This window comes from Tenrec ecaudatus, chromosome X (assembly GCF_050624435.1).
Source record: "Tenrec ecaudatus isolate mTenEca1 chromosome X, mTenEca1.hap1, whole genome shotgun sequence".
NCBI classification, from domain to species: domain Eukaryota; kingdom Metazoa; phylum Chordata; class Mammalia; order Afrosoricida; family Tenrecidae; genus Tenrec; species Tenrec ecaudatus.
In genome coordinates, this window is record NC_134548.1 from 114,574,007 (window position 1) to 114,646,095 (window position 72,089).

At 36.9% G+C, this 72,089-nt stretch overlaps 1 pseudogene; it reads left to right on the plus strand.

Annotated features, from left to right (window-relative positions):
* The first annotated feature begins 7,542 nt into the window (after positions 1 to 7,542).
* Positions 7,543 to 17,552, plus strand: LOC142433665 (small ribosomal subunit protein uS17-like; annotated as a pseudogene).
* The last annotated feature ends 54,537 nt before the right edge of the window (positions 17,553 to 72,089 follow it).

Sequence of the window (72,089 nt, forward strand, 5' to 3'; positions counted from 1 at the left end):
CGTTAGTTGTGGAAGCATCCGTTAACCTTCCATAGACCTTTTGGCTGATAGCTTGCTTTCTGACAGTAGAGAAGCTTTTAGTATTGGAATTTTAAAAGATAAAGTCACTGAAATTGTCATTCTGCTATGCCCTGGAAAATGTTACTATGTCACAGTCTGTCACTGTAAGGTAAGCAAAGATAAGAACAAGTGAAATTCTTGATTGAAATTGGTCACCATTAAAACGAGTACAAGAGAAACGAGGATTCCTAAGAATCGTTTTCATGAGGTAATCTATCATTCTATGACAAGCACCATGTGGAATATTTTATGTAATTTTAATGCAATGTGAACATATTCTATTAACTCCTTTTTTACATTAACGATCAAACGAAACACTGGACACTGAGATGCTTCTTTTTTGTACACTACCTTGGTGGTGGTTCCGTCAGATAAGCATTGGGTTGCTGAGTTAGACTGGTAAGAAGGGCAGTTCAAATCCACCAAGCACTAGAGAGAAAGGAGAGGCTGTCTGTTGCTGTAAAGATATACTATGTTTTGGAAACCTTACATAGCATCGCTGTGAGTTGGCAGATTTCAGTGATAGAGCTGGTGGCACAGTAGAGTATGAATGGGGTTATTATCTGCTAAGATGGGCAGTTCGAAACCAGCATCTTCTGGGGAGGGGGAGTAAGATGAGGTTTTTGACTTCCTTAACGATTTATATATACTGAAATACACGGAGGCAGTTCTACTTGGCACTACAGGTTTGCTATGCCTCATCATTAACCTGACGTCCGTGAATTTTGATCAAGACTCAATTTCAGAGTTATTTCACTCCAATGTCTATACTCTGGTCGGCAAGACCAAAGACAATCATGGATCATTGATTCTTGTAAAAAATGACCTGTGCCCCTGTCAGTTGAGTGAGTACAGACTCAGGAGAGGCCATGAAAGAGCGCTTGAAGAATACACAGCTTTCTTGATACAGAAAGAATCAAAGGATATAGATCCTGAAGAGATCAAAGGACTTGTTCAATATTTGTACAAATGCTATTTTTTGTCAGTTCCATGATTAGTTGGCAACCAAGTCTCCAACTCCCTTCCTGGTTCCTTGACTCCTAACTCTTGCCAAGAGCAGAGTGCTGAGCAGAATCAGATCTCAAGTGTGTTAGGCATGAGAATCGAAGTCAATAAGGGTCAGGCACAGTGAAAGCCCACACTCCACTTGCCGAGTCCTCCCCGGGAACCCCCAGAAGCTCCTCGGACCATTGCCCAGGGTTATGAATAGCCGCATTATCAGACAGAGAGCACTGGGTAGTGAGCGATGCTGCTGTAATTAGGTTAAAATTAAACAACCTATCAGTTGTTTTCCTTTGGACTCACATTAAGCTTGTTCAAAATTTTATTATTTTCTGCTTGCTTTTAGATCGGCTTTTTCTTTTACCTTATTATTGTCCTTGGGTTTGTTTGTTTTATTACTATGCTTTTTTTTTTTACCTAGATCCAGGATAGGCAAAAGTATAGAGAAGGTAACTGGATTAATAGTTTTTTTGGGTTATGGCAGAGGTGGATGGGAGGAAAAGGAGCTAAAAATTAGTTTAAAATGAAAATACTTTAAAATGTATTGTGGTGCTGCTTGCACAACTCTTTTTACTATGTTTAAACCATTGTATCTTTTTTAGAAATCATTTTATTGGGGGTTGATACAACTCTAATCACAATCCATACATATATTCATTGTATGTCAAGCACATTTGTACATTTGTTGCCCTGATCATTCTCAAAACATTTGATTTCTACTTAAGCTCCTGGTAGCAGCTCCTCATTTTCCCCTCCCTCCCTGCTCCCCCACCCCTTCCTCATGAACCCTTGATAATTTATAAATTATTGTTATTTTGTCATATCTTACACTGTCTGATGTCTCTCTTCACCCACATCCCTATTGTCCATCCACCAAGGAGAAGGTTATATATCGATCCTTATAATCTGTTCCCCCTTTCTACCCCACCTTCCCTCCACCCTCCAGTATCGCCACTCTCACAACTGGTTGTGAAGAGATCATCTGTCCTGGATTCTCTGTGTTTCTGGTTCCTATCTGTATCAGTGTACATCCTCTTGTCTAGCCGGATTTGTAAGGAAGAATTGGGATCATGATGGTGGGGAGGATGCATTTAAGAACTAAAAGAAAGTTGTATGTTTCATCGTTGGAACACTGCACCCTAACTGGCTCATCTCCTCCCCGCGACCCTTCTGTAAAGGGATGTCCAGTTACCTACAGATGGACTTTGGGTCCTCAATCTGCACTCCCCCTCATTTACAGTGATATGAGTTTTTGTTCTTTGACGCCTGATACCTGATCCCTTGACACCTTGTGATCACACAGGCTGATGTGCTTCTTCCATGTGGGATTTGTTGCTTCTGAGCTAGATGGATGCTTGTTTACCTTCAAGCCTTTAAGACCCCAGATGCTATAATATTTTGATAACTGGGCACCATCAGCTTTCTTCACCACATTTGCTTATGCACCCATTTGTCTTCAGTGATCATATTGGGAAGGTGTGCATGATGGAATGCCAATTTGATAGAACAAAGTGTTCTTGCATTGAGGGAGTACTTGAATAGGGGCCCAACCTTTGAATCTTATGGTGCGTGAATTATATGTCAATAAAATTGTCAAAATTAATTCTCAAAAAAATAATGATTAAAATTCACTAATTAACAAGGAATACTAGTGCCCTAGTGGTTATGTTAACTGTGAGATCAGTAGTTCAGAACTACACACTGCTCCGCAGGAAGAAGATTAGACATTCTATTACCATGAAGAGTTACAGTCTCAGAAACCCACAAGGGCATATCCATCCTGCTCTGTAGGGTCACTATGAGTCAGAATCAACTCAATGGCTGGGAGTTCATTGAGAATTAATGCATAACTTTCAGTACATTTTTCTCTTATCTTTAAGTGTAAGAAAATACCATTGACTATAAAATTAAATGCGTTATCATTCTAACAGGACAGACCATCCAGGACAGAGTATAACTGCTCTTGTGGGCTACCGTGACTATGTTTAAAACAGAGTAGAAAGATTTATCTGAGACTGGCTAGTGGTGCCTAACTGCTGATCCTGGTTATCATCCCATTCTGTAATCCAGTACACCATCAGGACTCCTTAATGCACTGGAGAAACTCAGAATTAAATTTTGATGAATGTGGAATCAAATATTTAGAATAAATCACTCTAAGATTTTTTCTTTCATTTGAGGTAAGATTAAAAGGCATGTAGTCATTGCCTGTTTGAATATTCTCTATATAATGGTAATAGAAATGTTTGTTCTTTGGAACATAGTTTTTAATCAACTAGAAATAAAGCAGCCTTAGCAAATCTTAGTATCCTACAAACAATGATAAAATTGAACATATGGCTAATTTTTATTTGATAAAGTTAAATAAAATATTATGAATATGATACACAAGGGTCATGAATTTTGTTGGTTTCTTGTGCTCACCAGCCCGTTTTGATTTTAATATTCAGAAAAATCGGGATAAACAGGAGAAGTAACATAAGCATGCCCCATCCATTTAAAGTTCTCATCCTGAAGCACTGACCCATTGATTATCTTTGGAACTTTTGGGGCCCTAGATTTCTTTTTAAAAAAATAGTTTTATTGGGGGGGGGGCTCATACAACTCTTATCACAGGCCCTAGATTTCTTAGTTCAATAAAAAAAACACTACTCAAAGAGTCAGTAAATTAGAAATGTGTATTATGTGCATTGAGTTTCAAATCATGATAGAATACTTTTCATTCATGCTTTCACATCTTAGAAGATAGTGAAGAAGAGGAAGACTCTCAAAGACATGAGTTGACCCAGTGGTAGTAACAATGGGCTCAAGCAAAGCAAGCATTGTGAGGGTGGCATGGGGCTGGGCAATGCTCCTTTCTGTTGTACACAGAGCGATTGTAACATCCTTCCTGCTTACAGTGATGTCGAGCTGCATACCAGTTCTGTTTATACTTAGGGATCATTCATAACCTACTTCACGGAATAACACAGTGCCTCATTATAATAAGTATGCTTGTAAAGAAAAATTGAGACATGTGTAGATACATTTATTATGCTCATGTATTTTTCAGGAATGTAGACTGATTACTTCTTGCTAAGAAACTCACTACTGAATAATAAGAAATGGAATAGAGAAATGTCAGTGGTAGCAACCTTTGATGTTAATAAGGGGACATTCAATCATGTGAAACCAGATGCATCACTGGAAATACAGTTTTAAGAAAACACATTGGCTAGCAACATAATATCTCTTCTCTGACTCCATGCAAATAATAGGTAAACCCCTTTTTAAAATGAGCATCTTTATTCACAAGTGTTAGATATAGACTTTGAAAGTTCATAGGGCGAGGAAAGAAAGAGGAATGGAGGTGGGGAACACAGGGAAGATGTGGCCATCCATTGTACAGGTTGCAAAGGAAGAATTGTATCAGAATACATATGAATTGTTGGCTGTAAAACTGAGCTGCTCAGTAAGCTTTAGTCTCATTCACAATCATTTTTTTTACGTATGCCAATGTGTGATCGCCACTGACAGCAACATGAATGACATAAGTGATTTACTTTCACTTTAGTTGCCTACGAAGAACACTTGACAAGTACCTAAATATTAGCACCTGTAAAATCCAACTGCCTTAAAATGCTAATTCTAATTATGACTCATAGAGACCCTATAACTTACTGCCATCAAGTCAATTTTGACAAATGACTATCCTAAAGTACAGGGTAGAACTGACCTGTGATTTTCTGAGATTGTAAATCTTATTAAGTAGAATAACCTCAGGTTTCTGTTCAGAGTGAATACTGTCTTCAAACTCTTGACCTTGTGATTAACAGCCCAATGAATAACCCACTACTCCCCCAGAGTTTCAGAGAGACTCTAGGATAGAGTAAAACTGCATCATAGGGGTCCCCAAACTGATATTTACAGGAGGAAAACTACCACACATTTCTCCTGCCGAACCGCTGGTGGGTTGGACCCAATTTGGTGGTGAACATCCCCAAATACATATCCACTGTACAACTGGGCCTCGGTAATATACCAAAAATGAAAACAAAACAAAATAAAAACATTTGATGAGGAGAGGGAAAAAAGGAAGACAATTATTCACAGCAATAATTTACTGTTCAATAGACCTTCATTGAGGGACTTATATGAATTATACACAGGCTCCCTGTGGATCTGGGGAATAAAATGCCTTGTAGCAGACACCTTACAGCAAGTCGCTAGAAACATTCCATATAGTTAGAGACAGTGAGTGCTCATGGCTGAGGTGAGCAAGCGCATGAGAGAGTTGAACTTCGCTCAGAGGCGCAGAGAAGGCTTTGAAAAGAAGTAGCAGCGTGTTTGCAGCCTTGTTGCAGGCCAGACTGTTGCTGTGGAGGGTGTGCAGGGCAGCCCTCTTTCCCCTGGAGGCTGCTCTTTGGGGTATTCAAAAAAGGGAAGTCTCCACAGTTTTGGTGCTGTTGTGTCTAAAGGAGTCACTTATAAGGAAGTTAAAAACCTGCTGAGTTCCAAAAACATTATGTTAATTGATGTGAGAGAAACACGAGGAAGGCCATCCGTATCTAACCATCTAAAATGTTCTTGCCAGAGTAAAATGCAAGAAGGCTTTGGACCTAGCAGTATCTTTGGGCTTTACCAGTGCTCTATACAATGCTGGAGGATAGACAGAATGGGCCACCTATGTGTTTTCAGAGAACAAACAAGGACGTTGAAATATGAAATATACATCGGCTCTTTCCTTTTGTATATGCAGCCTAAATTGTGGAATGAGCAGCAGAAGAAAAATCTAATCCAGGCACCAAAAGAAGAAGTGAGAGTTGAGTGGAACCTGAAGAACCCGTTATGCCATATTTCCTACAAAACAAATGCATCTCAGTCTCAAGTCTAGCAGATCCAACACACTTTATGCTGCTAGTGTGTGATGGCTACAATGAAAAAGTCAAGGCTATAAACCAAAGTAATAATAATAAATCAATGCCAAGGTTTTTGAAAAACAAAAGAAAATAGAATAAAAAGTTTAAACTACCCTCCAGTCATGTCTATTGTTGAACCATTTTAAGAACACACAGAATGTCTCTCCCTCTCCGAATTGTAATAGTAAATAGACACTTTTCTGAGAGCCATTCATTTTGGGCGATTCACATTTTAGAGCTGCCATCTAGTGACAAGTACCAGAACTACCACAAATGGTCAGTTATGTTGGCCAGCACTACCGCGATTTTCAGAGTATTACATGCTACTTACTATGTAAAGGATGCTATGCGAGTCTGATTTACAGCCTTGAATCTCTTTCTGCACATCAGAAGTAATCCTATGTGATCCCGGGAAAGGCACTAACATAAATAGCAGCCTTGGATAAGTTTCTATTAGAAACAAGCACTCACTTCACATGCTCTCACATCCCAGTTCTAATAGGTTTCTAAAAAGGGAGGGAAACATGACTGTATTCCCCAATAGGCTCTGACTTAAATGCATTATATCAACTTAAAGCTTTTCTTTCTTAGGAAATCGAAGAGAGTTATACGTTGGGTTGCTGACTGCAAGGCCAGTAGTTGGAACCCCACCAGCATCTTTTAGGGAGGAAAATGAGACTTTCTAATCCTGTAAAGAGTTACAGTCTCAGAAACCCACAGGGTGTTTTCTACCCTGTCATTTATTTCAGTGGTAATTCACAAAGACACACACACACACATAAAACCATGGAGTCAATGCCAACTCATAGTGACGCTGTAGGACAGGGTAGAACTACTTCTGTAGGTTTACAAGACTGTAACCCTTTACAGGAGTAGAAAGCACCATCTTCCTCCCTCACCCCCATTCCCACGGAATGACTAGTGGTTTCAAACAGCTGACTTTACAGTTGGCAACTCTATTAGTAAGTGATATGCCACCAGGGCTCCATAGTAGTCATTGGCATCGCGATCACTGGTATAGGGATCACTGGTATAGTGTTATCCCTGGAATAGTGATCACTGACATCGCGATCACTGGTATAATGATCACTGGCATCGTGATCACTGGTATAGTGTGATCACTGGCATAGTGGTCATCATTGGCATAGTGATTACCGGTATTGTGATCATTGGTATAGTGGTAAGGATGGAGAGGATCCCTTGAAAAGGCTTGTTGTCTGCTTTAAGAGTAGGGGTGTTAGCAGTCAGAATCGACCCACTGGCAGTGAGTTTCGGTTTTGGTTTGGTATTTTACAGAGATGAGAAATGCTGTTGGGTAAACATTTTATTTCATGTGTGTGTAAAGGAGGGTGCCATGCAATGTATTCAATGCTGTGCTTATCAGTGAAATGTTTTTGGCAGGTTCTGAAATGCTGTTGGTGATAATAGTTTAGTGTGCTAGGCAAAAGCAGCGCATTTCATAATAGTTATCCTTTCAGAGCAGGGCATTTTATCTGGCCTATAGACAGAAAAGAAAATCCGAGAGATTTGTAGCCTGAACAGGGTTGCTGTCATTGGTGGCTCGGAAGATGGTGAGGGCCCAATGAGAAGGAATGTCATTTGCCTGGAGGAGCAGAGAGCAGTCCCAGGCAAGTCGCGAACAAAGTAATAGAAATGTCAGTCCTACAATCCCAAGGAACTGGATTCTGTCAGCAACCAGAATTAACACAAGAGCTGATTCTTCACCAAAGTCTCTAGAGATGAGCTGGCATTGCTACCTTGACTTTAGCCTTGTGAACCTTTAAACGGGGAACAAAGAAGAAGTTCACCTAGACTTCTGATCTACAGGGTCTCCAAATAAAAATCAACTGCTATCAGATCTTGAGAAGGACATTTCTGAATAGGCTGTAATTGTTATTGAAATATTGGGGCAATTAAAATCTGAAACGTGAGGAAAGGCAAAGATATGCTGGCTTCCAAGGAGAAGGCCATGAACTTTAATAGCCCCTGGGCTTATAATGTTTCCAAGGATGAAGCAGAATGATGAAGCATTTACATCTTTTGCCTGCAGCGTTGCCTCGTAGAAGACTATTAATCAGCAACTACTATGAACAAGATATTCTTATCTTCACTTTAGGGTTTATACGATTATAAAATGAATGCTGGCACCACAAAAAATAAACGATTGAAAGAAATAGAAACAAGAGTTTTAAATCTTTATTATGTTCTCAAACCAGACTCACTGCCATGGAGTGGATGCCAACTCATTTTGACTCTAGAGGGTAGGCTAGAAGTGTTCTTGTGACTTTCTGAGTCAATACTTCTTTGGGGAGTAGAAAGCCTTGTCTTTCTTCCTCCGAGTGGCTTATGGGTTAAAACTGCTCACCTTAGGGATTGCAGCTACATCACCAGGCCTCATCTTTGCTATTTAGCAGCTACCAAATCACCACTGTACTCACAGCAACGCTGAGCAATGGAAAGAAACTCCTTCTGGCCTAGTGATAGCCCCATGAACATGTGCTCATCAACAGTACCATCTTGGCTGATTTGGGGATATAAAAATGAACACTGAGACTTTCCTGGTTTATCATAGTTGCGAAGCTCTATGGAAACTTTTTCAACATTCTGGCCGCACGCAAGCCTCCATTGATAGAAAGAGGGGGTGGTGGCTGAGCATAGGGTGAATTAGTCAGGAATAGAACCAAGGTCTCTATCATAGAAGATGAGAATTCGACCACTGATGTACCAAAGCCTACATTGTCCATCTCTAAGACCGTGAGCTGTGTGGGCCATAATAAACTGTCTTCCTTTGTTCTCTTCGCCCAACTATCTCTTGATTCTTGAAGAACTTGTACATGAATCAAGAGATAGTTTGGTGAAGAGAACAAAGGAAACCTACGTGATTTAAAATCAGGAAAGGTATCTGACAGGGTTGTATCCTCTCACCATACTTTTTCAATCTGTATACTGGGCAAATCATCAGAGAAGCTGGAGTATATGAAGAAGAATGTAGCACCAAGATTGGAAGAAGACTTATTAACAACCTGCGATACGGAAATGACACAATCTTGCTTGCTGCAAGTGAGGAGGAGTCGATGCACTTGCCGGTGAGGATCAAGGAGTGCAGGCTTCAGTATGTATTGCCACTAATGTCCAGAAGGCTAAAATCCTCACAACTGGACAAACAGGTAACCATGATAAATTGAGAAAAGTTGACATTGTCAAGAATTTCATTTTTCATGTACCCACAATTAATGCTCGTGATAGCAGTAGTCTAGAAATCAAATGACACAGTGCACTGGGTAAATTTGCTGCACACAGAACTCTGTACAGTGTCGAAAAGCAAGGATATTCATTTGAGGAATCAGGTGCACCTCACCCCAGTCATGGTATTTTACATTGCATCATATGTATGTGAAAGTTGGACACTGAATAAATATGACTGAAGAAGAATCAATGCATTTGAATTATGGGGCTGGAGAAGAATATTGAAAATACCATGGACCACTGCAAAGGACAAACCACTGCTCCGTGTTGTAAGACGGATGGTCAGAGTGTTCCTGACAGGCATAGATGGCAAAACTTCGTCTTACATACTTTGGACATATTATGAGGAGAGACCAGTCCCTGGAGAAGGACATCTTGCTTGCTAAAGTGTTTGGGCAGCGAAAAAGAGGAAGACCCTCAATGAGATGGCTTGAGACCGCGACTATAAGATGGGCTCAGCCATAGGAGCAATTGCCAGGGTGGCACAGACCTGCAGTGTGCCGTTCTGTTGTTTGTGGAGTTGACATGCATCAGAACCAACTCCATGGCACAAACCAGCAACAAAAAATAAGGTCAAACCCATTAAAATAAAACCAACTTAATTTGATATTGGGTTAAATAATAAAGAGCAAATATCTGTACTCTTATCACTTTCATTCCACTTTTCTTCTGTAACTTCTATTACTGTCTATTTTTGTGGATTTTTGTGAATATGCATAAAAATGGTTTCCAGGATTTCTAATCGGATTTTACACACCCCAAAGGAAAATGTTACTTAATTTAATGGATCAAAGTAGCATATGTAAGTGTATCCTCTAAACAGATACTTACTTAGTGCCCAATAACATTGAGGAATCAACTGAAGAGGTGCTTTTGGGTTGATAGATATAGCACCTATAAGGGTTGTTATGAGGAATTGATCAGATGGCAGTGGTTTGGGTTTATTGATTACATTGATTCTCTTTGCAAGTAGGAAAGAAGAGCCTAGAAGTCGTGTAAAAAATTGGTGCAATTTTACTTTATGCTATTTACTGTTATCCTTGATTTATGGTCTTGCTGAAGGCTGAGAAAAAGATTAATGCCAACATAATCCTGTTCAATACACCTCATTATATATCCTTGAAGAAGTGATTCATATATTAAAAGCGTTCTGCTTAAACAAAACCTTTTCGCTAGTGATATTCATGTATTTCTTATTGTGAATATATGATTCCTGCTGTTAATAAAAAGAGGAAATTTTGCTAAATCAAATTTTAAGATATAATTAAATAAGGATTATAGCATTAAGCTTCACTGAAACTCATTACTGTTATTATTTTGGTGCATTTACATGACATTACATATTTGAAATGTACCAGACAAACAACCTCTGATGCACACCCCTAGTGAGTTTGGGAAATCAGGGTGTGCACATAACTCTATAGTTCAATTAGGCAAATGAAAAGTTCACAAAACCTCATAGGAATTATTTGCTTACTGTAGCTAGCATTTACACAGCACTGCAGCATTAACAACAGCATTGGAAAAGATTAAAATACATATTTATAATTCTTTTCTTTCAAAGTTCATAACTTTTCAAAATGTCTCAGTAAATAAAGATCTTAGTGCTAGAAATAATATAATTAAAATGATATATAAAGTCATGTTGATTTATATATTAAAGTAAATTTTGTGAAGGTTAAAGGAAGACAAACAGGACAAGGATGAAGTTTGAGACAGAGAGCTGATCATTTAAGAAAAACCATAATTCAGAATTGGAAAGTCAAAGAACTTTCTATTTCTTCTCTCTTGTCCCTATTCTGTGTATAGCCAAACAAAAAGTGATTCATGCAACATTAAAAGGACTCCTTCAGGAGAATAGAAAACTACCAAACTCTCTGCCATCAAGTTGATTCTGAAACATTATGCCCCTCTAGCGACCTTCATAATACTCAATGGACTAAAAATCTTACTTTACCACAAACTACGTGCAGTCTGGCAAGTGCTTGGATTTGCCCAATATATACAATGTGGATATCTGCCCCACTCAAACATGAAGAGCTGCGACAATACTCCCATGAGCTATTTCCAATTTTACAAAGTTACTTCTTAATTCTGGATAAAATAATTATTGAATTAATTTCATAAAAGAGACAAATTAGTTACAAAAATATCTATACCAAAAAGTTCACTACATCCCAGATACTGATACATTTCTTGGGATTAATAAATAAATATAAAAGAGAGTCCCACCTCAGAAATGGTCCACAATCAGGCATCACAAAGCCATAGCATTACCCGATCGGAATTATTTTTTCCAAAAATTAAAAGCTGTTTAAGGGTGTCCTTAATAATCATAGTGCTCAGAAGATAATGCTGAAACTATTGGAGAAAAAGGAGCCAAGGGTAGGACTGCCGCCTGCCTATAAGATAGTCTGAGTTCAAACTATGTTGATCATCACCACGAAGCAAATGCGAACGGGGCAGGGAAAATAAAGAAATGGGGAAAAATAGGCAGTTATGCAGCAAAATCAAGCCTAGACAAGAAAGGAATTTTCCCCACACTCTTAAGACCTTTGGAGATTTCATGGCCTAGAAATTTAGAATGCTGAATTTCTGCACTTTGACACATTTCTTTTGTGATAAGTCATCCAGTTTTCAGAATTTTGTTTCAGAGGCTTCAGGAAACATGTGCACTGACAGAAAAATAGCTCCTAGAATTTAGTGCTGACATCGGGGCTCCTGTGGAAGGTGTGTTTCAAATACACTGCAAAGCAAACACATGTTTTCTAGCTGAACCAATATTCCAGTAATTCTTGGTTGGAAAAGCATGAGGGATCAATACTGTTATGTAAGGGGACATTCCTTAAGTATTTTCTGGAGGAAATTCCAGGCACACTTTTAATCAAGATCCAGTTGAATACCTAGCATCTATTTGATCTCTGGTAATATTAATTATGTAGAAACTCTAAAATGTTCTTTCCTGTATCAGAAGCCCACTGAGAAGAGACGATCACTAGCGCAGGGGCCATTTAAAAAATACTTTAAAGATTTTTGTAAATGATGAGTTAATACTACAATCTGAAAATGTATCTTACATACGTGTATGTACTGATGTACATGAATAATTGAAATAGATTTTCTTGTTCAGTGTATAATACACAAAAGGTTTTAAAAATTTCACAGGCAAATGGAATAAAAAAATAATGGAATTTTTTTAAAGCTCCCTGGTATATACATTCAGGGTATGTGGAAGACAATTCTTATAAGTAAAAATAAATTTTTTAAGGTAGCATCCCCAATCCAAATAATTCAGATTTTTATCATTGATAAAGATGGCAAAGGAGATACATTGAGATTAATCAAAACTGACAGAAAAAGAAAGCTATGTTCACTGAGAAAATGTAAAAAGTAAAACAGTACATATAAAATTAATCACCTTGTTGTTCATATTTCTCCTCATCTGTGTCTTTCACATAAATTTTATTTTGTTGCCTGTGACCATAAACGTGATTAATTTGGGAGATAGCTTAAAAGAAAGGAAAAGAAATGAAAAATGACTGGGCTAAAGTAATTATTTGAGACAAAATGGTATTCATTTGAGAATCAATATGTCTGTGATTTGTTTGCATGTATTTTCTTAGACATTTCTACAGTAAAACTGTCTAGTGCATATTCAGTTATAAAATAAATGAAAAGAGCTAGGAATACATAGAATCCTTCGATTTTTAACCAAAAAGTTCCAAAATAATTGTTGCTGAGTCAACTCTGACTCATAGCAACCCAGAGGACAGAGTTGAGCTAACCCTTTGGGTTTCTGAGGCTGCAAATTTTTACCTAAGTTTACAGCCCTATTTTTTCCCTTGACTGGCTCGTGGAGCTGAACTGGGGACCTTGTACTTAGCAGCTCAACTCATAATCTATTATGCCACCAGGGTTCCTCTGGTTTTACAAAGCACCCACTAAAGCAAGCAAACCCACTGCTGGCAAGTGGATCCTGACTCATAGCAACCCTAAAGCCTCACTGGCTGACCAAGGTTGTAATCTTTATGGAAGCAGGCTGTCACATTTCTGTCCCACAGAATGACTCTTAACCATAGGACCCCCAGAGGTCCTTTTATAAAGTCCAAATAGAGGGTATTTATTCTGGCCATTCACAATGTTAAAATTAAATGAAAAATTTGTATAGAATATCTCATGCTCACCATTATTAATAAATAGAAGCCAAAATGGAATAAAATTATTCTTCAGTGTTTAAAAGTGAAGGAAAATAAATAATTTTATCTTAGATTCCTTTAGTTTTGCAACATGATCTTGCCAAGGCCAAAGTTATTGGACAATTACAAGAGATGAGACAGAAAGATATAAAAGAAATTACTTGTTAATCTTTTAAACTTTCAGAAAATCATGTAGTGAATTTGATAACTGATTATAAACATGCTATGGGATGGAATAGCATTTTTAAAATATTTTCCTTGATTATACCATTATGTGCCTAGTTTTCAAAGACCAAAAAAAATATGTCTAAGCTTCAGCTGTCAGACATTGCAAATTGCATAAAAGAGCAATACCTTCTCATTATGGTCCTTTTTCTCCTTTTTAGTTTCAATTGTAATGACTTCTCACTCTACCATTTTATTTAATGATACAAAATCATAGAAACCTCTATTATGCTAAACAAAATACATAAAATATGAAGCGACTGCTTCTTGATAAATCCTTAATCTTTGTCTATACACTTGTTTTAAAAAGATAGTTTTATTGGCATATAATTCACATATCATACAATTTGGTTGTTAAACCATATTAAGAATAAATTTTAGAATATTTTCTTCTTTTTGGTACTCATTGTTGACAGCCCCTCTTTTCACCTCGACCTCAGCTGCCATGCCCGTAGGTAATTATTAATCCAGTTACTGTCTCCGTAGATCTACATATCCTGGATTTCATAGACAGAAAACCATACAAGACAAAAAGAAACAAACAGAAATGATATCTATTCATTTAAGTGTTTCATTTGTGTGAAGTAACTCACTGCCATCGAGTCCATGCTGACTCATAGCGACCCCTGTGGGTTTCTGGGCCATAACTATTGACAAGAGTAGAGACTCCGGTCTTTCTCCCACGCAGAGTTGCTGGAAGTTTCAACCTGCCCACCGGGGGGAGGGTGGGGGGGGGTCACAGCATAAGCACTCACAGGCACTGAAAAAGTATTTCCTAGATAAATTTTCTGGGAGCCTATGCTTAAAAAAAAGTTTAGCTATGTATTTTGAGATGATGGAAATTAACTAATAAATAATATTTTATGTGCTAATCCAGTTTTCAAATTTAACTTCAAGGTAACATTGTCGCTAATAGTGTTCTTTGGTCACAACAGTTATTCTTACAATGCCACGAATATTTAGCACTTTAAGAAGCTGTCGTAGCACAGAAAGAAAAGCTTTTCAAAACAATATATGGGACACCTCACACATACAGCAGTTGGTTTAAAAAAGAGAGGCAAACATTTCAAAAGATTGAGCGTCGTATTAACCCTGTAAATAAATTAATCATGAATATTCCCTATGGATATGTTCAAAAGAGCTGGCATTTCTATTAGGTTAACTACAGCCCCCACAAAAAATAAATTATTAAATAGATAGATAAAACCAAACTCACTGCCACTGAGTTGAAGCCAACCCATAGAGACCCTACAGGATAGAGTAGAACTGCCCCTCTGTATTTCTGAGTCTTTTTACTGGCACAGAAAGATCTATCATTCTCCTGTGGAGTAGCTAGTGGTTTCAAACTGCTGCCCTTGTCATTAGCAGCCAAATGAGTAACCACTGCACCAGTCAAACTTCCTAGGTTAACTATAGATCTCACTAATGATTTTATAATAAACAGTAATTACCAGAAATTTTACTATTAAATGAGTGGATAAAAAGAAATATTTCAAAATATTCTAATTTCTTTTTTTCCTGAAGAAGGAGAAACATTTTTGAAAGGTATTGAAGCAGGTGGAAGAGCCTAAGCAGCCAAACGTGTATGGTGCTAGTTTACATGTCTTCACAGTATTTTCTAGGGAGGTCGGGGAGAAAAAGAAAATCAGCATGGGCTGAGTAACAGGCACTGTGGCTGGAATTTCCACGTGCTAATATATTTGATTCTTATGCCCAATCGGTTGACATGGAAAAGGGTAGGCTGCCTGGGGGAGGCCCACAAATAGTTATGTACAAGTCATGGACATCTTTAGTGTCCCAAGGGGGAAGGAAGGGAAGGCTCTCTTTTTGGGGTTTTACCAAGATGTGTTGACCAAAATAATTCCTCACCAGGAAACAGACTTTTCAAAAGGGTGATAGACACAGCAGCTGCCTTCGTTGGAGAGTATGCTGAACGTTGCAATGCTGCTATTTCTATTATCTGAATTACAAAAAAACCCATATGAAGTGTGTTTCCAGAGCTGTCAAATTGATCTCTTATAAATACCGATGTTTCAAAGAGTGAGATGTTATCTCACAAATGCCATAACTGCCAAATTAATTTTGTCTAAAAATAATCTTGCCTCACAACTGAAACCTATTCAATCATATTGCAGTTCCAATGTAACTGATGAGTTAAGACAAGCTCTGTATTAAAACTATAATAAATATTACTTCATAGCATAACCTCTGTTTGGGGATGTGTTTTATAATGAATACTTTTATTTATACATAGAACAAATCGTGTGTTCACTTCCATTTGAGAGAAATGATGCTGTCTTTCCAGTCACATAAATGGTAATTTGGAACACCAGAGGCATGCGACTTTTCCCTTTATTGCGATGGCCCTCATCAGCAAAACTGCACTAACAAGTTCTTTGAGAGTGATTATTAAAAAAATTAAACAACATCCTTACCTATTTCCTACTCTCAAGAAAACGTACTCCCCTTTTTACAGATTGAATCATGTCAACTATATATATGAACTTGGCTGGGTCATGATCTCAGTAGTTGACAGTTATATAATGAGGTAATCACTCCCACAATATGATCTTGTGTAATCAATCCATTGGAAGGGGAATTGGGTAGGGCATTAACATCTTTACTCAAGTCACAGCCCTGATCTGATATAAAGGGAGATTCCCTAGGGTGCTGCCTACACCACCGTTCATCCCATGAGAAATTACAGGAGGGATAAATGAGCAGAAAAAGTGAGACCTGACTAGCAGTAAGAAAGAAGAACTAGGGACTAAGCAATTCCTTTGGACCAGGGGTCACTGGGCTGAAAACCTCCTAGACCCAAGAGAAGGCTAATGCCCACACACATGAACATCTCCCAAGAACAAGGAGCCCAGATATTGAAAGGAGTCAAGGCCCTTCCTCCAGAGCCAACAGAGAATGCCTTTCCCTTTAGCTAGCACCTTGAATTTAGACTCTTACCCTCTTAATCTGTGAACGAATACACTTACGTTTGTTAAAGCCATGCTCTGGTGGCATTTCTGCTATAGTAACACTACATAGCCAACATGCCACTAGTTAAAGAAACTGAGTGCATGATATTCTCAAAACTAAATTAATGTAAATCTACTTCAAATAGTACCAGAATGACACTTTAATGGCCTAAAAGAGATTTTTCTATCAGGACTCTTCTTGGACTCTTCCAGACCTTAGAGAATATACACGGATAATAATTGATCACTGGGTAATATGACAGTTGTCCCCCCCAAATCGCATTCTTAAATTTTTAAATCTCTTTCTCTCCCCCCCCCCACTATCTTTCTTTCACTCTGAAGCATTTGTTCTGAAAGTTACTAAAAGTGCGTTATTTAGATTTATTTAGAAAGTGTTGAATTTTCCCTACTAAGTTGATTCTTATTTTTAAAATTCTCGCTTTCCAGTGCTTGTGCTTCCAATAAGGAAACTTGGGAGCCTCCACTGCCCTCCTTCCAGGCGGCCAGGAAGAGGGAGCGTGCCTACCAAAAGTACCCGACCATCTTCCAAAACAAGAAAGAGGGTCCTCGGGGGAAACCGGCAAGGAGAAGCTCCCCCGTTACTCCAAGAACATTGGCCGGGGCTTCAAGACACCCAAGGAGGCCATTGAGGGCACCTGCACTGACAAGAAACGCCCCCTCCCCGGCAATGTCTCTATCCGAGGGCGGATTCTGTCTGGCGTGGTGACCCAGAAGAAGCTGCAAAGGACCACTGTCATCCGCCAAGACTTCTGCACTACATCCGCCAGTACAACCGCTTTGAGAAGCGTCACAAGAACATGTCCGTGTTCAGGCATGTCCAGATCAGAGACATCGCCACCATGGGCGAGTGCCGGCCCCTGAGCAAGACCGTGCGCTTCAACGTGCTCAAGGTCACCAAGGCTGCAGGCACCAAGAAGTAGTTCCAGACGTTCTGAGCCACCAGCCTCCCAGGGAAATAAAGGTATTTTTGTCCCCCCCCCCCCTTTAAAAAATTCTCAAGACCCAGTGTTTGCATTTGGTTTAGAATACCTGAAGCATTCTAATACAAAGTAAACCTAGCCCAAAACATCAATGGATCACGAGGGTTGGTGTCACCCAATGTTCATGTCTCCTACCACCATCTCCTTCATGAACCAGGTCATACAGAACCCTTTGTAGCATCCATTAGGAAGTCTAACCATAGAACAGTAGGTGTTAACTGTAGCTTACAAATTGCGCAAATTTAATATTTGAGGCCTATAAATACAAACAACGAATTGGTAAAATCTTTCTACAATGAATTAGCAGTACATTATGTATAACCTTAGTCACTGTATGGACGTCCTTAAAGTTTTTCCCTTTCTTTCCTTTAAATATGACTTAATTCTCAAAAAGGTAGAAATATGACTTTTCAAATATTAATTTCCATAATGTGGAAGCTAAAAACATTTCGCAAAATGAGTGTCTATAAAATCATCTTCAGCAAAGAAATCAACAGCAGGTAGGTACTTTTAGAACATGCAGGAGGAACCACATGATTCAAAGAGTCATTTTAATTGGGTAATAAAAACAGCTCATTATAAATAAGAAAATCATGTGAATTAGTATGCAGAATAACACCATTAAGAGGAGTGGTGTGGCATTCGTGGTCGAAAAGGACATTGCAAAATTAATCGTGAAATAAACTGTTCTCTGTGATAGGATTATATCTACCCACCTTCAAAGCAATCCAATCAATACATCTATTATTCAAATGAAGAAGTAAGACCAGAGTGCTCCTTAGAGGCAAAGATTGCAAGACTTCATCACATGTACTTCAGACATGTTGCCAGGAAAGACCAGTCTCTAGACAAGGGCATCATGTTTGATAAAGTGGAAAGCCAGTGAAAAATAGGAAGACCTTTGACAGGATGGATTGACACCCCCGGCTGCAACAAGGGCTGAGGCATAGGAACAGTTGTGAGGCTGGCCCAGGATCTGGCCTTGGTTGGCATTGTTCTGCATAAGGTCACTAGGGGTCAGAACCCCCTCGAAAGCACCTGAAACAACAACGATTGCTCTGGCTGCCTTATTATTATATTGATACATTTAAGCTGGGCTTGTAAAAATATGTTTGGTGTCATCCTCTCTGTCAGTCACCTATAGGTTTGCTCTGATTGTAAGTCTGTGAAAGTCTTGTCTCCAGTATCTTATTTTGCTGTTGTGAATTAATACTGTGACAGAAGACAAACATATACCATGTGTTTTCTATGCTCATTCATTTGAGGGAAAAATCCATTGATTTAGAAGAAAAATTGATGTAAATATCTTGAATCTTCAACTAAGCTGCAATTGTATTAGAGATTCTCTCAACGTTATTTCAACAAGAAGCACCAATGGGCCTATTGACTATTGAGAGGAACCCAAGCACAAATTCAAATTACCCCCTGAGGTCATCCTCACACTAAACAACTGCTTGGCTAATTTAGGAATGTTTGCCACGAGCAGTGTACTCATGAGCACTGTACCATGAGCACTGTACTCATAAATAACTATCTGTGTAAAGCAAGGAGGAGAAACAGAGGGGGATTGAGGTTAAATCCTTCGTTATGAAACAAAACGGAGATAGAGATAAGGAGAATGTCATTGCAAAGGTGAAGCATGTAGCCAATATTATTGAACTGTACATGTAGAACTTGATGAACGGATCAATGTTCTGCTGTGTATGTTTTCATCAATTTTTAAAAAATTCTCTAAAGAGGGGAAAAACCAGGCAAGTTGAGCAATCATGATTAGTGGGGACAGCATTATGCTCCTCAAGATGGCTCTACTTTAAACCTTATATGGTCATTATCCAGCATTGTACAACAAAACTGAGTTAATTGAGATGAATATTTATTTACTGTTTTTATGAGTACTTCCTAATGATATCAGATTAAGTGATTCTCTCTTCAGGGCCATGTCTAGTTGGGGGAAACAAAATAAATTAAGTAATTGCACATCAGTGGCATAAATAATATGATGGACGTGCCAGTATTAGAGAAAAGAAGAAACACATCTCTCTGAGAGTTGAGATTAAAAGGAAGTTTCCACTAGTAAATGAGTTTTGAACGATGAAAAGAAAATGTCAGTTGAAAATGAGACTTAGGATGGGTACATAGCTTCTTTTATTCCTCTGTCCTTTCAATACAGTATGTATGTTTCTGTGTGACATGTAGTAGATCTGCAGATAAAAGTCTCACCCACAACTCTATGCTCAGCAAATAAAAGTCTGCTAAAATGAGAAACCGCCTAATCTACTCTATATTAAACCTATTTCAGAGAAGCTGCTATCATTAAGAAATAAATGATAAAATCATTTTCTAACCCCAGGTAACAAAATAAGTACGTGCACACATTGGTTAAATTAAGTATACTACTTATTAAACTGAACTTTTAAATTAGAAGACATCTTCCTTATTAATTATAGTTTTGTATGTTCATTATTAATGGACAAAAATAATTCATTAAATTCTGTGAACAATGTGAGCCAATTACTTCTTCATTGATATAATACTTTACCCAGATGCTAATGTGACTATCAATTACAAGAAAATTTCAAAGAAAATGTACTCTGCTATATGAAACAAATGGGAAACAATTTAACATTTAAGACCACTTTAACATTTATAACAATCCTACAGATAAATTTCATGTAGAACAGGAGCACAGCACATAGGAAGATCTTGAGGTGTTGAAATTTACCAAAGAATAGAGTTAATGTATATAAAAAGGACAAGGAATAAAATTATGTGTTTGGAAAGCATAAGTTTAAGAATCTCAAATGTAAAGAGATATTACCAGGAGGTGAAAGATGGGCAAATGTAACACTGCGGTAGGGGAAAATTTGTCTGTGTGTATTTGTATAAATAAATATATATATACTTTGTTCACAAGAAGCAGATGGACTTTGGACTTCTACTTAAATCTTGCCTCAGCACAAGAACGGTTTGTGCTACTTACCTTCCTGACAGATCGCTGAAGACAAAATGGGTGCATAAGCAAATGTGGTGAAGAAAGCTGATGGTGCCTGGCTATCAAAAAATATAGTGTCTTGGGTCTTAAAGGATTCTAGTTAAACAAAGCAGCCATCTAGCAGGGAAGCAACAAAGCCCACATGGAAGAAGCACACCAGCCTGTGTGATCATGAGGTGTTCGCATTTTTTGCATTTGTGATACTTAATTGGCCTCGTGATTTGGATTCTGCATTCATCAATGAAGTATGAATCAACCATTGGCCCTGACATAATTTTTATCATTACTTTATGTATTTACATGTGCTGAAACAGACTTCAGGAGGTGAGTTATTCATTTAAGGCAAATAAACCTTCAATTAGAAGGCTTGACATCAGGTGATACATGCCTGGTGTCATACAGGTTATCGAAGTTTAAAACTTGCTTTAGTATTTTATGTATCTTTTGTAGTTAAAACTTTTCTTAGGTAAAATAAAATTTGATTGTAAGAACATGACAGATACATCTTTTTGAAAATCATAACCATAGTGGAATTCATAGTATTGACTTTATTACACAGAAGTTCAATATTTACTTAAGATTACTCCTGTCATTTATATCAGCTGCATTTTCTTCCAGTGAGGGTTTAACATTTGCTTTAGAAAATATTAAGCAGAACAGTTACTTTGTATGTACTAGAAAATATAAAATGGAAAATACAGATTAAAAACAATAGTTTAGCAAACATTGTTAAGAAAAGAAGATCTACTGCTGGTTCAAATGCATTCTCATATTTTCACCATACTTCTTGTGCATAATTTAATATTGTATCCATGTTTTTATATTCTTTATGTTCTTTCCGTGCTCAAATAACTTACATATTTGTTTATATTATATAAAGGTGTCTTAGACCCTAGTATTTAGTAGTGTATTGCTTACAATAAGTGCTACTTTAGTTGTATTAACAATCTTTGTAATATTATCAGAAATAGATAAGCACATGAAATCTGGTTTTGCTTCAGTATTAATTTTATATTACTAACCAGACTTTCAAAGCATCTGTGTCAGGTGATTCCCTTAGGCAATGCACTAGGCAATGCTTTAGACTAGGCTTTAGACCAAAACTCCTTGGGCTACCAAACCCAATCGAAAGCCTTTAAGTGGATCTTGGAATCTGACATCAAGCTAAGCTAGATCTGCTCTGAAACATTTAACATCCTAATTTCAGGGTAATTTAATTATAAAGAGCAGTAATTGTTTTGTAGTCAGTTAAATTATGAGTGCAAATTAAATATGAGATTTTTTTTTCAATCATCAATGCTATCAGCTCTCTTTCCCTTACCCTCTCCCTACTTCCTGTACCATCAGGGAACCAGTACTCCTGTCACTGTCTCTGGGAATTCATCCACCTTGACTTCCATGTACTGAGCAAGGTGAACATATGCAAATGTAACATGATTTTAATTAGGTAAAACACATAAAGTCCTTAACAGTGAGGAACACTTAAAGAGCTTATGATAGTTATGTGGGTCATCAGTGCTATACCACACCCTGGATTTATCATCTGTTCCATGTGGCCCTTCTGAGAAGGACTGTCCAATTATCTTGCAGGCGGATTTTGGTTCTCAATTGTATCCACACCCCTTCACATCAATTTGGGTGCATGTTTTTGAACTTCAGATACCTCTTTCTGCGAACACCTCATGATCGCACAGGCTGGTGTGCTTCTTCCATGTGGGCTTTGTTGCTTCACTGCTAGATGGCTGCTTTGTTTAATTAGAATCCTTTAAGACCCCAGATGCTATATTTTTGATAGCTAGACACCATTAGAATTGCCCCATATGGTTGGCAAATAAGTATATGCAAATCTTTATATGGAAGCATATTGACATATTTTTCTCTCAAGGTCAAACTGAGCACTAAATCACTGTGCCACCAGGCCCCCTTCATTCATATATAGTGGCTCCATATTATGCATGATTCGTGGATAAAGCTTTAGGCTATATTCAGTGAATGGTCATTGAAAGAATTAAAAGACCAAAGTACCACTGAAAGTTTGAAAGGAGAATATTCTTTTTAACATTTTGCTTAAAAGTTGTGTAGTGAAGATAATTAAATATCGCTCTTGTGGGATGAGAAGCTTTAATTTAGCCAGGACATTTAGGAACTATCAATACAATATTAATCAATATTAAAACCATTGTGAACTCCATCATGATATTTATTTAATCAAGTGATTAATTTAAAAATATGATTTAAGCCTTTAAAAAATACCAGCCAAATTTGAAGGCCAGTGAAATACCATGACCACAGTACACAATCTTATTATCACTTGTCTAGTTTTTTTTTCAGTGCATCAAGGAACATGGAAATATTAAGTTTCCGTCTATGATATCTATTTATTGAAGTGTTTCATCTGTTTAAACTATGTCACTGTCATCAAGTCAATGGTAACTCAAAGCGACTTTATGTGGGTTTCCAAGACTACAATTGCTTAAGGGAGTAGAAAGCCCAGTCTCTCCCGCGGAGGTTCTGGTGGTTTTAAACTTATGCAGATCGCAATCCAACATATGACCACTAACCCACCAGGGCACCATAGTTTATCTGTCTAGATAGAGATAAAAATGCTTAAGTGGGTTCTTTACTAAAAAATATATTTTAAATTAGTCATTAAACAAAATTTTAACTGATAGCATGCTTAATTTTGATATGATACCTTGTTTTAATCTTTTTCCAATAAAGATGTATTTTAAAGTGCCATAGTGAAAAGAAATTCAATCCTCCCACTTCCGTTCCCATTTTCATAAATTTGGTATTTTTGAAAAAAGAAAGAAAAGAAAAGCTGCTATACTTTATATGCCAAAAAGCATTTGAACTTATTCTTAGTGTGTTTTTAAATAGTTTCTCACGGAAGTGGAAATTATGTTTTCTCATTAGAAAAGTAATTCTCTCTCCCATGACGGAAGTGAGGGGAAAAAAAGGAACTACGGAGTCAAAGTGACTTTATAAATTATAAGCCTGTGAAGCAAGAGAGACCTTTACTGTGATTCTATATCTGGCTTCTAAAAGAAAAAAAAATGAAAGTACATTAGAAATCATACCTTGTTTTATTGTAGAAAACAAAATAAAAACAAGAGCAAAAAGGGAAATTTCATTTCAATATATTTAATGTCTCTTGTCAAATGATTATGCGCATTCCTGTCCGACCACTTTAACTCTCAGCCAGAAATCTTGAGAGCAGTATCAATGAATAATGTCTGCCTCACTGGGTTCTTTGGTGTTTGTTACTGTTCACTGGTTAGGCGCCATAGTCAGTTCCAACTTAAAAGACCCTCTGTATAGCAGAAACACTGTGGGCTCCTGCACCATCCTCAAAATGGTGATGGTGGACAAGTCATTTTACAAAATGACCCATGACCAATATGCCATCAAAGCTCCTTGACATAAAAATAACAGGATATGTCAGTGAAATTCTAAGATAAAGTCAATTCCCAAAAAAACCCCACTAAATCTATAGATATCTAATAACAACCAACTAGCTTAAATTTTTTTTCATAATCTATCTCAAAGAGTGTTCAATATAACGTTTCTTGCTTATGTCATACACATTCGTTCATTTTTAACCGGATATATATTTAATGCTGCCAAAGGTTCTTTTTTTTTTCAGAGAAAAGAATGTGCCTTAGCAATTTGATTAATTTGTACAGAGAACATGGTTACTTCAAACGATAATTCCCACAAGTCAATAATTTTGAACACAGCTTGATTCTTGTACTGAGGTGCCGTCAGGTTGGTTGCTTCTGATTCATAGTGACCCTCTGAACAATAGAATGAAACTCTGGCCGATTCCATACCACCTTTACAACAAATTCCACGTTTGAGCCCATCTTTGCAGCCACTGTGTCAACCCTCTTGTGGAGGGCCTTTCTCTTTTTCAGTGACCCTCTACTTACCAAGTGTGATGTCCTTTCCCAGGGACAGGTCCCTCCTGAATCCATGGCCAAAGTACATGAGACAAAGTCTGATATCCTCCCTTCTAAAGAATATTTTGGCTGTACCTCTTCCAAGACAGAATTGTTAGTTAATATCCTTTGCCAATACCATAATTTAAAGGCCCCCATTCTTTTTTCAGTTTTTCTTAGTCATTACCCAACTATTACATGCATTTATAAATAATGACTTTCAGAGAGAACATTGATCTTTTGTATATTTCACAATCACAGATGGTTGACAATATCATTGCTTGAGTCTAGCACACTTGGGTTTTCAAACTGTCACCTTCTCTTTTGAACATTGTACAGAAGTCTTTTGCAGAAAATCTGCCCAATGCAGCAAGTCATTTGATTTATTGACAGCTGCTTCTGGAAGCATCGATTATGGATCCAAGTAAGATGAAGTCAATATTTGTCACCATTTATCATGATGTTGCTTACTGGTCAGTTGTGAGGCTTTCTGCTTTCCTTATGATGAGGCATGATCCACATTGAATGTGGTTTTCTTTGATCTTCATCAGTAAGTGCTACAAATCCTGTTTGCTATCACCAAGCCGGGCTTTGACATCTGCATATTGAAGGGAGTTAATTAACCTTCCTAAAATCCTGGTGCCACATTCTTCTTCACATAATCCAGTTCTCTGATTATTTACTCAATATATAGATTAAGTAAGTTTGGGCAAAGTATGACATACACCTTTCCTGATTTTAAACAATACAATATCCCATTGTAGTGCTGAAACAGCTGCCTCTTCACTGATGTACAGGCTCTACATGAGCACACGTGTGTTCTGGAATCCCACAATCTGTCCCGATCCACATAGTCAAATGCCTTTGCACGTACATTATTTTTCTAAATTCTTAAATGCCATGGACATTCTTATTTTTTTCCAATGCCAGGGGAAAAAAGGATATAGAAGAAAAAGAAAAATGTAAATATAATAATCAGGAATATCTATATAAAAAATAATTTGTTTTATATACCTAAATGATAAACTAGCCTAGTTTAATGTTAACATAAAAAGAATTTATCACGTTCTATCCTCAATCTATTATATCCATCATTTATATGATAACATGTGTTACAAGGAATTTCAGAGAAAAAGCATTTATCTTTGTGTATGTCAGAATAAAAGATGGATTGGAAAAAATTTTTAACTATGTTTCAAAAGCTGAAGTGTTTCAACGGTTTGAGAAGAGTGGAAACTCCATCATACTGGATCTGTTCATATTATGATCACAATAACAGCATATTACTATTGCATGAATAAGAGATGGAAGCAACTCTGCTCGACTGATGTTATAATGAGTGCAAACTCAAAATACTCAATGCTATAGAGTCAATTTTGACTCACAGGCTAACCTATGGGACAAAGTAGAATTGCCCTTGTGGGTTTCCAAAACAGCTTCACCTTTTTGTCCCAAGCAGCTGGTGGTTTAGAACTGCAGTGGTTGGCATCCCAAGTTGTAATCCTTTACACCACCAGGGCACAGAGTTTTCAATTTGGCAGATAGAAGAGTAGCTAGTGTCATGCGCTAATTTTTAAATAAAAGACAAATCTTTAAAATATGTGGATAAAGACATGTTGCTTTTTCATATATTACCTGCATTAATCAAAATGTTCCATTTCTTGAAAATAAGTTTTAGAGGACGTTATTGTGCACAGTTATTGTATGGGTTTCAGATCCCTGAGGAAAATATAAGGGGCTTCAAAAAGTCATGGGAAACATGGAGTTAACAGATAATGGAATTTTCTCACACACTTTCAAAAGGTCCCCTCTTGTATTCTAAAGGAGGGGAGAGGGGCAAAGAGAGAAAAATAAATATATATATATATATATATATATATATATATATATAGAGAGAGAGAGAGAGAGAGAGAGAGAGAGAGAGAGAGAGAGAGAGAAACAAGAGACAATACACCCTTAATTGAATTTTAGGTTTCTATTTTGTTTTCTGGGTAAGACAAAGCCCCAAAGTTTACTTCCATGAAGACAAAATTGTTATGAATCCCTACTATAAAACTTCATAAGCAGAAGGGAGCTACCAGAATATGCCTTAAAGAAAAAGAACCATAAATATCACATCGAAACAGTTTTATTTCTGTGAATTGCGTTCTTTAAAAGAACAGCATATTAAAAATTTTTAAATCCCGCATTTCCATATGGAAATGTCAAGTTAGAAGTTTCAAAATAAATGTGTTGCCATCACTAATTATAGAAACAATGTCGTCCAGTTTAATAAAACACTCAGTTGCCACTTAAAATAGTACTATAAGTTTTAAAGTTCCATCTAAAAATATCATTGAGAGAAAAATTACAAATTTGAACTTATACTAATTAAATCTGAATCACAGCATTCAAAATGTATTCGCTTATCTTCCTTCCAGTAATGCTTTTAACATAACCTTATTTATGATTACCTCCAGGTATTCATTTTCTAAAGTTATATTGTGCTTTAGATGGACTATACCTAGATTCTGCTTTAACAATTATTATACAAATTCTTCCATGCCATGTGCCCACATTCTCATTTTCCCCATTGGGTTTGTTGTGTTTCCATTAATTGAGCTTTGCTCCTCTCCTTACTTGTCATCTTTGCTTTGGGGTTACTGTTGACCATTTGAGTTCTTGTAGTTAATTATAAGGGAGCATATTCCTCCTGTGTGATATTGTTTACTTATGAACCAACCTCTCATCTAACTAATGGGATGGCTATAGAAATAACGTCATACACAAGCGCAAAGATTATCTTAGGGTGACAGTTGAGTATTACAGGACTCTCGGTTGGTCCATTATGTTTTAATACAGAGCAGTACCAGGAAAAGGTTATTATGCTTACTGAAGAACAGAATCATTGAGAAGGAGGAAGGTCCTCAAAGAAACATGGATTGGCATGGCGGCTGCCATGATGGGATCAAATAAAATTACAGCGTTGAGGATGGCATGGGATTGGACAGGGAAGGGTCATTGGGAGTCAGAACCCACTTGATGGCACATAACAACAACAAGAGCAAAACACTTTTTTTGTAATCTAGCTATTATTCATTTATTATCTTATTGACTTAAAATATGTGCCTATTTAATGAATTTCTTAATCTTATATCCTTTCTTAGAAAACAAAAGCAATTATTTACTAGTGACCTGTCTACAGTCTAAATAATTGAATATTTGTAAGTGGAAAAACTTTATCAAAAATAAGTACTGAATTATATTTCCAAACAAGAAAGATGGAAAAAATCCTCCTAAAAATAAATTAAGGTATTCATGTGTTCTTTACGAATTTTTATTGAATGCCTTTTTTCTTTTCTTTTATTAAGGAGTTGCTGACCATACATACAAATGTGTATTTGAAGCCTCGTGTTTACAGATGGGTAGTATGGTTAGTCAAAAGCAGATAGGAAGAGAGGGGAACAAGTCTTGATAGCAGAAGGCTCCAATATATTCCAACAATGACAAAATATTAGGAGTAATCCTTTCAGCATATATTTAAAGCATAATGATCATTAAGTTGGCTACTGTGATTATCTCTTGTGACTAAGATTACTAAAATAACTAAGATTTTACCAAAGAGTGAGGTAAAAGACAAGCCTGGCAATGCATGATCAAAGAGAGCGCATTCTTTTCTTTTGTCAAAGATTTGTACAATCATCACAACAATCCCTTTTAGAACATGTTTTTTATTGTGGTACTCGTTATTATTAGTAACTCCTTCCCCTGCCATAACCCTAAAGAACCATTCTTCTGCTTACCACCCCTATAAATGTACCTATCCTGATTCTCATATAAAGAAAACAAAATGAACAAAGCAAAACAAAAAACACAGAAACACTTCAATCCCAAAAGTAAATTAAAAAATGGAACAAATTTAAGATGCATCAAAAGCGAATACAAATGATAGGGTATTCATTTTAACATAACTCCATCTGCATTAATACATTTAATGAACTCTCTGCAAACCTATTCACATCCTGGTTAATGGTCAGATGGTATTCATTAGAGGCTTAATCCATGTAAGAATTATGCAAATGGTTTGGGGAGTTTTACTGTAGTCCACAGCCTTCTGCACACCTGGTGTTCAGATTTTAAGCTCTAATACAATTCCCTGATCTGGTTTTGGATTTATTTATTTATAATCCTTGGTCAAACAGGCTAGTTTGTTTCTTCCAAGTGGACTTAGCTACTACCTCACTTGGATGGGTGCTTGTTTTAAGACAAGTCTTTAAAACTTCAGATTCTATTATTTCTGGCAGCTGGTCGCCATACGCTTTCTTCATCACACTTTGCTATACAGCCATATGTTCATCGATCTTTTCACGAGGTTAAATATCATGTAGGGACACATCATAAGAACGAAATGTTCTTGGATTGGAGCATATGATTAAGTGCAAGTTCAAAATTCATTCAAATGCTTATTGTTTATATAGGTCTCTGGCCCACTTTAGGGACAGCATTATTACTTTATTGGAGAATATTTTTTTAAATTCCCATAGTGACACAAGGCAGTTCTGTTAATAGCATGAGCCTTGGTGGACTAGTGGCTATGAGTCGGGCTGGTGACGGCAAGGTCAGCAGTCTAAAACCGCAGGCCGCTCCGCAGGAGAAAGAGCTCTCTGCCCCCATAACATTGAAGCTCTCAGAAACTCACAGGGGCAGTTGTGGCCTATCCTGCAGGGTCGCTATGAGTTCGGATCACCTCCATCGTGGATTTGCTTTTGGCTAATAACATTTAAAGTACTGTTGATAGGATGAAATTATTCATTCATAGGACAGCTTTTTAGACACAGATCAAAACTTCAGTGACTAGACACTATTTACACAAACAATGAGAAGTAGAGGTATGACAACACTTTCAATGATGCTCATGCCTCATGAACTAAGCCATGTCATAAAAAAGCAAAATGAAACCCACTGCCATTGAGTCAGTGCTGACTCACAGGGACCCATGGTGGGTTTCTGAGAGAGTAACAGTTTATGGGAGTACAAAGCTCAGAATGTATGAAAACACTAAGTATATGTCAGTCTTAATTTGCCAATTATGCACTCTGTCAAAGTAAGAAACTTGACTAAAAATCCGATGACTTTCAAATCCACAACTTTAGAATAGTAGTCATCTGCTTCTTCTCCTTTTAGGACTTTCAGCCTTAAGTTTAAGGGACTATTTAAATTCCTTTAATCTACTACAGGTATGTTTAAGGTAAAATCACGTTTGCTGAGTGGGGTTTCCAAATCCGATCTGTCTAGTGTGACCTCTGAAGGATATTATGCACCTCTACAGACCAAATCAAGTCTAATATTATGGTTTTCTCTAACACATAAACTGGGTCAGGCTAGATATAAACAGTCTAAAGTGCCTAAAGAAAGGGTGTATATTCCCATTAGGGGGTCGACGTAATAATGATAAACATGTTCCCAATTTGCAGGCTGCCTCTCCTGATTTACCCACCAACAAAGGTAAACCGACCTTGAGAAAACGTTCTCATAGATGCCTGTTGGAGTGAAAGTTTAGAAAACCCAATGGCAAATCAGCACCCGAGTTCCCTCTATCGTTGTGTTTCTCGTACTATTACTTGGTGTTTTCATTTGCTTTGCCACTAGTCTTAACTGATTTAAGATAAGCTGTTCTAAGAATCAATTTCCTCATCCTTAAAAAATAAGCAATAGCTACTTCAACAAGTGTGGGTAACATATGCCCTGTTTAAGTATAATTGCATAGCCCCTAACAACCATCAACAGATGTTAATTACAGTTATTTAGGGTGAAGAAATGTCAGGTGCATGATTTAATAATGACATCTGATTATAAATAGTAAAGTCATCTAGAATAAAATTATCAAATGTCCTCAGCTTCCACTCAGGAGATCAAATTGAGAAGAGTACATCTGTCATAATGTAGTTACATAGGCTATAAAAATTATAATGAAAAGTATTTATTATAGAAATAAATGTCTAGACAGAATATAAGGATGGTGAACAGGTGAAATGAGACTTTCATGTGGCTGCCACCAATGTTTAAAAGTATAAGTGGGTACTCGTCATAAAATGGAATATTTTTTGAAAGGTATGTATTTAATTTTTTTTACAAAAGAACCTTATCACCTTCAAAGTACTCTCCACTACACATAATACATTTGTCATATCTGTGATTCCAATCATGGAAACAATTTTCAAATTCATTTGTTTAGATGGCTGATAGCACCTCCCTGGCTTTTTTCTTCACCTCTTCTACATCACTAAATCACTGCACCTTCAGATCCCTCTGCATTCTCAGAAACAAAAAAGAAGTTGCATAGAGCGAGGTCAGGTGAGGCAGCTGTGTGGGGCAAGAGAGGGATGCTGGTTTATGCCAAAAAACAAAAAATGGGTGCACTGAGATGACTGCATGAGCAGGTGCGTTGTCATGGTGGCTGAACCAGTCCCCCGCCTGCCACAAATCAGGCATTTTTGTCACACACTGTTCTGCAATCTTTTCAGGACCTCTAAATAGAAAGCTTGATGAACAGTCTGGCCTAGTGGAATGAACTCCAAATGCACTAAGAGTCAACATTTATGTCCATTTGGGAAGCTGATGGACTTCCAGAATGAGATTTGTGATCACGCGACATTTCACATTTTTTTAAATGAGAAAACCATGTGTACACTTGAGTTTTTGCCATAGTGCTGTCCTTGAAAGCTATATTCAACATCTTAACAGTTTCTGTGGCATTTTTCCCATTCAGGAAACAAAATTTCACAGCAGTACGCTTTCTTTCTGTCAGCTATCACAAAAAATGAGGTTCAAGTGAAACTTCTTTCGCAAAAAATATTCACTGTGATCAGAGAGAAACTACCCAGGCAACAGCACTGGGTGCACTAACTCAGAGCAAGTTGCTTGATGCTCGCCTAATGGGAAAAAATGCATACTAGGAAAGCACTGCACAGCAGAACTTTTCTCTGGTGTTTTGGTTTTTTGGGGGGAGGTACCCCCTCATATAATGCGCTACTTTCATTTCCATCATTAAATTTAATTGACCAAATTATATGGACACTAAGGGAGAAAGATGAAGCTTTCCTCTCTTATAAAGATTTACAGCCTGAGAAACCCAAAGAGGCAGTTATACTTTGTCCTATAATGCTACTATAAGTTGGAATTGACTCGATGGCAATGAGTTGGGTTTTTTATATGAACACCATGATCTGCACGGAAAGCATCTTATCCGTAGAAGGCAATGTTAGGAGTTTTCTACAGAAAGCATTAATCTTAAAATTACAAAACTTTGGGAGAGTTTGGATACAGAGTGCTATGATATTTTTGTTACCAACAAACCAGTTAAAACCAATTGTCTTTGAGATAACTCAAACTCATAGTACCCCTTGACTGTGAGTCATAGGGTTCATAGGGTTTTCAATGGCTGATTTTTTTGGAAGTAGATCAAGAGGACTTACTTTCTTTCAGGGCCATTCGGGGTAAATTCAAATAGCCTACTGTTTTTTTTTTTTTTGGTTAGCAGCCAAGTATTTTAACCACTCTCACCACCCGGGGACTCAAAGGTTTCTTTAAATGAAGAGCCATTGAACATGTCTTTTTTGTTTGCGTATAATACTTGCTTAATTAACTGCTGTTAATCTCCATAGAATTTAACCTACCAATTAATTTTGTGCTTCATTTTTGCCCCCTGGAGATTATTTTCTTTAGCTTTCATTCTTGGCAAGATAATGTAGAAAGTCCTTGGCTATGAGAAGTGGTTTTCCTCCTGGTAATTAACTACTGCCTATTCAAGAGGATAACAATACCTTTTTGTTAATATGCCACCCAATTCTGCTTATTTTGTCCATGGATGGTTCTAAATTTACCTAAGGAATTTGTAAGTAAACATTGTTCCAGTTGCAAAACTGAGTAATATTGGCAATTGTAGAATTTTCAGTCAAACTCACAGCCATGGAAATGATTGCAACTCATAATGACACTTATATGTTTATAACCAAGAGAACATTACTCTAGAAAGGCAAATGTTACTAATTAAAAGATGCCAGTAAGTCATTGAAGAGATTCACTGTTGCATGGTGGGAAAAGCACTGAGCTTGGAGTTCTGGTGCAACTCTACTTCTGCGTACTTGAGGAAGCCTCTTAATTGTTTTTAGGATTCCCTTAAAATGTCCAGGATTTAATTAGATCATCTTGTGATTTCATCAAATTGTGAAGGATCTATAATCATTTCTCACGGAAACAGCAATCAAGAGATTAAACAATTCATTGCACTGAGTCAATCTGCTGCACAAGGTTTCTTTACAGTGTTGAAAAGCAAGGATGTTAGGCCAATACACAGACCTTGAACAATTCATCGGCCCTTTCATTTTGGTCAATGGCTTTATTTCTGTTTTTGTTGTTATTGTTATTGTTTTGTTTGTCTTGACTTTGTTGTTCTATATGGCTTTGTTGGATTTTGTACTTATTAACGCATCTGGTGTCTATTTCGATAAGATAGGTGGGGTAAATAATTCAGAGATGAAAAAAATGAGATCAATGATCCTGAGGTGCTACAGGAGAAGGGGAGATAGGATAAACAAGTGGGGTTGGGGGAATCCAGCCAGGGACAAAGGAAAAACAAGTGAATTAAAATCAATGGAGAGAAGGACATAGGATACCTCGTGGGGTTTAGTCTAGGGCAATGTAGCAGCGAGAAGCCAAACATGTTGGTGGGACAAGAGGAAAGTAAAAGGAAATAGAGGAAAGAACCAAGAGGCAAAGGAAGTTTATAGAAGTCTAAATACAGGCATGAATATATGTAAATATATATATATGAGAAGAGAATAGAACTATGTACTCATATCTATATATTAAGAATTAAGGTGGCAGATTGACATTGGGCCTCAATGCAAGTACTTCCTCAACACAAGAACACTTTGTTCTAACAATCCAGCATTCTGTAATGCTCACCTTCCCGACATGATCACTGAAGAAAAAATGGGTGCATAAGTAAATGTGGTGAAGAAAGCTGATGGTGACCGTTTATCGAAAGATATAGTGCCCGGGGCCTTAAAGGCTTGAAGATAAACAAGTGGCCATCGAGTGGAGAAGCAACAAAGTCCACGTGGAAGAAGCACACCAGCCTGTGTGACCATAAAGTGTTGATGGGATCGGGTACCAGGCATCTAAGACCCAGAACAAAATCATACCCACAGTGAATGGGGTGGGGGGCATGGAGTGGAGATCCAATGCCCATCTGTAAACTATTGGACATCCCCTAAAAGAGGGGTCACAGGGAAGAGATGAGCCAGTCAGGGTTAAGTACAGCACCGATGAAACACACAAGTTTCCTCTAGCTCTTTGGTGCTTCTTTCCCCCCACTATCTTGACCTCAATTCTACCTTACAAATCAGATTAGACCAGAACATGCACACCACTTCAGATAAGAGCCCACAACACAGGGAATCCAGGATAGATTAATCCTTCAGGGCCAACATTAAGAGTGGAGATACCAGGAGGATTAGGGGAGTGTGGGGGAAGAAAGGGGGAATCGATCACAAGGATCAACCTAGAACCCCCTCGCAGGGGGACGTACAATGGAAAAGAAGTGGGTGAGGGGCAATGGAGGATGATGTAAGATATGAAAATAATAATCTATAACTTATCAAGAGTTCATGAGGGAGGGCAGGCAGGGGAGGGAGGGGGAAGAAATGGGGAGCTGATATCAGGGCCTCAAGTGGGAAATGAATGCTTTGAAAACAATGGTGGCAGCACATGTGCAAATGTGCTTGATACGCTGGATGAATGTATGGATTGTGATAAAATATGCAAGAGCCCCCCAAAAAGTATTTAATAAAATTATCCTAAAACCTTTATTAAACAAAAATATCAAGATAAATAAAGGAATAATAAAGTATTATTTTTTAAAAGAAAAGAAAAGCAAGGATGCTACTTTGAGGACTTAGGTGCAACTGATCCAAGCCATGGCATTTTAAATGTTTCATATGCATGTGAAGGTTGGACATTGAATAAGGAAGACCAAAGAAGAATAGGTGCATATGAATTATGATGCTGGTGAAGAATATTAAAAGTACCATTCACTGCTAAAACAAACAAACAAACAAACAAACAAACAAATCTGTCTGGGAAGAGGCCCAACCAGAATGCTCTTTAGAAGTGAGGATGACAAGATTTAGTCTCACCTACTTTGGACATGTTATCAGAAGAGACTAGTCCCTAGAAAAGGGCATGGTGCTTGTAAGGAGAGGGTCAAAGGAAAAGAGGAAGATGGCTAACAAGTGGCTTCAACCCAGGGTCAAGCAAAACATTTGTGAGAATGGTGCAAGACCAGGCAGTGTACTTAGGGGTTCTGAGTTGAACCTGACTCGGTGACACCTAACAAAAATAAGCAACAGTTATCCATACAGACTGTGCAAGCTATTAGGTTTAGTCACGAAAAAATACAATCATAAGTATGAACTAGCCTTTGATTTTGAGGACATTATATTCTTCTTGGGTATCCTATTCTCTTTGGTTACTTTCACTTCTGACATCCTGATACTAATATTCTGAGCTTTATAGGTATAATCAAGCATGGTAGTGTGGTTAAAAATAGTTAAGCAAGTGTCATTTAACTAGATATCATTGAGACTCTACTCTTTCCACAGAGTGATCTGGTGGCTGCAGACTTCTGGTACCATTTTCTCTTGTCCCCACACTCACTACTAATGATCACCAGCATTTATTCGTCTTGCCTCATTTTTTTTCCCATTCCAGGATGTATCATGGAAATAAGAATACAGGTAGGAATGTCAAACAAAAATTTGAGGGGGATTTATTTGGATTATCTGAAGTTTGTTTTCTATTAATATTGATAAACACATGTGTGTGACCAAATATACAGACTTAAGATAGGTTTTCAAGCACATACTGTTTAATCAATCAGCAATTTTTCATGTTCAGAGAAAGAATCATTTTGATCATACTCCCCCCACCCCCACCCCCACCCTACCAGGACTGATTTAACTTAATTTATTCTAAGATCCAAACAAAACTCAAAGAATAGGAACAAGGGAGAAGAGAGTGGTCAGACCTTCTCATTCAAAAATAAGTTGTATAAAATGGCATTATTTCAAAGCCGTACTGAATGATCATGCCTTTAAAATATTCCAGAAATCAGAGGGTATTTTGATTTAGAACAAAGTTTCTCAAAATCATGGATCATGGCCCCAAATGGGGTCATATACCTGAATGTAGGCATCAGGGGAAAACTGGGAATAATGTAAGGTCTCAGAATGCAGAATAACCAAAAATTAAGTCAAAATCAAACACATAATGAATCTGTGGTGTTTCTGGGCCCACTTCGCACAGTTGTCAAATTCTTGGGCGAAATGGGGTCATAAGTAGATAAAGTTGAAGTGCTGAAAATGCCTATTTTTTAAGTCATGGGCTAGGTCTAGACTTATTTCAATAATTTGGCAAACTATAGTATAGAACACTGATATTAGAAAAAGACATCATTTTCTTATTTTTCCCTCCTAACCTTGATTGTGTAACACAATGCTACTTATTTTGAGAAGGCAGAAAATAACTTCAGACCATTCAGCTTGCTTGAAATTATTGTTCCTTTTTTCTCTAATGTTTACCAGCCCTAAAGATCAGTGTGATTTTACTACTGATTAGGGATTACCTGGTGAATTGTTCAATGTTGAAAATTGCCAGGTCTTAATGTGTTTTAAAATAAAAGGCCTGATTTGATCAAATAAACTGGCTAATGAAAAATAGTATTTTGGATTCTGTCCAGTATGCTGTTTCATTGTGTCATATTTAAGTTGCCAGGAAATGCTTCATGATTCTCTATTGCTGAACATTTTTTGTTTTGGAATTAACTGAGGTTTACTCTTCAAGGAGAAAATACAAGCAATATATCATTGACACTTTATACTCTGATGATGTCCACAGATAATTTAAGGTTAAGCACTGGATCATCAAAATGTCTCTGAATCAAAACTCACTAACCTCAAAACTCCCTACTGACTCAATGCGAGCCTCAAGAGTATGATAGAATGGTTTCTGTGGTGTCTGAGATTGGAACTCTTTATTGGAGGAGAAATCCTCGTCTTTCTCTCATCGGGCAGGTGATAGTTTTGAACTGTTGACCTTGAGGTTAGTAGCCCAATGCTGAAGCCACTATGACACCAGGGCTTTGAATCTGCTACTCATTTAAGCCCTCAGTAACTTGTACCTGGATAACTGCAAGAGTAGCCATGTAGTTTTCTTTGACTCTATACCCTCTCATTTTTCTCATCACCATAGTTTACTTCCTGTATGATATAAGGATATCATAACTGCTAAAGAACATTAACCATAGAATAAAGTCTAAACTCTTTCGCCTTTCACAAAATCCTCACAAACTAGTTCTCATCCCCGTGCTGAACAAACATGCACATAAACACACTTCCATGTAATACTCCTTGAGCAGGTCATGTTCCTCTATGCCTTTACGCCTTCTTTTCCAGCAGAAAGGAAATTAATCACAAATTTCTTGAGATTTGAATTAAATTAAGGAGTTCAAACACTGAAACTGGAGAAGGATTTCAAATGAGCAAATCTCCCTCTTCCTCAACCCCTTGAATTTCACACACACCCACTCAAGCTACCTGCTATGATTTAGCTCAAAAACGGATCATTCCAGAGCAGGCTTTTGATGTTTTCTAAGGAAAGAGAGAAAGAGAAAGGAAGAAAGAAATAGAAAGGAAGAGAAAGAAAGAAAGATCCTTGGTATAGAGCATATTCATTTTTCAAAGCCCATCAGTAGCCAAGCAGACACCCCTTACTGAAGGGTTGTAGGGAGGAGATGAGCCAGTCAGAGTGCAGGGTAGCAACGATGAAACATATAACTTTCCTCTAGTTCTTAAATGCTTCTGCCCCCCACTATCATGATCTCAATTCTACCTTACAAAGCTGGCTAGACTAGAGGAAGTACAGAGAGCAACTGGAAACACAGGGAATCCAGGACACATGACTCCTTCAGGACCAGTGGTGAGAGTGGTGATGCCTGGAGGGTAGAGAGAATGTGGGGTAGAAAGGGGGAACTGATTACAAGACTCTACCTATAACCTCCTCCCTGGGGGAGGGACAGCAGAGAAGAAGGCAGGGTGGGAGACATCGGACAGTATAATATATGACAAAATAATAATTCTTTATGAATGATGAAGGGTTCATGAGGTAGGGGGGAGTCAGGAGGGAGGGGGAAAATGAGCAGCAGATATTAAGGGCTCAAGTAGAAGGCAAATGTTTTGAGAATGATGATGGAAATAAATGTACATATGTTCTTGATACAATGGATATATACATGGATTGTGATAAGAATTGTACAAGCCAATAATAAAATGATTTAAAAAAGTAAAAGCAAGCAATCAAGTAACCAAACCTGGTGTATCTCGGTATTGTTAGTTATTGTGAAGTCAGCTCTGACACATGGGGACCCTATACCAAAGAACACTCAGTGCCACTGAGTCCATGCCAACTCATAGCAAGCCTATAGGAAGGAGTAGAAATGCCCCTGGAATTTTCTGAGAGTGTAAAGCTTTACTGGAGTAGAAAGCCTCCCTTTTCTCCGGCAGTTCAGGTGTTGGTTGGTTTCAAACTTCAGACTTTTCAGATTGGTGGCCAAACCACATAACCACTGCCACTAGGATGATCCCATGTGTTCAGAGAATTCCTCCATAGGATTTTCAAGGCTGTGAACTTTCAGAAAAAAGATTGCCAGGCCTGAGTTTCCATGGGCCTCTTCATGGATTTGAACCATCAACTTCCAACTAGTTCACACCTTCACCAATTTTTTTTCCACTCAGGGACTCCTCAGAGTATCATAGGGCAATAATCACTAATTCAGTCCCTATTTTCAAAGAAGTGATTATACACATCTTACACTAAAGCTCTCATGAGTAATTCTTTCAGCAAATAATAAATCCTTATGTAAAAAATTTGCAATTCAAAAATCACTACTCCTGTAGAGCACATTTTATTTTCTAGTAGAAATGTGTAACTATATTGCGAATGGATTTCTCAACATAACTAAAAGAATCATTTTTCATCACAATTAAAAATATATACTCCTATGAGAAAAGGGATTTTAACTCAGAATGGTAAAGGGGAGCCCATCCTTCTCAGCTTCAAAAAATGGCTACAGGCAACACAAAGTGATCATATAACAAGATTAGGAGAATTTTTAATGTTGGCAAGAGATCTTTGGGGTATAATCATTCTCATGTATAGCTTTTGGTTTTAAATGTGTTAGGCACCCAAGGACAAACCTTATGATTACAAGCAAGTGATTTTTAGGGGTGATCATTAACTATTCAATATTAGATTTAGTTTCCAAAAAGACCTGTGAAAAAAGTAGAACATCTTTAAACATTGCCATAACACTTGGTGCATTTTTTTGAAAATGCTATTACTTTCCCTTGGATTTGTGTTTAATGAAATGGTCGCGATGCCAGTGCTTAAACTACTTCTATGTTTGGCACCTTGGTGAGGTACAGCAACTATTTCAGATCATTACATATTAATGGGTGAGTCATTATTTCAGTATACTACAAGACCCAGGAAAATCAAAGGGAATCATGTAAATGCCAAAGATGCCTAACTTGTAACTGTTAAAGAAACAACATACTATAGCATAATTAACTTTTCCAACAGCACACATTATGGTAAGTACAGCACAATCAAGGGAAAGCAAATACCAGACTCTACCCTTCCTAAGGCCCCTTTCTACTCTTCAGAGCTTATGGATATAGACTGACTACTTTTTTGGGGGCATTCCTTAGGATTCGTTCATTGAAGAAAATAACAAATTAGATCTTTCAACAAAAGACAGAACAGAAGACTCAGACACCAGAAGTATTGACAACTATACCTATGTTGAAATTAAAAAAAATAATATCCAGTGTTCCAAAAATTAGCCATAATGTTCCAATTAGCAAACTTTCAATTGTGTGAGGTTGTTCTAGTATAAATTTTATAACAAGGAATGTTTACACCTCTATTACATGTTTACTTTAGCTGGCTAACCACATATATATTAAATAAGAGAGAACATTTGCTGCTGAATATGCACACTTTTCTCATACATAAGCTACTTGATTATTTATAATACATCTATGATGAAGAAAACTGTAATGTAATATTCACAAAGCTTCTAGTTAGCTTGTTTTGTAGACATCACGTAGAAGTAGAGAGGAACAACTGACACAATGTCTGCCAAATTTATCTCTGGGAGAGCTACCTATAGTTCCATATTCTTTGCAGTTTAGATAAATATGATTTTGTACTCGGGATCCATTGTGAAAAATATGAACGTGTGAAGGGACCCCAATAGTGAATACAGCATCCAGAAGCCTGTCTGGTAGACAGTACAGAGTTCAAACACGAAAACATGGGCTCTAGAACTGACCCCTCTTTTAAGTCACCTGTGTCCTTTGGCAAAACCCCTCTGCATAACTAATAACCCCTATGTGCAGTGGGTGGAATAGCTCTTCTACAACCTTAAAAGCATTTTTGAGAGGCTTAAATGCAAACACCCATGCTATATAAAGTATCACCCCTTATTATTTCCATGCCATTTTCAGACTTTGGAGCACGGAACTGCTTCAGTCACATATATTGGTATTCGAATTTTCAGATTTGTGATTTGGGAAAATATGAGCATGGACAAAATGAGAAAGCTGTCTGAAGTGGAGAAACAGAGAAGTAAAGATGTGCCAGAAGATAATTTCTTTTACTTTAATAAATCATTTTATTTGGGGCTCTTATACCTCTTAGGACAATCCATACCTCAATTGTATCAAGCACATTTATTGCCATTATCATTTCCAAAACATTTTCTACTAGATCCCTTGGTATCAGCTCCTCTCCCCACCCCCTCCACAGGCCTCCTACAGAAGATAAATTTTTAACTTTTTGTACTACTTGCAAGACCAGCTGTTCAAACCCACCAGTCCCTCTGGGGGAGAAAGCTGAGGCCATCTGCTCCGATAAAGACTCGGAGCTGTGAAAATCTGATATAGAGTCGCTATGAATCGCAACGGGCCTGATGCGGTGAATTTTTACTACAGATTTAGAAGGGGCAAAAGTACTGAAAAGCACTCACGCTTAAAATCACTAGTATAAAGTCTGTAGTTTCCATTAAAAAGTCGACCATGAGAAATGGTAGTTCGGGAGTATAACAATCTAGCATATGTGCTGTCACTGTTGCCATAGCAATGCAGTTTTAGACAATGGATCCAGTGAACCAGATGTCACTCATTTATATTCTGATAAGGTTTTTCTTGGTGAAAATAGCCTAGAAACACTTATGAAATAGGTGGGAAGATATAGGTTAAGCTCTTTTCTGAGCTGCAGTTGCAGAGTCTGGCCTCATTTAACCAGCAGATGTATTTGTTCCTGTGTTAAAAGGTATCCCTGTGCTGCCCCGGGCACTCTGTGTTTCAAAAACTCCAACTGCTGAGACTGGAGCTGTTCTCGCTCTTCTCCAGAACAAGCCGGGAGGTTAAGGCCTCTTTGAAAGCAGCCTGGAAGCGTGGCTAAAGGGCTTTTCTTTTTTTAAAATATTATGAATAGGATAAATTATGAATGCATTTTGAGAGGTAAACTTAGCAATGCAAAATTTTAGAAATGGGAGTAGAAATTTTTGAGAATTCTTTTACTCTCTGAGATTATTTCCAAAGTTTAAAATTATCATATTATTTCTACTACTTACAAATATTACCCATTCTCATTGCATCGAAGTTAAAAAGGGAAAAGTTTTTAAAATGTGAAAATTCAAATGTTACTTTGATACTCATTTATAACCACAGTCAGGCATCTGCATATTTTCACATAAAAAAAGAATATGGGCTTTTCCTCATATTTTTCAATTTAATTTTTAAGCATTTTCTATAAAATAAAATTTCACATTCTACAACAGACTGCCATATATTCTGTAATCAGAAGAGTGAGAGTTGAAACTACTGAGTGATAAGTGTTTGATCTCTTTCTTCCATTTTGGATTTACATGCAAGTCTGCTGCAAAAGATCTCTTTAAAGTGGCAAAAAGCAAAGAAGTTAGTTGGAAATCTAAAGTGTGACCTAATTCCAAGCGAGCGGGAGAAAGAAGGGCTTTCGATTCACCTCACGTGTTAGGCGGGAAGTTCTCAGGGGCAGTTCTACCCTGTCCTGTAAGGAGCGCAATGAGTCAGTATCAACACTATGGCAGTGAGTTTGGCTTTTGGTTTTAATTCCATATGCATGTGAACCTAGACAACGAAGAAGGAAGATCTGAAAAGAATTGATGCATTTGATCATGGTGCTGTCAGAAGTACCATGGACAGCCAGAACAATAAGCAAGTCTGTCTTGAAAGAAAAAGAACTCGAATTCTCCCTAAAAGCAAGAATGGCAAGAGGTTATCTCATGCAATTTGGACATGCTCTTGGAGAGAACAGTCCCCGGGAAAGGGCCTCATGCTTGGAGGGATAGTGAAAAAGAAGAAGGGCCTCAAGAAGATGGGATGATTCCGTGGCTGCAAGAATGGGCTCCAGCATTATACAAATTGTGAGAATGGCAAAAGACGGAATAGTGTTTCCGGTGTCGCAGGTTCGCTATGAGTTGGAGCCAATTAGCAGCACCTGATAACAGCGACAATGACCCTTGGGGGTGGAGATGCCAAAAAGAGGCAGTAAATAAGAGGCTTGATGAAAGGTTATAGAAAGAGTGAGAGTGGGCATTTAGATTTCTTAATTTTATCTTCAAATGTTAGGTTTGTTTACCTTAACCTTACTGTCGGCTTATTCTAAAACGTGTCAAAAGAATACGACTACTTCTATTTGTAAAGAAGAAATAGTAATTGCACATGAATATTTTATTTTTACTATTAGATTTTTAATTCTGAAAACTAATGTAATCTCCATATTATTTGCAGAAGGCTATGATCGCAGTGAAAGCCCAATATCCAGTTGCAGAAACCCCGTGTCGATGCAGCCCCCACTGAATGCTGTCTGACCATTAAGTAGGGATGAAAAGAAGCTTGAACTCAGGCAGAGTGCCTTGGAACTTCCACTCTTCTCCAGCCCTAAGGGGCTTGTCCGAATGTGTTCTTGATGGACTGTGTTGCGGGGGTGTGTGTCACATAATCATGGGTCATGCTTATCAGTGTTGTCCTGAGAGCCTTGGTCAGATAGCCATTTAGAGAAATGGAAAAAATAACAACACCATGGTTATGCCTGTAGTCCCACCTGTAACTGTGACATCAATCTGGCACGAGGCCAAAGTTTGCAAGGGTTTCTTTTGTTCCATCCCGTCTGTGAATCCTCAGGCGCCATGTTGGACTTGTGCTAGTGGTTGCACTCGGTTGATAGTGATGCATGTTTGCTTTTGTCCCGCTTAAGACTTATTAAACCAACAAGGACAGGGACAGGGAATAGCAAGGGTTCTAAAATTGATGGTGAGGAGAGCATAGTGTTCCTGGTCATATTGGATCAACTGACAGGTATCCAAGAGGAAATAATGAGAGGTGAATGAATGGTGGGTAAATAAGTTAGTGGGGGCAAGAGGAAAGATAAAAAGAAAAAGAGGAAAGAGGAAGAAAGGAAAATGTATACATAGGAATAAATATAGATATGTATATATGTAAAGATATACATATAGGTGGATTTCTCTCTCTCTCTCTCTCTCTCTCTCTCTCTCTCTCTCTCTCTCTCTCTCTCTCTCTCTGTATGTAAATACAATAAGGAAGCAGATGGACTTTGGGCCTCTCTTAAATCTTACCTCAGTACAAGAACAGCTTGTTGTAATAGTGGGGCACTGTATGGCACTCACCTTCCTGACATGATCACTGAGGACAAATAGGGTACACAGGCAAATGTGGTGGAAACAAAGCTGATGGTGCCTGGCTATTAAAAGATATAGCACCTGGGGTCTTAAAGGCTTGGATTTAAACAAACAGCTCAGTCTGACTAGATGCTCTGCAGATGGGTTTGGGGCTCCCACTGTCTTCCACGGCCTTCAACAAATTGGGTGTTCACAATTTTACTTCAGCTACTTTTCTCTTCACCATATGTGAATTTTGTTATTATCATCTTTGGATCACACAAGCTGGTGTGCTTCTTCTGTGTGGACTTAGTTGACTCCTTGCTTAGATGGCTGCTTGCTTATATACAATCCTTTAAGAACCCAGACACTATTCCGATTGATAGCAGGACACCATCTACTTTCTTCACTACACTTTTCTGTCGCACCTTTTAGATAGACATTCTGTAGTAAATTGCTGATGGTGTCAACTCTGTTTTGCCACTTACAAGCTGTGCAAGTTGGATCCAGTATATTAACCTCTCTGCCACTGTTTCTTCATCTTTTAAAGGGCGGCACTAACAGAACTTCTCATAAAAGATTGTCAATAGAGACCATGACAAATGCAGAGAAGGTTCTTAGAACTATTGTGTGTATATAGAAACTATTCAATAAATGTAGGCAATTATCAGGACAAAACACAATCTATTGCACACAAGAACACTTTCAACTCAGTGCATTAAGAGTGAAATGTATAAGGGACTTCAAAAAGTTTGTTGAGAAAATGGAATTAAAAGATAATGGAATTTTCTAGGAGCTTCAAGAAGCTCTCTAATATGTATTAATGCCATAAATTATATAGCAAATATTTTCTGGTATTATTCAGCAGGAAAAACTGATCAAAATTCTCCCAAAAGAACTGCTTGACATGGTAAGCAGCGCATAGGGAAAATAAGAACTCTTCATGGTGTTGAAGGTGAAGGTGCTTATCTGCTCTGCATACTTTTAATTTGCAATAAAAGTTTAAAAACATTTCATGGAAACTTTTGTAGCCCAGAGATTCAATTGATCCATGGTCTTTAGGTGAGGAAAGTTGGGAAACAACCCAAAACACCTTTTATTTATTGATTTTCTTCTCTTTAAACAGACTTTTAAAGAGAAAAATAAAAAATTCTATTAGTGAGCTATTACAAAAGAAAAATTGAAATCGGTGTTCTTGATGGCAATAGGTCCAATTCGTTCAATGTCCTGGTTCATACTGGCTTGCCTGATGCATGCTCTATTGAATGATTTACCACTCAATTATTGATTTGATAGCAAATCAATGGAATGATTTGCTATTCTTCTGAACATCAAAATTCCAAATAACAGACAGAAAAGGAATGAGGAATGGTTGGGTACTATGACAAAAATCAGCTAGGAATGAGATTTCAGAAGTGTGTCTCTCCAATGAAACAACTTTAATGCACTAAAATGCACATCAATTTAAAGTAATATTCTACAAACTGAGAGAACACTAACATATTATCTGCCAGTTATTTATGTGACTATAGTTCCTAGATTAAGTTTTAATAAATAAACCAGTCTATAATCAATGAAACTGTCATTAGTTTTTATAATGGCATTTTAACTATAGAAACATAATTAAGAAATCTGTTGGTAGACAATGGTGTCAGAAAGGCAAAATAGTTCTACATATATAGAAATCACTGACACTGAGTTGAAATTAACTTATAATGATCCCGTAAGACACACTGCCCCTCTGGGCTTCCAGAATGTAAATTGTTAGGACCATGGAAAGCCTCATCTTTGTCATATATATATATATATATATATATATATACACACACACACACACACACACAAATAGATGTGTTTTACATCACATGTATCTTTAATTTTGACCTGTATTTTTATGCCCTGATATATGCATATGGAGCCCTCGTGGCGCAACAGCACAAACATTGTACTGCTAACCACAAAATAGATGGTTCAAATCTAGTAGCCATTCTTTGAGAGAGAGTTGAGGTCATTGGAAGCCCTATATAGGTTTTATTTGAGTCAGAATCTACTCTATGGCAGTGGGTTTGGGTGATTTTTCTTTTAGGGGGAGTATAGATATGTTTATATAATATTATAGAGAGCATATGTATTTAAATATAGGTTAATAGTTGACTCAAAATATGTAGTACTACCTGGGATGTCTAAGTAAGTTTAAGGGGAAATTGTGGCTACATGATTCCTCTTCCACTTTGTGTTGATGCTCTCAAGCAGATAACTCATGGAAGTACATCTTTATGAAATACGGTAGCCAAAGCAAATCTTTCTCATTATTAATTTTCGTGATGATCTTACTGTTTTGATCATTATGAGCTAGGTGAATTGCAATCACACAGTAAAATGACAGTGCATTTATGGTATTTGTAAGAGGCAAATATGTGGTCTGGAATTCATTTATTAGCACATATAAAAAATTCATTTTTACACCATCGAAGCTGTTTCAGCTTCTGTACCCACCCATCTTTAATTTAAACCCAGCCTTAAATACACATCTTTAAAATAGTGAAGGAATTTTGGTCCTTTAGAGGATTGCTTCCCACGAGGGAAGTATTTCTAAGAGCTAAAGAAAAAGATTTTATGTAAAAATGTGTGGGTGAGGTGTAAATGTAGATTGGAGCACTTGCCATTTTGAATTAGAGTGATTAGTCACTGATTTTAATATTCTTAAAATATGTTCTCAAAGTACCTCCAAACCTATTGTGTAAACCTCTTATTGAAAGGATTTATTTTAAGCTAAAAAGGAGCACAGATCAGGCATGCCTGCAAGGAGGATAAAGCCATTAGTAGTCTCACTTTAGACACCTCCTACAGAGGAAGAGGGCTAGGAAAAAAAAAGAAGTCATAGCACTTGTCATTGGCAGTCTTCTCTACTGAACCACGCCCGTTATTTCCTTTGCTTAGCAATTAAACAGATATTTTTGTATGTCCTTTCTCTTCAAACATATGGGCAGATGCAAGTGATCATTTTCACCATGCTTAGAGGAAAGTGATTTTTACCATGCACAAGAGGGAAATGTGTAAGGGAGTATTTTCATAGTGTACGGATCATCTCTAAAATTGTTTAAGCTGTTATGATCATCTTTCTAGCTCATTCTCAGGACACATACTCACATACTCTAGCCTCTATTGCTGCCTTGGATGTATGCAACCAATGATAATATATTTAAAAGATGTTTGTGTGCAATCTATTTTCACAAAGTGGAGGCAATCTAACTGGGTCCAAGAGTTCCCTGTTTTCCTGCATATCAATATTGTAAATAACACCTTTGCCACTGAATTCCATAGCTCAGCTTTCTCTTCAGGCTTTAATAAATAATGTGTCTTCTCAGATGCCTACAAAGTTAAACAAATTAGCCTTTGCTTCTTCATTAAGTTTAAGCTCCTCAATATATATTACTAAGCATGCACCACCCCTCACTTATCAATCATCTCCTTACATTTTTCATTTATGACTACAGTAAAAAAATCACTATCCAATTTCTTAGCACATTAATGACATACATTGGGTGGTAACCAATTCCAAGTCTTAATGTTGGCTGTGATGCCTAATATCATGTGTCAACATGGCCAGGGCATGATTCTATGTGGCTTGGCAGTTATGTGATGATGTGATTTGGCAGTTCCATAATGATGTAGTCATGCGCTTCTGTGATGTGATATGATGGAGTCACCCTCCACCTTTGCATCATGTAGATTTTCACTTCAAAATGTGGTCGTTGGAACTCAAGCATGCTGCTAAGTAATGAGTGGGTATAGAAGACATTGGATGGAAAAGTAAGCATTAGGTGTTGGATTGGATAAGCGCAAAGATAAAATAAGTTCATCATATTTCAATTGCTAATGTGATTTTAAGTACATTTAATAACTATACAAAAACCAGTCCTAACTAAACTAAACCCCCTTCTCTAAAACTGCTAAAATCTTATGCTCAATGTCTCTGGAATAATAATAACAGAAATCGAGTAACTTCTGGTAATGAGTAGAATTAGATTCAGATGGAAACCATTATGCTCAGTTTTTCGAATGTTATTCTCCATTCTTTTTTTTAGTTCAGTCTGATCCTATTTACAGTTACTTAATTTTTCAGTTTAGCCCCAAATCTATGAGTCATATTCATATTTGTATGTATATTAAGCTCCAGGCAATGTAATATATTTTCCTATATTGGTATATTGGTTAGATCCTACGGTTTGCTTAAAACTCAAGACACCAATTATTAGAATCCCTATTGCAAACCTATAGATCATAGAATGCTATGCTGCATAGCATAAAATAAGTATAATGCAAGTTTGCTACAAGGCAACTCTATTATCTATGTCACTGCTACCGTTGCTAAGTAACCTTTATAAGTAAAAAAGAAAGAAAATACAGGTTACTTAAGGTAAGCATAGAAAATAATTCATTTGCAATACATATTCTGAAATATGAGCTGTGCTTGAAAAATAAAGCTCTATGGAAAATACTTTGACCACTGCATTTTAGTGCCCAATATTGCTCTTTATTAAAGCTAAGGTATTTTTGTTTTCTTTATGAAACTTTATTTTTTGATTATTTTAAAGTTATTAGACAGTGAATCATAAGTAGTTGGAAAAGAAAGATCTAAGATAAATAACCTTGAGGTCATTTCCTTAAAAATCAAGTCAATTAAAAGGGAAAAAAAAGATGTTTAACTACTGGTGTAAATAATCAAACACAAAGCTCCTGTCATGAATCTTCTCTGTATCCTTAAAAATGTAAAACAAGGAACTTTTGCTCAGAATTCAAGTTTTCTACCACTCAGATCTAAAATGTGTGGCATCTTCAGCCACTGTCATCATGTCAACCCTATATGAAGCTTTCTGAGGCTGTAAATCTTTGAGAGCAGATAGCCTCGTCTTTCTCCAGCAGAGAAGTAGGGAGGTTTGAACTGATGATCTTATGGTAGCAACTGAATGTTTACCCAACAGCACGACCAGGGTACCACCATAACCAAAAACAACTCACTGCCATCAAGTTGACGCTGACCCATAGTGACCCGATAGGACAGGCAGAACTGGCCCTGTGTGTTTCCCAGACTGTAGCCCTTTACAAGAGTAGAAAGCCCAGTCTTTCTCCCACAGAGCACCTTGTGGTTTCAAATAGCTGACTTTGCCGTTAGCAGCCCAACTAGTCAGCACGAGGCCAGCAGGGCCTTGTGTGTCACGATAGCAAAACTAATAAGACAAAGGTAGAAAATTATAAAGAGAAATATGGTAATTCGTTGTTTCAAAGAAAGGTTGTTTTATTGGCTTTTTAAAAACAAACTAACCACCAAAAATATGTCCTGGATATTCCAACTGAGTTTCACGAGAATGTATCTAGTTCATTGTTATTGACACTAATGAGCTCTATTATTTTGTGAATTCTTCCTAGAAACTACACCTAATGATTCGTTAGCAGCACTGTCCCCGCTTTATAAACTGTCACACAAAGGAAAGAGAGTGAGCTCAGTTTGGGGCTGAATAATTCATGTCTTCAATGTGGTGCTCGTGTGTCTTCCTTCTGCCAAATTATATTTTCTTGGTAGCGACACCGTTGCTTGCCTTACTGACACAGTGAATGCTTGGGGAGCAGGGGCAAGTTAGTGGACACATTGTTTTAAATCCAGGTTCTAGAGCAAGAAACCTTTTGAGTGTCAAGGAGAGGAATCAAAGAGAAGGAAAGCTAAATGTTAAGGAGAGCATCTGTCAAGGATACGATAAAATCCTGTAGTGTGGATACTAGTACAACAAAAGGAGGTTTGCTTTCACACAGTGGTGAGCAACCAAGAAGAAAGCTGTTAAGAACTAACAAATATTTTTCTGCTAATCTGCAGCTAAAAATGAAATGATTCAGCCTTGAGGAAAACTTCATTTCATGGTACAAAACAAGTACCGGGGAAAGTGGGGCACAGAATTTGTGCTTCCAAATAGCCAAACATTACAAACTGACAGTTGCACCACCAATGAAACCTATAGATTAGATTTTCCAAAGCCAGACCAAGAGTGGCTGGTGGGTTTGAACTGCTGACCTTGCAGCCCAGGGTTTATCTCATGGCAACAACTGGGTACCTGATGTTTGTGGCTAAAGAATGAAAACTTTATTGCTGAAATGAAAAACTTCATTGAGATAAGATGACAGTAAACCAGGTTCCACAGATGTCATGATTTGCCAACTTGCTGGAAATTCCACCTGCTGACATGGACTAGTCTTTGTGGGGGGAAAATAGAAACAAACAAAAAATCCTAAGTGCCTGGAATTTCACTGTGGTTCATTTTCTTCCTAGTCCGACTGACTGATTGCAATTTTTAATATTAGTTACATGTGTGAGAAAGGTAGGGTTCTCTGCTCCTGTAAATATTTGCAGCCTCCGGAGCCCACGGTGGCAGTTTTACCCTGTCTTATAGCGTCACTGTGAATCAGAATCAACTCGACGGCAGTGAGTTTGAGTTTGTTTTCTGTTTTATGGTCTATAAGCAGGGTCACCTAGGATGGGAAGGTTTGCGTGCAGCCTTCCAGACCAAGACAGACTAAGAAGTAAGGTCTGGCAAGCTACCTCTGAAAATCAACAGGACATTGTGTGATAGATATATTGTTGGAACATGAGCCCCTCAGGTCAGAATGCATTATTGATTGACACAATGACCTCAGCAAATGGGCTCAAACATATTGAAGATCATGGATATTGCACAGGACTGGACAATATTTAGTTCTATGATACATAACATCACTACAAGCCAAATTCTATGGCAATGACAAACCGGAGTCACACCTATAGTAGCTTGCTTGCCATCCTCACCTTCCTGGTCTACTCAACTATTGCATCGTCTTAGAGAGGTCTATAGCTCCTGGGTAGTGCAAATTATTACCAAGTTTGATAGGTAACCAAAAGGTTGGGATGTCCACCCAGAAAAATATGGAAACAGGTTAAGTGCACACCAACGGAAGAATGAAAAATAAAAGGGGGCACTTGCACTTGGTGGAATACTATACACCCATAAAGAATAATAGTGGCTTCCCAATGTGTGCATGAGGATATTATGCTGCGTGAACTATGCAAATCACAAAAAGACAAGTATATTCGCATTTTTATGAAATGGCAACAAAATTGTAGAGAATAAAAAAAAGTGACTTACAAAACTTCTCTTATTTAACCAGTTGGGGCAGAGATTCTAATGTTGTCATTTTCTTGTAGGTGAAAACCCCTTTAATCTTGCTGCCATTTGTAATTACAATCTTTTTCAATTTCTCTAAGAAATGTCTAGGTCTAGTGAGCATCTTAATGTGACAATTCAATTCTTTGTTTCCATTTTTTTCATCTTCTCTTCTTGCAAACAATATGCCAGTTAGCTATGCTTTTCTATTCTTAGTCCTCTGTGCTAGAAATGTTGCAAAAGAATTACCTATTTGCTTGTAATTTCTGATTTTGAATGAGCTATAATGAAATCGCATGGAATTTTACCCAACTCAGTACACAGGAGAAAATCAACGCACAACTTTCTAATTACCTAAGGAGAACTAAACCTTGCTACGGGAGCATTTAAAATGAATTGGGAGAATGCCTGCAGAAATCGTCTGTGAAAAGCAGACATCTCTTTAAAAGCTGAAAGAAAAGAAAGTGGCAAATATATGGTAGTCTGAAGTTGCCTCTAGAGAAAGAGTTTTGAGCCAAAGTTCAATGATTTCTAAATCCAGGAGCGTGGGCCAACAGTCCTCCTCTTCTTCTCTTAGTGGGAAATTATAGCTTAAGTACAAAGGAGTACATCAGTTTCTGTAATCTGCAACTGGTGTATTTAAGGTAATGTCCTGTTCATATGTGGTTTTTTTAACCTAGATCCTACTGAGTTGGCCTATGTAGCTTGCTGTCCACCTCAAGAACACAACATCTAAAATCCAGGTGGCTGATAGTATGAGGCCTGGGCCACCGAGAACTGAAAAGAAACTCATTTAAAAATACATGATTCGTCAGATAGTATAACTCACTCTGTAACCACTTTAAAATATTTTAACAGAATGGAAAATAACAGATTCAATAAATGGATTATAGGGTACTAAAATGCAAATTCTTTTCAATAGACCTTTTTTTTTTTTACAGACGCTGTTCATAGTTAGGTCTACAGCAAAGTATTTTTCTATGCTTGCCTTAAATTACCTTTGCTTTCTTTTTTTAACTCTTAAAACTTAAAAGTCAGGCTGAATTATAGTCTGTTTACTCTTTATTTGCAGGCATGAGAACATAACTGCTTTAGACAGAGACACAATAATTGCTCTAGGAAAAGTCATAAGTATTATTTTACCTTATTGTTTGGAAGCTACAGATCAGGACATTTTGTATTATTATGAATATATGCCCTTTGGGGGCCAATATTTTCTGGAATTCTTTTAGTTTTCAAAACCAGTATCAAGCACGATGGATGATTGTAGTGCTCGTGTGTGTACGCATGTGTGTGTGTGCCCTTGTCTGTGTGTGAGTGTGTGTGTGTGAAAACATTGCATAGGAAAAGTGAGGCAGGTCCTACTGCTCAGCAAAGGCGACTCACCAATTTAAGTGTCTTCACTAGTTGCAAATCAGCTAAGATCCACCTTCTCATTCCTTTCTACTGGGTGGATTACACGAATCATTTTCAGGCAATTCTAAGATTCTCTCTCAGAAACTCCTTGTTCAAAAGTTATGTTTAATACAATCTATTTTTGTGTTCTTCTTAAAATGTATTTTGTGTTCTCTTCTTAATGGCACTAGAGATAACTTAGTTTGCCAACCAAAACCCAGCCCCTTGCCATCCCGCTGTCCCTGAGTAGCCCAATAGGACACGGTAGAACTAACTGACCTTGGGAGTTTCAGAGACCCTTAACGCTTTAGGGAAGTAGAAAGCCCCATCTTTTGCCCTCGGAACAGCTGGTGGTTTCACACTTCTGGCTTTGCAGTTAGCCAACCCAACATGTAACTGCTTGCCACCAGGGCTCCTCTAGTTTACCACTAAAAATAATCTTGCAATTATTATTATATTATATTACATTTTGGTATTATTTTCCCTTCCCAGGAAGGTGTGGGCAAACCACTCCCAGTCCCAATGGAAGCTGAAGCTGCAGTGAGTGTCAATGACCGCAGTCTGATCAGCGCATGGTCACTCTGTCATCAGTAACGTGATAAGCCTTTTCTCTTTTACGTTAGGAAAATGGTAGCAATTGTTTTCAATATATCATGTAAGAAATCAAAAGCAAACCCATAGACTTTGAGTCAATTCTAACCTTAGGGACCCTAAGGTTTCTGAGACTGATTATCTTTTTCTCCCACAGAGCCTCTGGGTGGACAGAGATGACATATGTCTCTTTATACCTTTTTATTAGATGTCTAATATATATATATATATATATACATATATATATAGATATATATGAAGAATTTTCATTTTTCAGCAGGGGTGAAATGCTATATCATTGTACTTTTGATTTGCTTATCTCTAATGGCTAATGATCACAGGCATTTTTCCATGAGTTCATTGGTTACCTGAATGCCCTGTTTGAGGAAGAGTATGTTAATATCCTTTGCCCATTTAAAATTGGATTGCTCATTACTTTGTGGTTGAGATTCTGACTATTTTAGAGATTAGATCATATCAGCTTTGTCATTCCTGAAGATTTGTTCCCTTGCTGTAGGTTATCTTTTTGCTGTTTTGATAAAGATATTTGATGAAAATCAGTATTTAGTTTTTGGAGGTTCCAGTTACTTATTTTGTCATGTGGTGTGTGTGTGTGTGTGTGTGTGTGTGTGTCTGTGCACTTAGAGTTGTGGTTGATAGTCTATTTTGAAGAATTAAGCACCACATTTTTACCCCTATATTTCACAAATTTGTTTTCTGAACTAACTCTGGTCAACAAACAAAATTATTTTCAGTACCAATTAAGAAGAGCACAGCGAATCTGGATTAAAAAAACTTGAAATATAGCCATGTGTTACTTGAAGCAATTTATACACAGGAATTTATGAAGCAGTTAATGAGTGGTGATTATTTCCATTACAGAAGCTTTCTTCTTTGTATTAAATGATTCTTTCCAGTATTGCTTTGATTAGAGAAAAAGCTACATTGCGGTGAGACTCCCCTGGATCCTCATTATTTTCACCCCAAGGCAACTGAACCTAGTGGGAGATGAGGAGAATCATTGAATTTCTAATTTTTATTTTGGCAAAGCCTATGTGAGCAAAGCCAGCACTGGGAGATTACGTGGCAAAAAGACCTCATTTGGAAATACACTAGAATGGTTTTAGTCGCATTTACCAATCTACCTAGAGGCATGCTAATCCAGTAAGAATATCACATGATTAACTTGTTTAGCCTATTAAAAATTCCTTCTTATACCAAACTTATAAAAGATGTTTTACAGTTGGAAGGTCACTTATCAGGTTTATTGAAAGGTTGATCATTTATAGGGCTTGAGTTTGCAAAATGAAAGAAGAAATCCAAAGCTCCTTTGAGTCGATTCCAAGACACAGCCACCCTATAGTGGACTTCAACTGCTCCCTCAAGTTTCCTAGAAGTTGTAAAGATTTATGGGAGGGGACCACCTCATCTTTCTGGTGCTTTTAAAGTGCTGACCTTGCAGGTCGCAGCTCCATGTCTAACCCGAATGCATTACTAGGGCTCCTTTGGAAGAAGAAAAGGCTATAAAACAGATGCTCTACATCTTACTTTCCCAAACTTATTCGGCATACCACCTCCTTTTCAGAAAAATAAAGTTATATGTAGCTTTTGGACTATAGTCCGCCATCCAGGATAGAGTTTAGGTATCTGCAATGTGTAGCTCCTGGATCTCTATCGTGACCCCCGGGGCAGCATTGCCCACTTTGGCAACCTCTGGGCTAGACAAAAAGAGCTAACTGATAAAGTATGTAGACTTGATAGCCCCTTTTCAGAGGCTTACATAGTGTCTTTCTATTGCAGGGACCTCAAGTCTCTCAACTTTGTAGTTTAGTAAGTGGATGTCTTCTTTTTCTGAAATCCAATTAAATTATGTCTTTTTCTGGACGTTCTAGGTATGCCACTTCATTGTCTTTCTGAAATTAAAACTAATTCCTGCATTAAAATTTTATCTACGTAATTCAGTTAATTGGTAAGAGCTCGGAAATATTTGGAAGCTTTTATATTGTAAAGTTCTAATGAATGTCACAATTTCAGCATGAGAACAAGACTTGCTACACCTTTAAGGCAGATGCAAACTACATTGATATTTTAGTTATTACCCCTTTTTTGACAAATATAATGTTTCCTTCTCTTCCACTTGCCCTTCCATAACCATCGGTCATTTACATCACCACTTCAGGGATATACAAACATGTCTTTGGGTATTTATTTGTAGAGGTGAGTTTGTATGTATTTTGTTAAGGGGCCCTAGTGGTGCTGCCCAGTAAGTGTTAGATTGCTAGTTGCAAGGTTGGCAGTTCATATCCACCGATCACTTGATGGGAGAATGATGGGGCTATCTCCTTTTGGGAAGATTTACAAAGCCTCAGAAACTCTATTCTGGGACACTGTGAGTTGTAATTGACTTGATGGCAGTGGGGTTTGGGTTACATGTGCTTTTAGTAAGATAAAATATTCCACTTAATGTGAAAACTTGAAGAGTTTTCTGGAAAACCTACTGAAAAGTGAGTAACTTCCAATAATTAGGGACTCAGTAAAGTTAAATAAAAATATATGAGACTAAAAAAGAACCTCAAATTACTGATTTCGTTAGGTAAATATACTGGATATTAAAATGGTGATTTAAATGTTATAAATTTAGACTTAAAATAATGTACAATGAATTCAGAAACACCCAGACAAAAGGATAGAATTTGAAAGATTTAGTAGAGTAAATGAAACTGTAAAGGTTAAAGAAATAATAAATTTAAAATCATAAGACTCCTCAGATATGAACTTTCCCTCATGTTACTAGTTACAGGTGAGAAAAGGACATTTGAAATGAATTCATTAGTATAGAAGTAAACATGTAAAAAGATATGGATTGCATAAAGATAGGCTATATATCTCATTTAAATTTAAAATCAAGGACAAAACTTTTGTACCCACTTTATTTAAGCATGATTTTCTCTGAATCTGTTTTTTCATGTATTGCACATATGAAATGTATACATATATGTTATTGCACAAAAATGTTGAAGCACCTCATATTAATATTATTGAGTATCCTGTGTAATGATTTACACCTTAAGTAGATGCAGACAGACCCTTTATTGCATAATGGTTTCTGCAAATATCTGCATAGCTATTTAGGAAGGAAAAATGTATTTTGTTGAACTGTAAGAACCCCTAAGGTACAAAGTATGTGTGAATAGCCCTTAAAAAATCCTTAAAAGTCAAGCTACACCAGAGGATGTACACTGGTACTGATAAGAACTGGAAACACAGGGAATCCAGGACAGATGAACCTCTCAGGACCAGTGGTGAGAGTGGCGATACCGGGAGGGTAGAGGGAAGGTGGGGTAGAAAGGGGGAACTGATCATAAGGATCTACATATAACTCCCTCCCTGGGGGACGGACAACAGAAAAGAGGGTGAAGGGAGACGTCAGACAGTGTAAGACATGAGAAAATAATTTATAAATTATCAAGGATTCATAAGGGAGGGGAAGGAGGGAGGCAGAGGAAAAAATGAGGAACTGATACCTAGGGCTCAATTAGAAAGAAATGTTATGAGAATGATGAGGGCAACAAATGTACAAATATGCTTGACACAATGGATGGATGTATGCATTGTGTTAAGAGTTGTATGAGCCCGAATATCATTTATTCATCTTAAAACTTGATCTCTTTTCAACTTCTCAATCAAGAAAACTCTTTCCTTTTCTATTTAAGTGATCTACATCTAGGTGTGCATTAATAGAGGATAGAGAGATAAGATAGATAGATCTACATGGATCATAAGAGCTTAATACAGAACTAAATAATGACCCTGATTTGAGGCTGTGAAAGTACAATGGTATAAAAGCCAGGAGAATTTTAGCAGTGTTTACGGAATGTTCTTGTTTCTTCCAGTAAAAGAAACCTCTTGTGGTTCTGTATTAATAATATGAATATAAATAAAATGTTCAGTCATGAAGTCTGGTCAATATTCTATGATTAAGTGAAAAATTAAGAAGTTTTAAAGTGGGCATTTAAGCCTTGATTGTTTTTTTAATTCAGTCCCATCGGCTCTATTCCCAAAGATGATTCCACTACACATTTACTGTTTCACTTAAGCATTTCTTTTTACCCCAAAGGAGACATATGCTAACAGAATTCTTTGAAATGCACACTGACTGCACAACACGTAGAAATGCAATGAAGATGTTTAAACATCTGAAAATAACGAATTAGTTTCTAGCAAGGATCTATTGGAAAGGTTTAGCAAATTGGCTAATTAGGCATAGGAGACTAATTTGTTAATTATATATGAAAAATAAACAAAATAAGAAATGTAAGCCTTGATTGCAGGTTGCGTTTGCATGGAGGTTGGATTACATTTCAGGAGCAAAACCACAGCTGGGTATTAGAGGAGTAGACTCTCAGCAGCTTAGGGGTTTCAGAGCACTGAATGCCCAATGGAGGTTGGAACATGGATACAAGGGTGCCAAAAGGCCATTTATAATTAGTTGTCTTGAAAAGTGACAAATACTGAATAATCTGGACAGAATGAAAGGATAAACTATAACCCTTGGTTTTGCTGTAGCTGCTGCTGCTTCTGAAGCAGTATACATAACTACATACTTTATTGAGTCTCATGTTGGGTACCCAAGGAAGTCATGGAGGCTATAGGTGCTTCAAAGTCTAACTGTTATAAGCCCACTAGATTTACATGCATCAAATCACATTTCCAAATCGCTAGTCTTGGCACTGGGTAGCTGAGGACATATATATACTGAATTATTTTCATATCATTAAAATTTATTTGGCAAGCAAAAAGAAAAAACGTGATATCATAATAATAAAAAAGAAGAAAATGCACACATATTGCTTTCTAGCCTTAGAAACAATCTCAGGACAACAATTTTTAAAATTATACATTCACCAATAAATATACTTCATAGTTGTATTCAAATGGAAACCAAACATGGAATTTGAGGAGTAAGTTAAAATTTGAAAATAGTAGGACAGAGGGTTTTCTCTATCATTAAATTGGCCTTTTAAAAAAATCATATGAGTTTGTTTTCTACATTACAAATTGACAGGCTGGAGTAAGAATACATTTTTCTCTGTAACCCATATAAATTATCATTGCCCTCTGAAATGTGTGCTTTTTTGGAATGTTTTGCTCAATATTATAAGGCAATATGGTAAGATTTTTCAAGTTCACTTGTACTTTCATATTAACGAGAAAAATATTTACTGTGTGTTTATGTGCTGTCTCTGAGAAATGAATTCAAACAAACTCACTGCCATCAAGTAGTTTCCAATTCATAGTGATTCTACAACACAGAGCTGAGAACTGGCCCTTTGGATTTCCAAGATTGCAAATCTTTATAAGAGCAAATATCAAGCCTCATCTTTGTCCAGCAGAGACCCTAGGCTGGTGGGTTCGAACTGCTGATCTTGTGGCTCACAGCCCAATGTGTACCCCAATATGACAGCAGATTCCTTGGGTTTAAGAAAGGTACAGATTAAATTAATGACATGGCACCTGTCTAACATAATTTAATTCAGTTGATAAAGTATGAATGACTAAAGTAAATTCTGTATGGAAATACTACTCAATTAGAACAAACAAGTAATATAGTAGATATTTATAGACAAGACGACAGTGTTAACAGTTGCCCTATAAATGCCTTATGAAAAATTGTATTAATTTATTTAATAAATATTTAATTTGGGTCAGTCAAAGCTGAATGTCAAGGTCATTTTCAGTTAAGGTCACTAAACAGATATAGGGTATCCAGGATAATCAATTACTTTAAGCTTAAAATGCTTTGATAAGATTTTTGTTTTGTAAAATTCTAGTTGTGTTCTCTTCTACATTATGTTTAAGAATAATATTCTAATTTACTATGTTCCACCTCCAACAAATGCAGGAGTAGGGAGAGAGAGACTGGAAGGTAAAAGAGCTATGAATTTGGTTGACAATATTTTGGGGTTTTATTTCCTAATTTTGTTACTCTTTTCCCATCTTTTTTCTGATCATTTCCATCTAAAGTCATTGAAAGGTGAAAACAACAATCAACATTTCTCTCCATTTCTTATTCAACAATTTATTAACACTTCTATTCAAACTGATGATTATCATGACCCTGAAGGCAATATTTTAAGAATTAATTTTAAAATACATTATCATCAGTTTACAGAAGGCAATGGATGACAGCGAAAGCCCAAAGTCTATTTGAGAATCCTCACCTGGATTCAGTCTCCAGTGAATTCCCTCTGATCGTTGACCCGGGGTGTGACTAGCCTTGCGCGTAGGCAACGTGGAAAATGGACTAATATAGATATCATTAAGTTAAAAATTAGTAACTTGTCATTTATTTTCCCTTGACTCGTTTTTAATTTGTTGTAGCTTTTAAAAATTAATATCGGTTATCTTTTCCATTGTGTTTTTCCTGTTGTACTTTGTTATTGTTGTTGTTGCTTGTTTTAGTACATTGTTCTTTTTAGGAAATGCAGGATAGGTAAGTCAATAGAGACAGTAACTGGATTGTTTTTGGCGTTATCACATGGGAGGTTGGTGGGGAATGGGGAGCCAGTAATAATGAATACAAAATAGAAGAAAAGGTTCTAAAATGGATTCTGGTGATGATTGCACAACTCTTTCTAATATGTTTAACTTTTTGAGTTGCACGTGAATTATATGTCAATAAAATACATGACTACTTGAACTGACAGCAACAATTAAGGAAATGTGAGTTCTCCTGGAAAACCTTACACTGAACACTAATACCATATATACTCGAGTATAAGCTGACCTGAATATCAGCCGAGGAACCTAAAATTTTACCACAAAAATTACATTCAAATGTGCTGAAAACTTGGCTTATACATGAGTATATATGGTATATAACCAGTTTTAAAAAGATCCATACTAAATGAACTGTATTTAGTAAGATATACTAATCAATATACCAAAAACCAAACGCTGCCATTTACTCAACTCCAAGTCAGAGACCCTATAGGACAGGGTAAAATTCAACTGTGAGCTCTACTCTGTCCCATATGGTGGCTGTGGATCACCATAGATTTGATGACATTGATTTGTTTTTGTTTAACAAGTTCGGGGCTTACAAAAGTATTTAAAAGAGATTTGGGGACATCTTAAAGGTGACAAACTTTCAAGTTACAACATAACCCCATTCATTATATGGGCTCAAGAATAGGAATTATTGTGAGGATAACACAAGACTGGGCAAGGTTAAATTCTGTTGGGCATCTGATCACTATGGTTCAGAACCCACTCGATGGCACCTAACTACCACTATAGTCACATTAGTGGCCCCTTGTGACAACATGTAAGGAGCCCCGATGGTGCTGAGATGCCAGCATTGTACTGCTAACCACAAGGTCGACATTTCAAACACCAGCAGTTCCAAGGGAGCTGCTATCTGCTTCTGTTAAAATTTCCAGCCCCATAAACCCATTATACGGTTGATATGAATTAGAAGGCAACTTGTATTTGAGGATATACTTTAATCACTGATATATGGTATTCCAAATCATGTACAAATTCTAAAAATGACATTTCATTTGTGAACTGATAAGTCACCAAGGAAATGAAACACGATGAAATTATTACCATTTAATGGTAATGATAGATGGCCAAAGTCTTAGTTGAAGTAAATAGGTGTATTGGGTTGCAATTAGTAATTTTAGCAAAGTTATAACGTGACATATTGTGGGCTTAGTACAATGGAAAAATTAACATTTTATGGTAAAACAAAATAAATTCATTGTTGGATACATAGGAAAGTTTCTTTTTCAGGAGTCTTGTTTCTCCTGCAAGTAGTAGGTTTTTGCTTAGAAAATAGGTATGCTGGAGAAACATGTAAACTGAACATTCTAGAGCTCTAAAATTCAGCTTCAATTTTGCTTTCCAAATCATAAAAAATAATTAGAATCTTAGAAAACACAATAATATGTTCCTATATTTCAGGCTGACATACAGGCTGCTATTTATTATCACTAGGCTGTGCAGCTGCAGCTAAAGACATGGCAAATATTCATCACAGAAATGATGGATAGCCTATTCAATAGAAATACTGACTTTTTTACCACCTATGTACCTTCACCTCATAGTAGTATTTTGCCTCAAAGTCAATATGTCATTTGACATATACCTGTGTCATGGACAGGGATGATAGCATGCTGTCTTTTTTTCTATTGGGGTATATTTAATTTTTACTTACAAGTGTCAGACTTATAGAAAAATTGAAAAAACAGTAGAGAGTTCCCAAGATCTTTCACACAGTTCCCCCATTGCTAACATATTATATAAACAGAGAGCAATGATCAAACCCATGAAAATAACATTGAAATAATTAAGTTTGCTGTTAACTAAATTCCATTAGTTGTTCAACTATTTTTCTGTTCTAGTACCTAATCCAGGATCCTGTATTGCAGCTAGTTGTTTTTCGTCCTTAATCGGTTTATCTTTTATGACTTTGATCTTTCCATTTGCACTCAATAATTAATTATTTTGTAGAATGGCTCCATTCGGGTTTTTCCAGATGATTAGATAAAAAAATTTTTTTTTCTTAAACAGCTATATAGTTCTAAATTGGGCCAATGCACCATATTCTATTCAACTGCTTTTATTTGTAGACATTTGGTTTGTTTCCAATATCTTATAAAAAGTTGTGCAAATAACAACTTGATGTGGATGTTGGTACTATACGAGGTGTGGAGGTGTATCTTCTACCTGATGGCAATGAGTTTGTTTCATTTTTGGATCTTCAGGGTAATTTTTTTTGTTTAGGTATTTTATATTTCTGTTATAACTCTAACTCTATAACTCACTGCCATTATGTCAATGCTTACACAGCAACCCTATAGGACAGGGTAGAACTGCCCTTGTGAGTTTCTGAGACTAACTATGGGAATAGAAAGCTTCATCTTTTTCCCACAGAATGGATGGTAGTGTCTAACTGCTGACCTGTGGTTACTAGCTCAACTAGTAACCACTATAAGCTATTCTCAACCTGTGGGTCGCAACCCATTTGTGTGTCCAACTACCCTTTCATAGTGGTTGCCCAATTCATAACAGTAGCAAAATTACAAGTATGAAATAGCAATGGAAATAATTTTATGGTTGGGGTCAGCACAACATGAGTAAATGTATTAAAGGATTGTGACATTAGGAAGGTTGAGAACCACTGCTACATGGTCACGGTTCCATTTATGTTACACACACACACACACCCCAGTATATATGTACCGTATATACTCAAATATAAGCTGACCTGAGTATAAGCAGAGGTACCTACTTATTACCTGGGAAACCAGAAAAACTGATGGACTCGAGTATAAGCCTAGGGTGGGAAATGCAGGATGTGAATTAACACAGAGACCAGAGGAGAGAGACAGAGCGCAGCCACGGACACATCCTTACCCGCTCAGCTGCCGGCGTAAGTGAATCACTACAAGTGCTTCTGCGAATTGGAGCTGTCCACATCATAGGATGTGAGTACACCAACATTAAAAGCCCTGCAGCGTCAGCGGGGCTTTGAATGAACAGCAGAGGAACGGCAATCACCCATAAGATGTTACACCTCGCTGAGGTACCACTGACCCGTGTATAAGCCAAACCCCAGTTTTTCAGCACAACATTTTTATAGTGAAAAACTCAGCTTATACACGAGTATATACGGTATGTTCTTTCGGCTACTGTAAATGGAGTTTTTCCACCATTGTGTTTATGAAAGTTATTGATTTTTGGATGCCAGTTATAAATCTATAAAACAAATAATCCCAGAATCTGTGAGATAGAGAGGAGAATACGATATCAGGATTAACCATTTAGGATATCCACATGCGATGATAACATCTTGCTTTTGGCATGCAGAGAGGACCTGAAGCCCTTGATTATGAAGGTGAAAGGTCAAAGTCTTCATCAGGGAATACAACTCAAAGTAAAAGGGGAACAAAATCCTCTCCACTGAACCCATAAGTGACATCATGATAAACTGAGATAATTGAACTGAATAAGATTTTCACTTTACTTGTATTCACAATCAACCCCTATGGAAGCAGAAATCAATAAATGAAATTATGTATTATTGGACAAGTCACCCACAAAATTTTAAAAATCAAAGTTGTCATGTTGAAGACTGAGGGTCCTGCCTATAGACCTTTCACCCAGATCCTCCCAAGGTAAATATCTAACATACACATGGAACAATAATCAAAACCATGAAATTAACAACGGCAAAATATAATCCAGAACACTATTAACCAAATTTCACCCGTTTTTCCACTATGTTCTATTCTAGGATTTAATCCAGAATTCCATATTGCAGTTAGTTCTTCTGCCTCTTTAATCTCACTTTATTGTTTATTTTCTTGATCGTAATAAGAGTATTCATCATATTACGAAAAGCCATGGTCTTTTCAATGGCCTCTTGTACATGCTAAAGCTGGACATGGAACAAGATACACTACTTGTTTTCTTTGAATTGTGGGGTAATGAATAGTAAACCAAGTAATCTAAACCTATCTTGGAAGAAGTACAGCCAGAATGCTCTTTAGAAGCAAAGATGGTGAGGTCCTCTCACATATTTGGGGCAGGTGGTCAGAAATGGCCATTCCCTGGAAAGGGCCAGCACGCATGATAAAGTAGAAGGTCAGAGAGAAAGGGAAAGACCCTCAAGGAGATGAACTGACACAGTAGACGCAACAATGGACTCAAAGCACCATTATGAGGTTGGTGCAGGGTCGGGCAGTTTAATCTGTTGTACATAGAATCGCTATGCATTGGAGCTGATTGGGTGGCATCTAGCAACTATTATAATAAGTTGAAAATATATATGATGCCCCCCCCCTCTCTCTCTCTCTCTCTCACACACACACACACACACACACACACACACACACACACACACACACACACTGTTTGGACATGTCTAATTGATTTACCTTGCCTAATTACATTGCTTCATACCCCTACTAAAATATTGAAAAGTAGGGAAGATGATAGGCATTCTTATCTTATTTCTGTCTTATGAATGGCACAAAGAGTAACCAAAGAATTTTGTCCATGCATTTCTTATCACCTACAAAGATAATCTTATGATTTTTAATAGGCATGCTTTGAAAATGCATTCTTGAAGGTGTATTGCAGAGTTTACAATAATTCTTTATTAGGTATACATTTCTGAGCTAGTCTTTATCATAAGCATTTTATGCAAGCAGCCTGTTTTTGATTACAAACAAATACAAAAAATTAATCTTCTTATAACAGTAAGAGTCAGATGATTAAAAATAATGGATAATTTGGCAAATACTCTAAAATATCAATTATTTTGAAAATAAAAAATACATATCTTGAATGAGCATTTAATGGGGGATAATTTCTATGATTCAATTTCATTATTTTGGAAGGGGAAAAACAGATCATGGAAAATACATTAAAGTATTTGTATTTTAAAATAATATCCTGAAAATCATAAAATATGATAAAAAGGCAGCAACAGATTGAGTTACATTAAAGATGCATTTCTAAATTTCAATGAACTGCATTTATTTATTTATACCATAGTTTCATAATAGCATTTAAATATTTTTAGAGATAAAATTACCTATTTCTCATTGTAAACTATTTACTGCATACTTTATTGTACAATTTTTATGCATATTTTTAGCGTTTTATTTTCTTAGGTGAAGGCAAATGTCTTTCATTTGAAAATTTTTGTACAAATTTTTCTGCGACAGTAGTGAATATTTTCACAAAGTGCAGCATCCCCATTATGCCTGTTCTGTTCATTCTGTTTCCACTGAACTCATTTCTCTACCTCTACTTGTCTTCTCATTTTTGCTTTTGGTTAAATAATATTGTTCATTTTATAAGCCAGTCTAAAATGTGTTTGAAGTTCCTGTAGTCTACATGATTCTAGTAAGTCTAGTCATTTTTAGGACTTTGAGTTTTGTTCTATATTTTTATCTCATCCTATCAGGGACCTTCAACTGTATCCTGGTCAGAACTATATAATTAAAAAAAAATCCCCTCTCAAGTTAGCATGATGTACGCATTTTAATTCCCCCTGTAGATGTTCATTTCTACATGAAAAAGTCTTTCGACCAACACTAAAAGTAAATGAAAGTATCAGCATATTAAGATGCATATCACCAGATAATTTTTAAAGGACTTAGGAAGAATTTATTTATCTTTTATTAGAACATTTTTAGGTAGCACCTATGATTATTTTAAAGAACATTCCAAACATGGGATAATATTACTCTTGATAAATTTTTTTTCAAGAAAAATCCTACTCCAGAAAAAAATCTACTTGAGTATGAGTTTGAATCTACTGTAGAAAACCCTTTATCAACAAATGAGGATTTTCTATATGTTGAAGAATAAGATATCATTTTGAAAACCTACTACAGGCCATGATATTTTCAATGGCCTCATAGACATGTGAAAGATGGACAATGAATAAGCAAGAGTAAAGAATTGATGTATTTGAAGTATATTATTGGCAAAGAATATTGAAAGTCCTCTGAGCTATCAATTGAACAAACCAACCTACCTTGGAAGAAATACAACAAGAAAGGCTACTTAAAAGCAAGGCATCTCATGTACCTTGGACATGTTATCTGGAGGGACCAGTCCCTGGACAAAGATCACAAGCTTAGTAAAGAGCAGAAGAGAGGAATATCCTTCGAGGGAGGTTCCGGAGCTGTGGCTACAACAATGGCCTTGTAAACAATACAACTTGTGAGAATGGTGACAGACTAAGTGAGTCAGAAATGACTTTATGGTCCTTAATAAAAAGCATGTGTGCACGGTAAGCCCAAGAGCAATACTTTTCAACTTTTATATATTGATGTGCATATACACACTCTCCCTCTCTCTCCCTTTTTATAATATAGGAAATTACAGGTAAAAGAAACAGTGAATCTGATTATGATATTGTTTTATTCTACTATGAAAGTAATCATTTATTTGTAATCAGCCATCTGTGGAAGAATGCACTAATGACAAGTAGAGAATAAATGAATAAACGGATGGCTAGATGATTAAATTACCATCATTTATTTTATGGTGATGTAATACTCTAGAAAGAACTACATATGGGCAAAAGAGACAGAGAAGCGGGAGCAGTCAATTAAACTAAGCTTTTCATCGCTTGTCACACCTTTAATTTCCCTAAATAAATAATACACATCGCGACAGGATATAATTCAAAAGTAACTAAATGAGCATATATAAAAATAAGTGGTTCTGGGTGATAAAATAAGTCTAAAAAATATGCAAGCTCGGGAAAGATCTGGGACAGCTAAAAAGCAGATATATAGGAGAAAAATCAATTAAGCAGATGAAGCAGTGAGATAATTCATTTTCTTGTACAATGTGACCTAAATGATGGTAAGTTGGCGAAATTACCATGCAAACAAAAATTAAATGTGTATTTGAAATGAAAATACAAATCTGGAGAAAGCCAGAATAGAAACAATCAAAATAAATGTGCCATGATTCAGCAAGTCATTTTTCGCAAACTTAACAGGTCAATTCAAATGAGTAGAACTTATACTATTAAAACTTGAGAAGGTACACTCTCTTCCAAAAAGAATTCAATAAAATGAGCCAAAGAAATTTAAGTGCTAGATTAGAACTCTAGCCTCTTCACCCCTAAAAAGAAAGATAACTAATATGTTGGGCTTGTCATGAGGTAGCTCCCAAATTATTTGGAAAAGTGTACCAAAGGAAAAATTAGTTGATGACTTGCCAAAAATGCCTAATACCTAAGGTTTAGTAGCACAAATGTAACTGATAATTATGTATTGGGGGCTGGGGGACAATCAACTCACTGTCATCAAGTCAATGCTGACTCATAGCAACCTCCTGTGGGTTTCTGGGACTGTAACTGTTTATGGGAGTAGAAAGTCCATTCTTTCTCCCATGGAGCTAATGGTGGTTTTGAACTGCTAACTATGCGAATCACAACTCAACATGTAACTACTAGACTACTAGCAAAAGAGTATTAACACAGGATCATTAACGATACCCTAATATGAGTTGAGAATACAACGTAGGAGTTTTGATTAACAATACATATTAAAGTAATTGGTAAAACATGGTGGCTGCATGTTTACACAATAGGCTGAAATTTCCAAGGTTAGTCGTTCAAAACCAAAAGCCACACTGAGGAACAAGACAGGGCTTTTTGCTCCGGTCAAGAGTTAATCTTGGAAACCCACAGGGACAGTTCTAGTGTGTTTCCACGGGTCTCTGAGTTGTCATCAGCTTGATGCCAGTGAGCTTGGTAAAACATATCAACACATTTCAGCTAGCAGACTGGACATTTGATTTTCCAGATCATTTCAAACATCTGAAGCAACTTGTTCCGATACCTGTGCTCAGTACTCTAACCAACTTAAATAGGCAAAGCTCAAGTTGTCTGTCTGCTGGTTAAACGACCAAAAAATATCATCCTCTAAGAAAAAAGTCCTACCAGTTTCACCACGAGATTGCATGTAGCCACAGAATTCCCAGTATTCTGGAATTTTACTAATGAGATTGCCTTTCCAATTATTCATGTTCTTTACATGGAAACTGTCCCTTGTTTCTTAGTAAGTTTTTACTTTTTAAAAAATTTCACTTCCAGTCCCAAACATGGTTTGTGTCTAGTACATCCAAATACGATAGAAGTGGAAGTAACCAGTGTAACCAGACAAGAAATTCTTGTATTTCTCATGCACCCATTAAATGGTCACTTAATGCATGTTTCAACCATGCTGAGAAGCATTTGCAGGGGAACCGCAGCACTGACAACGCTGAAAGCACATGCTCCAAGGAACCTTCTGGGTCTTACATCTGATTCCGTTGGTAAAACTCCCACGTGCTCCCAAAGCATTGTGCTCCCTCCTTGATAGAGCACTAAAAACACAATGTTGGAATTGTCTACTTACCTGTCTGCTTCCCCAAATAAAATTTGATCTCTCTCAGGATACAGGGTGTATATTACTCGTTACTATAGCTATATCCTCATGCACAGTACCAGCCATTTAGTACAGGTTTACTGAAATAGAAGACCAATATAGAGGACATTTTTGGTGCAAATAATAAGAAAAGAGGTTGTTAAAAAATATGTTTGATTACCTCAATTGAAAGAGCATTTGTGATGGTCCTTTGGCTTTTAGGCCCTCAAATAAATATCATTAGAGAGCTAAAGGATACAAACATGCAAGGGAATCCTTTTGATTTTAATTTTTGCTCAGAAATCACACCAATTACACACATCGTAATGACAGGCTAATAAGCACTGTTTCTGAGATCTGTTCTGTACAAGGGTAAATCAAACAGTATTGCTCTGAAGATTCCAGCTCACTTATGCAAGATTGATTCCAAACAAAATGTGTTTGAATGTGCCTCTACTGGTCAGTAGATGACTGCAGGCAGGTTCTTTCAGCAATACACTTCCTAGGGAGTGCGCTGGGCCCCTTACATTCAAGTCAGAGAAGTCCATTGAGAAGGCTATGGGGGCTGCTTTTTGGCGCTCCTAAGAGGTCATCTTTATAGATTATCTCAAAGGACACAGGATGATCATGGGACCATATTCTGAAGATGTTTTAAGAAAATTGAAAATTGTGCTGGTAAGAGAAAGGTCAGGAAAGTTGTGCCAGGAAAGGATTTTTCCCCCCTGGCTACAATACAATGTACTCGCTCATTTGTTGGAGAGTGGCAAAAGCTGTCCTAAGAGAATTTCATTGGGGAACCATAACTCATCCACTCATCCCTAATCTTGCCCCCTTCAGAATTCTCTTTGTTCCCCAAACTCAAAGAACATTATAAAGGAAAACTATATTACTCCCCCTTGAGGATGCCACAACCACCATTTTAACATGGTATAAATTGAAGCATGCAGAATTCTTAGGGGAAGGGTGAGATAGATGGAAACCTGCCGTTAGAAGTGTATAGAGTTGCATGTGGGGTATGGTGAGAAACAACAATGTCATAGTTTTATATTTTTGTTTAATAAAGGTTTTTATGATTTTATAACACTTTGTGACAGCCTCATTTACACGTACTTGAATTTCTGTTTATTTGTTTTGTTATATTTTCCCAAAGCTATGTATTTAAATTATTTTACAAAGCAACCTTATCACCTTCAAAGTAATCTCCATTACACTGAATAAGTTTGTCAAATCTCTGATACCATTCTTGGAAACAATTTTTAAACTCATCTGTTTGGATGACTGACTGCACCTCCGTAGTTTTTTTTTCTTCATTTCTTCTATGTAGTAAAATCACTGTCCTTTCATGTCCCTCTTCATTCGAAGAAAAAAAAACCGCACAGAGTGAGGTCAGATGAGTCAGGAGAGTGGAGCAAGAGAGGCAAACTTGTTTTTGCCAAAAAATTGTGCATAGATGGCTGTGTGAGCAGGTGCATTGTCATAGTGGCAAAACAAGTCTCCCATCTGTCACAAGTCAGGCCTTTTCATTTTTTTTTTTGGTTTCACATTGTTACACAATATTTTTAGAACCACTGACTAGAAAGCTGATTAACAGTCTGACTTGGTGGAAAAAACTCCAAATGCACTACAAGTCAGCATTTTGAGCTGTTTGGGAATGAGGTTTGTCATCAATCAATATTTCACCTTTTTTGAAATGAGAAAACCACTCGTACACTTGAGTTTTTCCTATAGCACTGTGCTTGTGTGTTGTGCTCAACATCACAACAGTTTCTGTGGCATTTTTCTCTAGCAGGAAGCAAAATTTCAAGCCACATGCTGTTCTCTTACACCAGTCATCAGAAAAAAAATGAGGTGTGAGCAAAACCGCTTTCACAAAAAAATTCACTGTGATCAGGGAGAACTTTCCCAGCCAACCCTACTGGGTGTACTAACTCAGAGAAAGTTGCTCAATGCTGGCCCAGAGGGGAAAACACGCACTATGAAAGTTCTGACCTGTCCAGTGAAATTTTGGGGTTTTTTTGTACCACCTCCTATGGTTTTAAAATTCCTACAATTCACTCAGTGCCACTGAGTGGATTCTGACTCATAGTGACCCTATAATACAGGGTAGAACTGTTCCTGTGATTTTTTGAGCCTGTGATACTATAGGAATAGAAAATCTAATCTTTCTCCCTTAGGGCTACCTAGTTTCAAACTGCTGATCTTGAAGTTAGCAGTCCAATGAGTAACCACTACCCCCAAAGGCTCCTTAAAATTCAGTTACTATAATGCATTAGTTTTCAATAATACACAGGGAACAAACGTCCCACATAAAGTTTTAAAAATATATATCTATATTTTCAGCCATTTTAAAGTAAGGTGAATATTTTTTCAACGAAGCAACTGTCTTTAGATAAACAAGATATTATTTCAAATATTTCATATTGAGGAAACCAAAATTTCAGCAAATTGCTTTTCCGATCCTAAGTTGCACAACTAATCATTAGTATGGGGAGTAGGGAAGCTAGACCTCAAGACTTCTGTGGTCTTATGCATGGATGGATAGATAATATGGTAGTAAAAATATTATAAAACAATGAATAAAATGATTCATTTACATTTGATTTAGTATACACTGTGTATTTGCATTCAGGAATTAGATTTATCTTCTTACATGGTTTTTTGGTAGATAGTTATGTTTAAATACTAAAATTTTCCAGAGCATGTAGTCATGAATGTATTCAATAAACACATGCCTGAATTCTAGTCAAGCCTATGAACAGTGTTATATCTGCGTATAAGGTAGAGAACAAAATCTGCTTAATCTCTGCAATCTTACTTAAGGGTAAAGAGTACAAAAAGAAGAAAGAATCTGCTCAGAAAGAGCAGGAAGAGGATGAGCATAAATAATTTCTAAATCATAAATGGAAAGTGGAGCAAATTCAAGCAAAAAAAGAATTCACAAGATGGATAAAAGTACCCTGGGTGGGGGCAATAAATGTGATTTCTACTAAAACTTCTTTATACCATGAAAGTAGAATTCCCTAGTATTTGTTACTTCTCCCAAGTAATTTACCCAAGAATAATTTACCAGAGAGTAAATTAATGTTGATCTGAAAATCAATGGATAATCCAATATTCTAAATCCTTAATAGAAATGTTCAGTTTAGAAACAGCTAATGCAATTTTCCTCAAATATGAAAATGACATTAATTATTCCTGTTTAGAACATTCCCATTAAGAGATAAAGAGGCAGTATGCTGGAACTTAATCAAATTCATGTTAAATTAATGTAAAAGGCAAATCCATTTGTAAAGCATAGATGGTTGTTAAAAAACATTGCTTGGTGGTCTTAAGAAGTTCCAGCTTCTGCTCTGGCTTTCCTTGGAACTTTTAGGATCTGTTTATTATTATTGCATACTTTCTTACGTAGTGGTCATTCTCTTGAAATTCCCTCAGTCTCATATTAGACTCTAAGATTTGTCTGAACCGTAGGTTTTTATCCTTCACATAACAGGTGCTCAAATAAGACTTATTGGTTCATTGATTCTTTCAACAAATACTTATTGAGGACCTGCTCTATGCCAGGCATGAAGAAAAACAATATGCTGAACATGCACTAACATTTGCTTTAAAACTTGGAGACCATAGTTGTTAGTTTGATAATATATGAGAAATTGTCCCAATAGTTCAAACATCATATTTGTTAAATTTCTTTTCTCTATATAAATCCATTTTCCATTTCTACTCTATTTATATTTTATCCAAATGTTTCTGTATTGTTTTGGAATATAACTTTTTAAATCCATTTTTTAACTAGGTCTCAATATAAACACTTCCAAATTTTTCTTTTGTGATTCAATGTCTCAGTTTATGTTTTGGTTCTAGCTATAAGCCAAGAAAACATTAAACCAAGAACTGAGAAAAGCAACAACTGTTTAACTACAAAGACTATAGTCATAACTGAGGAAATATTTTAGATTTGGGAGTTTTGTATAGATTGCACAGCTTTCAGATGAAAGTAATTCCCTCTAAAATTCTAAAAAGTATATGCTCATGTTTCAACTGAAGAACAGATTATTTAGTATGCAGTAAAGGAGAAAACTATCAATGCTATTTCAAGCTATTGAAGTAATGCTTTTCTTGTAATAAAATAGGAAACTATGCAAATTTTTAAGTAAGTGGATTAAAGAAACACTTATGTTGCTGATCAAAGGTATGGTATGTCATCCAGTATCCTGATGGGACAAATAGAATGGAAATTTCTGTTATCAATTATAAATAGGTATCATGATTAATCATAATTATAGTTTTTCCAAATGACTTTCATCTCAGTGCCACTGAGTCGATGCCAACTTGTAACAAACCTATAGGGCAGAGTAGATTGGCCCCTGGATTTTCTGAGGCTGTAAATCTTTACCAGAGAAGAAAGCCTCGTCATTCTCCCGTAGCGTGACTGGTTGTTTTAAACTGCTGACCTTGTGGTTAGCAGCCTAATGTATAACCTACTGTGCCACCAGAGCTCTTCGTAATATTTATATTTTGTTAAAATTATGATTCTCATTGCTACTGAAATCTAATGTTAATATTTACGCAGTATTTTAATAAACTTCTACTCTAAATAATAGAGGAA